Below are 60,948 nucleotides of genomic sequence, written 5' to 3'. Positions count from 1 at the left end.
GTACGATGATTTTGAAATTTTGACCAGAGATTCTGGACGTCATAAGGAATCGAATGGTGTACTCAGATTCTTTGGTGCATTTATTTATAATGGCGGTCTGTGGGAGCACCGTGATTTGAATTAGCGAATTCGGTAGATTTTCCCTTTCTCAGAAAACAGCAAATGAGAACCTATTCGGTATTCGAGACCAGAACGATTCACTGCACTGGCCGCTGTCGAAAAATGAACACCAAGAGAAATATGCTGATTTGCAAGGCTTTCCTTGCTATCAGCAACGTTTTGTAAAAGAGAAAATTCAACGAGACACTTCAATTACAACAATTTGAGGCACCAAAAGGTGCCAGTTACCGATAATTCTTGTTCTCTGATTATGACGGCCAGAATTCCAGTTGTTTCAATACTTTTACAGTAGCCACCAGCATTACGAGTGAAACCTGGCACCGGTACTGTTTTGTCTTTCCTCCTTTCAATGGCTAGTACCTAGCGTCCGAACGTTAATGGTACGGTTTTAAAATGAAAATGATGGGGTGAAATGATCTAATGTACCTTTTCTATCAAGGTTTCGTCAGTTAGCTGGAAAGAGGGAGGAGTTAAGAAGAGAAGAGAATGGCAAGGGAAGTAAAAAGCATCGTAAACAGAAAGTGACAATAACAACAACAACAATTCGTTTACAAACTCAGATCGGTTGTATCCGTTAGTGTCGGCTGTACTTGGGAAGAGAGGTAGTGATTGGCTCCTCGGTATGATTTAGGCAATCGATGTTATTTACCAATTTTTCAATAGTGTATCTCAAACAATAGGTTGTTTTTGTCACATAAATTTAAGCGTAAAAAATTTCTGATTGATTGATGCCAGAACCTCGATAACCTGATTATAAATGACTGGAATATAAGCGCTCAAAACCTGACCACTTTTCCCTGGTTAAATTACTAGATTTTCAAATTCAGGTACCTAACTTACAGATAGACGAAGTCCTACGTCAAAAAATTATACACACCACTATTGACTACTATTCATTTCACAAACAAATTTATTTGCTTTATTTTATCAAGTGCGGCTCTAGGAGTACAATTTTTTTTACGATTCAGAACCGAGCTTGGATATTTTTATATTTCACGTTCACGTTTTGTCTTATTTGCATCTGCATTTCCAATGAATAGCTAATTTTTTAATTCTGGTTTTCAGTCGGTAGAGTTATGAAGAAAATTTGGAAATATTAATTTCCTGATACACTGTATATTTCGAAAAGATCATAAGTGAGCATCTTTAAAAAGTCAAAATGGAAGAAAGCAAAAAAAGTCTTAGTGACAATTCATCACAATTAAATTTTTTATTTATGTTTCTATTAATTTAAGTTATTTGGGAATGAACGTTACCATGAAACAATTTTTTTTTCTTCTGGGAATAGGTTGTAGTTAGGTCTTCTAAGCTTTCTTAGGAATTTAGCTAATTCAGAGTGCATACTATCAATATTCCATCTAAAATTTTGAGGGTCGGTAACACGAAATAGCTTTTTGCTTTATAAACATACATCTTTAACTTACTCTTATGGCATTCTTTGTTGATCCCCAAACCAAGTAATTTTCTTAAACTCTAAGAACTATTGAGATGAAATGAATAATTATTTGTGTACTTTTCAAGCCCAACTCTGAACGGATTCGGGTATATAAATGACCAAATAACTAACAGAAGCGGTCGTAATGTTGAGCCTTGAGGTACTCCATATTAAAAGTTAAATTCCAGATTACAGTTGAACTACCTGCGTCCAATACTGCAGAAGAGATTCAATGTGATCATGAGCATTGCCTGTATTCGTGTACATAAATAGATTCAATACTCTTCGAAAGAGGGGCGCAGGGGATTGTCAAAAAACAAGAAAAACCATGTGGGGAGTTTGGGTGGGAGAATGAACGAAAAGATCACGTGTTTATTTTTGACATTTAATTTATCATTGCCACCAAGTTAGAAATAAGGATTGTTGTTACAAAAAAAAAACTATTCATGGTCAATTTATTCTTGGAGAAGTGTATTATATTTCATTGAGAAGCGCTTGAAGCTTTTTTATTTGCTACAATAAAATATATTTGACATAGCCTAGTAATTTATAATTTTCACAGCAAGTTTGCGATTTGTCAGCGACCAGCTGATGTAAACAAATTTCTGAAGCAACACTGAGTACTTCAAACCAATAAAATTTATAAGGGCTAAGGTATATTAATATTTTGTAAGGTTTCGCTCAATGTGGTATTAACTTTTGAGAAACAATAATCGTATTTTGAAGTGTGTCGAAATTTGTGACATTATTTCTTCAATTCACTGGTTTTGCTTACATCTATTAAACAATAGTTGGAATCTAAACCTTAAAAGTGGGATAATGCAAACATTATCAGGATTTTTGTGAAAGAATATGATGTTGTTGTCAATAAATAAATTTTGATAAAATTGGTTCTTGAATTTAACAGCACTACAAAACTTACTATGCTCACGTATTTCAATCGCTTGATTATTGCTACCAAAACCTGCTGTCTAATTGTTAGGAACATTTATTGGGTTTTGAGTTTAATAGAAAACATGATTTGTTATTGGAATTTCCTGTAATAAACGTGATGACAATTACGTATGATTATTGCAATTAAATTATAACCAAAATAATTAATCACGCCACGCAACGTTTCGTTCATCGATAATTAAGTTCTTCAGCTACTCACATTCACAGAACACACAAACACAACCATGTGCTCACAGCAAACGATCCACAACCAATTTCCATTAGCGTTTCCAGCGTGAAACATTCGGAAAAATTTCCCTGCGTCAGCGCTCCATACCGGGGATCGAATGAACAATGACAGTTACGACCGTGAAGCATGAATTTTTCAGCTCATTGTTTATATATACCGCGCATAACTGTTTGATTTCGCTCGAACCCACTGCTGCCATATGCATAGGAGGCAACTTTTTCCATCTCCAATAATCAGAGAGTATCAACTGGCCGCAAGTCATCCTAACCCAGCAGAACCCGCACACATAACACACACACACACATATTGCAAACGTCACGATTTTTATTTACGATCCTTCCGTGTTCACCTCTCGTGAACACGGACGGGGACAATGATTTTCTCTGCGTTGCGTGCGTCTCTATCCGCCATCAGCACACGAGTCAACCGTATCGATTTCGAAACCGCGAAATGATACGCGGTTTTAACATTTTCAACACGCCACTTGACTTTTGTCCTTGGAACTAGTTTTTGTTCCTCCCCTTCCATATGTGGCGAACATGGCAGGCAGGCACTTGCCGAGTTAGAAAATTTCATACGTGATGACAACCAACGCAACGGCCGTCCCGCTTGGTGACGTCGTCTGGTTTCGGCTTTCAACCGCGATATGTTACGAGTTACAACTGCCGCCACCCCGCCCTGAGCTACCGGCCACTACCAGGGTCAGTGAGTCACCCCTTCCACGCGCTGCCAGGGGAGGGCGTGTTGATGGTCATCATCCATCAGCCGGACACGCAAATTCGCTGGGCAGCGTTGTCGGTAAAGCAAGCACAGGAGCTTCAACAGTAATACAACGGTTTTGTTTAGTCCTAGTGGAAATGAACCGGCTGGAATTAATTTTGTGAAATGTCATCGTCACACGTATGAGATTGTGGGTGTGTGTGTGTGTGGATAATAACGGGAGGTTCGAATGACCTCTGACCGGGGCACGTCGATTATTGAAAGTAAAAGTGGCCAGATGTGTTGTCGGATGCAGCTGGGAATTATAAAACATTTTCATTTCCACAAAAAAGTGTTCGACGTAGAGTAAATCGATAAAATATTTCTACAGCAAAAATAAAGTATGTTTTGGAAGGGGCATTAGGATTAGCATATTTTATTTTTTTTATTCCTCGTTAATTAAATTTTAAACTCATTTTAAATAATTTATTGTTGTTTGAAGAACCTATTTTATTTATACAAAAAGCACTAAATTAAAGCCTGTTTATTGCAACTCCATAAATGTGTCGATATCGGATAACCGAACACGAACACCGAAATTCACCGAACTCATCAAATCCCATAAAAGGGATCAACCGTCCGTTGGCGCCCCAAATGATTTACGCAACCTTTTAATTAGTCTACTTTCGGAAGTAGGCAATCAACGTCCGGTAATGAATGAGTTGTTGGCATTCGTAATTTATGACCCAAAGCCATTTTTGCCCGGCGAGCAGAAGAAAAATCTCTATATGGTAATGCACCGTCTAACTTCATAGCTGAAGCTTCTTAGCGAAAATCCATCCATGCCGGCACGGTTCTGGTTTCGGTTTTTGCTCCGGAAGAGTACATCTGACTGGCTTTTTGGCAACAACGTGCAGAAAAGCCATAAATTTCCCCATCGGAGCGGACTGAGACAAGAGAAAATCGGAAAGAAGCCCCATCCGCTTGATGCCACAGTTGCTTCCAGCCAACACCGCAGTGACTTAAGATTTTCCTCAGCCGAACGCCTTCTCCTGTCGCTGTCGTTCTTCGCCAGAGCCGTTCACCTAGTGCCTCATGGCAACTAACCAGAAAAGATAAACACGCAATTAATTCTTATATTTGTTGTGACAAGTAGACAAATTGATTTGAATCCTTCGGGGAAGCTGCAGCAATTCCGCTCCAGATGCAATAAATCCAAAGCGTTTCGAAGCTGCTCTGCAGACCGTGTGAATGTCCTGTCCAGCGGGCATGGCAGGAGACGTTGTATTACATTAGTGCAGAATTGCTTCTCGGTTGGCTCCCCAGGGACACCAGCATCAGCATCCAGCTGGTATTGATTTGTTCTCCTGGCTGGCTGCTGGTCGGAGTCTAGTTCGGAACTATAGCTAATTTATCAGCTCCTGCACGGTTTGACATTCGCATTCTTCACGACGAACGGACTCTCCATCCCTGCGGGGTCGGCGTGTTCTGCGATATCTCTCGTTCGGTCAAATCGAAGCGCATCTACGATTAAGCAACGCCGGGTACACATAGTTTCGTACGTGGAATGAATAAAATATTCTTCGGTTCAGTAAAGGACATTCAGGAAATTCAATCATTGGTTTCGTTTGTCAGGGCGAAAGTCCTCAAACGACTTCTCAAGTGACAGTTTGTGGCTGCTGATTGATGGAAATCGTGATGCTATCCAGTGACTGCAAATTGATTTGGTTTAATAATTCAGCTGGACTATCGGTTGATCTATTGTTTAGTTTTATTACTGGGTAAAAGTTCGACATTTCAATTTAGAAAATTGACATGAACACGCTTAACTGCCCATCATTAATGTGCGTCGTTCACGACGCTGAGTACAGTCAATTTACTCCAATACCCACATCAAACAAAACATATGCTCTAATTTTGCTCCGAAACAAAACAGATTAGTCATTTGCGAGCCGCCATCCGAGGGGTTGACCCTCCTTCGCCCTCATCGGTCAATAGAAGGAAAACAAAAAAGGCGACCCGGAGTTCATCAATCAATCCATTAGTAATAAATCTTCAACGTGAATAAGCTTATTTGCCACGGTGGTTTTCCCAGCCGGAATGCCTCTCGTACGTGCGGCAGGTTAACTCTTCCCCCGAGATAGGGCACGGAGAAAATGTCCGAAAACTGTGGACATTGAGAAAAGTGAGTGAAGAGAAGGAGGGAATGACAATTTTTCTTGTTCATAATTTCCCAAGCAGCTAGCAGCTGACCTAACCCATATTTCACCCATTCACTTGTCATCCATCAAACTCGAGGGGGTTAGAGAATGGGCTTTGGGATTCATTTATTTGTCGAACAAAATAGCATGATTGTGTTTTTTACAATATTATTATTATTGAATTTTTATGTGTTTTTTTTTTGAGCTAGGAAATTGAACGCATATGAAAAAAATTTATCATATCTAAATTTGTTAGTTATTCACGTGTCTCTCTGCGAAATAAATATTTTCTAAAATATTACTAATCACAATAATAATGTGTCATTTTTGACTTTCTTGATATGTTTGACATTTTCGACATATGTGACAAATTTTACGGTTTTGGCATTTTTGACTATTATAAAAATTTAGACTATATTGACATTTTTAATTGTTATGATGCTTATGATAGTGTAGTAATTTTTAACATATCTGACATTTTGACATATACGGCATTTATGCCAAGACGGAGAGATCAGTCAGAAACTGAGCTTACATTGAACTGTTACGTCTGCCGGTAACAATGATGTTTCCGTAGGTGTAGGTGTGAATAAATAAAGCATCGATTTGATTAGGGGCGTAGTATCTCTGGCTTCGACCAGACACATACTTGTATCTCACGTAGGATGAATCCTAGTGCAGAAAGTGCATCATTCTGTTCTCTATGCGTAGTTTCATTCTATCTTTGAACTTTCTACCGTTATGTTCAGATTTCTAGGCAGCTGGTAGAAAGTGCTGTTGTTAGCAGTGCAGATTCATTTGCTACGTTGTACAGATATAGAAAATATAGAAAACAGGTGGAGGTTTTGGTACACCAATTTTAGACTCCTGTTTTGCATAACTCGCAAAGGCCACAATCGTGTCTTTGTGATACATGGTTTCAGAGGGCTTTAACGGCAATTCAGTGATGTGCTGATTCTAAGATAAGGTGACATTTAAATTTAAGAGTATTTCACCTACTTTGGTTGAGGATACTATGACATCTGAGTGAGGTGGAACGCTCTGACGTGGAGAGTGCAAGCTATCGTACTTAGTTTGATCCATACCATCTGTGAGTGGACGAATGATTTTTTTGTCGCGATTCTCGTTTTTATGTGAGCGAATAACCTCGGTTTTCTACGCATGTTAATATTAGCTAGAACGTTGATGTGAAAAAGGAACAGTCCCAGATTACTACCTTGAGGAACATTCATTGTTAAAGGGTTTCGTAAACTAGAATTACCATTCACTCAAGTAAATTGAGTTCTTTAGCTTAGATAGCTTCGAATCGAATAATTTGCGATTCTCTCTATTGCACAAACGACTTCTGTTGTAGTATTTCATGATCAATAGTACTCATGGGCGTAACCAGAGTTTCTATTAGGGGGGGGGTCAAGTTCTTCAAAATTTTACAAGTAAAAAATGACAGGAGGGTTGTGTGCAAAGCCACGACCGCAAGGTGGAAGTAGAATACTTTTACAAGAAAGATCCGGCTGCTTGCGCGACAGTCATTTTTTCTAATAAATAAACGTTGACTAATCAGATCAATCGAATCGAATCAACAAGGATTGACCATTTCAAATAATATAGTAAGTTGCTTATTATGGTCGAGATGAATTTTTTTCGGATGTCGTGCTCATGACTGAAGGAAAAGATAATTCAGTACGTTTTGAGACACGGAGATGAAGTAAAATTTATAACTTTTACATATTTAAAAATGTGAATTACCTCATTAGAAAATATTTACTCTTCAATCAAGTTTTTATTTCATCCTGAAAAGGACAATTTGTTGTTCATTTTAGTATCGGATAAGATGCCGATCACATCTTTGCGTTATCACTGACAGGGCGAATAAAGTATTCCTTGTGATAAAGTAAACAATGAAATTCTAATACAACACTCAAAACTAGACGGCTAACGTGTTGTCAAAATGAGTCAACTGAATGTATTTACTTGTGCCCACTATCGCACAGAGACTGAATTTCACTAAAGTACCTCACTGCAACAGCCGCTATTGATGCTGAGAGCCGCTGCAACTAGTTCGCTATCCATAGCCATGCCACAGTTGTGGCCGATATAAGCTGCCATTGGTATCCAGCTGGCCCAGCTGGTATCGTTGCTGGAATCCGCTGCAACGCTGTGGCCACTTTCTGCCATCGCTGGTATCCACTGCACTGCTAGTGCTGCTGCTAAGGGAGGACGGCTGCTGTAGTCACTGTCTAGAACTATTATTAGCAGCTTCGGCTGAAACAGGCTTTTTATAGGCCAAATAGCATGTTTTAAATTGCAAGGTATATGATTCTGTCGACCGTGCTTGGGAAACAATCATATAACGACCAATCAGAGGTCGAATTTTTCGTTTTGACAAGGCTTGACTATTTTCAATAGCACAATAGTGTGAATAAGAAAATTACAATTATCTTCTTATCTGGCTGATACTTCACACAGATGTTTCAATGGGCTAAAAATGTCGTTTTGTGCTAACGTATGCTTTAAAAAATGGACTTTTTTCGGATGGTGGTAAAAAAATAACTAAGGGGCTGTTCAATAATTACGTAAGCATATTTTTCCATTTTTTCAACGGACACGCTGGTGGTAGAAATCTTTTAGGGAGAATATTTAATATATTACTCCGTATCGGTTTACAACAAGATTGATCAATACACTTCACTATCTGAAGAGCATATTGAGATTCTCGAACATGCACACTGTACCATTGGGGAGCAGGCTGTGATGGCAAAGCTTGTTATTCAGTTCAGCATTTGACGCTGAATGTTTTTGACTTCTCACTGCAATATATGTGGGTCCCGAGTAGGAGACAGCATCTGGTGAACCAAGACCCTGCTCTTTAATCATCATGGTACTATAAACCCATGGAGTAAGCATATGCTTGGGCGCAATAACCCAGTCGTGGTCTGGCAGTTTAACGCGATATTCTAAGTGCATCATGAGAGGTGCCAGTTTACTCGCTGCAGTGAGACCTATCGGAACTTTTGCCTTGTCGTCTTGACTCAAGAATATAACCTGGTCTGGACCCAAAACAGATGCTAACGATTTTACACTGCGGATTGTTGACGTACAAAAAATATTATCAACGTGAATCTTGTGCTCATCTGTTTGAGATTTACACAGTTTAACCTGAAGAAAAAACAAAGATGGATATCATGACACTGTCGTTTACAAACGGAAATATGCATATGTTTGGGAGGATTGGGATCTCAGGAATTATTTTTCTTACCGGAACAGTTCTCACATGCCTTCTTCCTTCGGTTGTGAAAAAGTTCCTAGGTAAAAGCCTCAAGTATAAGCCACTACGGGATATTTCGAATCCTTCATCTAAAACGGCACCATGCAGATCATTAAGTGTCCGATGACTATGTATCATTTCTGTTCTTCTTCTTCCGTCAGCTGCACTTTTTAGTAGCACTAAGTCCACAATAGTTTCCAGAAGCATACTCTCATTTTCTATTCCAGGACGACCAGGATCACCCTGAACATTGATCGAAGATGCTTCCTGAGAAACTGCAGCAAGTTTCTTCATCGTTTCCTGTCGCTTGGCTCTAAACTTCTTCTGGTACTCCGCGTTATCCCGCATTCGTTTTAAAGTTTGCTGTTTCAGTTCGATGTCCTTATTCAGTTTTTTTTTTAATTCATAAATTCGATCCATCATCGAGGCCAGCATCACGAGCAGTAATCAATGCATTTTGTTGAGCCATAAGCACTGCCACCTCGGATGCAATCTTATCCTGTGATGGTGTGGGAAATTTCTGTGATACGCTACATGCATCTGACTGTTGTCATTTGAATTTCCAGTCAGCGAATCTAGACCAAAAGAAGATTGAGCATCTGAAGACGTTGAAACAGCCTGATTGAAAGTAAACATTCAATATTCCGTTTCACCTGCCCTTATGTTGTAACCTATAAAAGTATGCTAACTCTACTGAAAAAGTGCATACTTGCTGCGTTTTTTCAACTCCATTGTTTAAAATTTTTGAATTTGAATGTTGACTGCATTTTGCAAGTCGTCAAATGATTTGTTAGTTCCTCTGATTTTGAACCAAACATCATTTGCTTGTTTTTGCGCAACAGCTGCTGTAAGTTCCGGATGAGCTTCTTCAAAGGCCCGGTGCAGCTTGATATGTAGATCGCCTTGCTTAGACTTATCGGATGCCAAAGGAAAAACGACAAACCTTTGTAAAAAACCACACAAATTAAACAAATCCAGAACTTTTCATTAGTCGAAAACAGCTTGTAACTCTCGACGACAACAACAATACACTCATTATCAATCTGTCAATTGCGCGCAAGATTTTAGAAAACAGAAACCAGGTGAGACAAAAGCCACTCTATGGTGGTATGTTTACACTGTGAAAAATCGACACGTTACACAGTGCGTTGAATGTAGGATAAGACGGGACAAAAATCAAAACTACACGATCTTGTCGATAAAACATGTTGATGTAACAAGGAATGTCATTCGTTACCTTCAGAGCTACTAAATGCATAAAGGTCTTATGTGATACACTAAATCACAAAACTGTCCCAAACGCCAACGCACTCATCCTATACCAGAAATCGTTAATCTCTTTGTAAAAATTGTACATTGTAACGAAAACTGCGGTTTCTATGTTTTACTTACTTTTACGTAATTGCAAAAGTGAAATATGCGCAATTATAACGAGAAAAAAAAACAGATTTTTTCGGTATTCTTTTACGTATTATTTTTATTATTTTTTATATATTTATTTACCAGAGTAACAAACAATTTAATATTCTTTATGATGCATATTATATTATCAAGTCAACTTTTGGGTCATCTTTAGATGAATTGGAATAGTTGTTTGAAACGGTAGCAGCAAATACTAATTTTTTTGGGGAGTTATTTTCAACGAGCTCTGCAACTCGCCCTTTTTTAATTCTGGTCTAACAGCTTTAAAAAAGTTTCTGAGGACGCCCACGAGAAGAAATGTGGTTGTATTCATAATTATTATTATCGCCGAATCGAGGAAGAGCAAGCGGTGACTCCTACCAAATTTCATGCTTTTTCATAAAATACTTTTTTATTCTATTGCATTTCTCCCATTTCGAGTGTCGTACCCCAATTTCGGACAATATACAGCAGAAAACTTGTGCAAATCTTCATAAACATGCTCAACTGTGTCTTCTGGTAGAGACAATATCGAAATACACATGATGTTTTTTTGCTTGCATTGCAGTTAAACCACTTTTCGAATATCTGCCGCTTCACGAGCGATCGTTATATATTTTGTAGAGGACACTTCAAGCAAACTTTTGATGTATGTTTTATAGAGGAACTCGGTGGAACTTTTTTTAAAACGCTAACGAAAGTTTGAGTTCGCGTTTTTTTAAGGATTAATACTTTCACCAAATCATCATACCGAATAATCATACACGCAATCGAAACCAGGTCTCTCTATCAATGAAATATATTGCACAAACCTTGATTGTTATTTCCCATTTTGTGTTATTGGAATACACGAAGTAATTAAGTTTTACCAACGTTTAGAAAACGCGCGACAATTTAGCACGAAATGTGAAACTAATGATTGCTCTGGACGCTGACGCTTGCTATGCTTGTATTAGTATTTGTGGTTCTTCCCAAAGCTCACCAATACTTGTTCACAACCCAGGAGATATCTGTGAACACTTTTGGGTACTTGGTGCATCCAAATTAAAAAGAAAGAAAAACGATTTTTGTCTATGGCTCAACGCACTGTGCGTTACTGCGAAGTGGATTTCACTTACATCTGCGAAATTTATTTTGTGCGACTTTTTTATGCGGTTTTTTTTCTGTGCGAAAAAGGAACACTTCCAACAATATTTTCAGCCATTTATTATATCCGATTCTTGGAATGAATTCCAACGCATTACATAAGTGTTGCGTCAAAAAACTACTATTTTAGCCAGTTTTACGTAGGGAAAGTCACGAATTGCTAGCCTACGAAGGAAAGCGATAGAAAGGATTAGTATGTTTAAAAAAGTTACGTTTATCAATCCGATGTTTTACAATTGTTCTCATAGGTATTCTAAATCAGAATCAACAACTTTTGAGTTATTTTTAATTGAGAATTTTTTTATGCGGTCCCTATCCACCGCATTAAAAAAGTTTTTTTTTAATAATGTTGTGGAAATATTGTTTTCTAGCTCCACGTGAAATTTCGAATGATATTTTTTATGCGATTTATTTTGTACGGTCCCTATCCCTCGCACAAAAACAGGTTTGACTGTACATATGTTGGTATTGTATATGGAGAAGTATTATAGCGAATTTCTTTATTTTACTGCGCCAGGGAAAATTTTCGAGGAATAAAGAAACGACATCGCTATATCCGACGTAAGTAAAAAAAAGATAATTGTTACGTGCGGTTGTGGGTTAAAACTGACGAATTTTGGCGTGCGCTTGAAGCAGCGCGCCAGGTCAATACTGGGTCAAAATCGAACTAATAAAGAAGGATTTTGACAGTAGTTAGGTAGGCTCCAGGTCAAAATGAGGTGAGATGGTGGAATAAAGAAATACACTATTAGTGACAGTGACATGGTTATTTGAACAACTGAAATAACAATGTTTTTCTTACGTAAGATAATAAATTTACCCCCTCTCCCCCCTTGTAAGATAACGTCAATTCCTCCTGAAATTTCGCGACAAAATTGTTGAAGTAGATCTTACGCTTCAGGCTTGCCAGAAATCCTCGATGAGACGCAACTTGGGAGCGTTGGGCGGGCTCGCCAACTTGGGTACCACATCGACATTTGGCCGTTCCATATCCTCAAACGATCGCCTCGAATAGTGAGCCGACTCCAGATCCGGCTAAAACACCGTGTCTTCGGCCTTTTCTTGTTTTCTTTTGGTGAACAATGTAACTACCGACAGGTACTTCGTACTAGTGCTGGGACTATCCGGATTAAAATATCCGCATCCGGATTTTCGGATAGTAGGATATCCGGATTTTGTATCCGAACATAGTTAAAAAAGAAAATTATGCAAATAATTACTTACGAGGGGATGGGGGAAAAAAGTCATTTTTCGTGTTACGTTCTGATTGACGGGGTTTCAAAACACAGAAAAAAATTACGGATATCCGAATAATAAATATCCGGATACCCGAATATCCGACTATACGATGATCCGTATCCGGATATCCGAGTATCCGGATAGTGTTCGTTTACCCATCCGTGATCCGAGCTTCGGATAACCGGATCTCGAGTATATCCGGTTAAAAGTCCCAGCACTACTTCGTACTATAAATTCCCCCGTTCACGGCCAGTCCGAAGCGGAAGAAGAGCAGCTTTGACATCCCCTTCTCGCTGATTGTCGGCCACAGCCGCACCGTTTTGGGGAACTTGGTGTGTGAAAGAAATTTCACCTTATATCTTACTTCTTTTGTGGTGGAAGTAAAATACAAAGTGCCCTACCAGTCGTTGCCATCTCACAGGTCTCGTCATCGATCACCACCGCCACGTCGTGAATTGCCGGGAAAATCGATTTGACCATCTTATTCAGGCGCAGCCGCTGCTTCATTGCCTGCAGCTCCGAAACTAGTCAACGGGTTTTGGCCGTCCGTGTTCGCCTGACATGTATGTCCATGTTCGCCAAGCACTGTTTGATCGGTTGCATAGACTCGGTCTTCCTCTTCAGTATCCTTTGGACCTTCTTGTCGCTCAGGGTCGGCGGCCGTCCGGAATCGGGCTTTCTTTCAATGCTCTGATTGGTGTCCAATAGTGCCATGATGTTGTAGATGTCGGAACGGGCGTATCCGGTGTCCACGAACTGCCGCACGATGTCCGTTTTCGACGCAGCGGGGTACCGTTATTTAAACGCGCAAATCAAATTTGTTCTGGTGAATAGGAACACATTTCTGTAATAAATTCCACATTTCTGGAATAAACACATTTCTGTAATAAACTCGCTCTTTGGGTTCAAAATATTGATGATGTAATTAAAGTGTAAAATATGAAATTTGACATAATGTTAGTGCTTAAGAAATAGCGAAATAAAAAAAATGAATTTCGAACAATTTAATCACGAGCGATACCGGGAACGTTCAGATAGTACGATTCCACATTTAAATCATGTTGAGGCCATATATATTGATCAAAGCAGGTATAGAGTTGAATAGTCTTTAAATTTCCTTTTCTTTTTAAAACTTTTGAACAGCATATCAAATTGTTATGAAGTTTGTTATTTGTTAGTTTGAGAGATGACTCGTTTGTATGACACTAGTTATGTTCAAGTAAGTCGTGTAATAATTGAGATAATAGACTTTCGTTTTTTTACAAATTGAAACATAACGGTTGCTTACGTTAGATTACAATCAAATGAAAAGGTAACGTATAGGGCAGCCAAACTTTGAAACCACGTGTTCAATCATAATACATCAGTTAACCCTTAACTAGCCCTTTCATCTGATATCAATATTGTTCAAATCGGTTGTGTAGTTTCTAAGATAATGAAGTTTCGTGATTTTCACATTTCGATACCTTACAGACGAAATTACAGTAGAATTCAATAGGGTGTTATGAGGCAGCTAGACCTTTCATTTGATACTAATTCTATGGAAATCGGGTCAACCATCTCTGAGAAAAGTGAGTGAGTCCAAGTAGTCTTCGGAATATGTTTCTTTTCATAGCTGGATTTCACATTTTTAAACGTAACAGACAAAGTAATAATCCGTTTGCAAAAAAAAATCATTAGGGTCTTATGGGGCAACAAGACCTTCCATTTTACCATTGATTTTATGAAAATCCAGCCATCTCTGAGAAACATGAGTGAGATTAAATAGTCTCCAGAACACGTTTCTTTCCATAACTTCTGAACCACAAGTTCAATCTTCATAAAATTCAAAAGTAAAGAGTTTTTTTAGGTAGCCCGTTCATTTGAAACCAATTTTGTTCAAATCGGTTGTTTAGTTTCTGAAATATTGATGTTTCGTGATATTTACATTTTAATACATAACTTTTAGAAATCAGATTACAATAAAATTCAATAGGATCTTATAGGGCAACTAGACCTTTCATTTGCAATTAATTTCATTCAAATCGGTTCAGCCATCTCTGAGAAAATCTAGTGAGATTGGGAGAGCGTTACACACACACATGCAGAAAATGCTCAGCTCGTCGAACTGAGTCGAGTGGTATACGACATTCGGCCCTTTTGAGCACATTTATACCTTTAGTTTTGCAGTGATTGCTCTACCTTTCTAGGAGAAAGGCAAAAAGTGAAATGATAGAAATGACTTATAATTTCAACTTCAATCCCGAGCAAGGCCGCAAACATTGAAATAGTACAATATCAAATTTAAATGATGTTGAGGCCACATATCATGATCGTAGCTATAGTTTTAAACAGTCTGCGGGTTACGTTTCTTTCTATAACTTTCAAATCACATGTTTAAACATTATAAAATTCGTTGTTTAAGGGTTTAAAAGCCCATTAATTTGAATTCAACTATGTTCATAGCTTCTGAGATATAAGAGCGATTTTCACATTCTGACGCAGCGCCAAAACTAAAAGTTTGATTACAATTATATTCAATAGCAACCTAGCGGCAAATAGACCCTTCATTTGACACCAAGATAGAAAGAATCGGTCAGACCATCTCTGAGAAAAGTGAGTGCGAAAAAAGGTGCACATACACACGTACACACCCACACACAAACATATACACCTATACATGCATAAATGCAGAAAATTCTCGATTCGTCGAACTGAGTCGAGTAGTATATGACATTCGGCCATTTGGATCACTTTTCTACCTTTTATTAGCCAGTGATCGTTAGGAGAAAGTCAATATGTTTGCTTTCATTATGTGATTTCACATTTTTATGAACAACGGACAAAGTTAGAATCCGATTGCAATAAAATTCAATAGCAATCTATAGGGAAACTAGACCTTTCATTTGACACTAACTTTGTGAAAATCGGTTCAGCCATCTCTGAGAAAAATGAGTGAGTTTAAACAACCTCAGGATAACTTTTCTTTACATAACTTTTGAACCATATGTTCAATCATTACGAAATTCAAAAGTTAAGGGTTCTGGAGACAGCCCGATCATTTGAAACCAATTTTATTAAAATCGGTTGTGTGGTTTCTGAGATATTGATGTTTCGTGATTTTTACATATTGATACATAACCTCTAAACTCAAAATTCGATAACAATGAAATTCAATAGCAACCTATGGCGCAACTAGACCTTTCATTTGCAATTAATTTTATGAAAATCGGTCCAGCCATCTCTGAGAAAAGTGAGTGAGAAAAGAAAGTTGCACATACACACACACACACACACACACATACACACATACACACAGACATACATACATACAGAAAATGCTCAGTTCGTCGAGAGGGGTCGTGTGGTATATGACATTCGGCCATCGGGACCACTTTTATACCTTTGGTTTTTCCAGTGATTGCTATACCTTTCTAGGAGAAAGGCAAAAATAAAGAAATCAAGAACTGCTCGAAATCTCGAAACACAACTTTTGCACCGAACCGTTCGACCTCTTTGTGACCGAGCTATTGAATTTTACGCTGTCGCCGATCTATTTTTTAAATACCTTTGGAAAGTAAAATTTGAAAGTTTTGTTTTTAATCTCGATGACAGAATAATTATTGGGTGTATCATATTCTTGAAAATGGTATTGGTTTGGTTTTTAGAAAAACGTGTGATTATGTGGGTTTACTTATTTACTTACTTACTTAAATGCCCGTACGTCCTAAGACATGGTCTGCAGCACAATTCCACCAACTTGATCGGTGCATGGCTGCCCAGCTCCAATACCGTGGGCACCTCGTACTTGTCAGATCATGCTCAACCACAACTCTTTCAATATTTCTATTCGAACGAAACCATAAGTAGGTAAAGACGGGCACCCTAAGGTTACAAATTGAAACTTAAGATCATTTGTTGTCATAATTTTTTTTGGTATCAGTAAACTTGCTTCAAGTTTTGTGTGTTTTGGGTCTTTAAAAATATTACTACAAATTGCTGTTTTTTGACATGGTTGGGAAAGACGGACACCTGGGGTAGGTAAGATGGACACTACGATGGTAAAGGTGGACACTCACTAAAAAGATGTAGTACGTTACGTATTCTTTTGTTTTATGATGGCAATACACTATTATACGTTATTAGAGTCCATCTATACATCACGTGAACAGTTTGGGAGGGTTGTTCATGATGAAGGTAAAAATCCACGGCCTGTATGGCCTAATCTAACTGCTAAGAGAATAATATCTGCTGCTTTTTCTCGCGGGTGTACTTTGTAAACATCTGTAGTACACAACCAATATTACACGTGAAAATTCTTGCAAAATTCGTGTGTCCATCTTTCCCTACTAGAATTTTTACTAGAAAACCGAGGAAGGACTAATTAAACACTTTACTATCGGGAATAAATGAAAACACATGTGTTTCACGAGTTTTCCACTATTTTCCGTGGAATGAAAATTACATCGAATAGCGCGTCTCGACAATGCATCTCAGAAGTATTAACACACTACAAAGAAGGTATTCGCATCACTCAACTATCGTAGTACATTCTAGTTTGTGAAATATTAAAAGTGTCCATCTTACCCCCCATCTTACCTACTTCCCTCTACTTGATGCTTTGTCACCTCAGTCCATGCACTGAGGCCACCTTTTATTTATGGCAAGCAGTTGGATCACTGCAGTCTGTTAGATACTATTGCTTGTTTTTCATAACAAGTATTTTCGTGCTTGCGTTCAAATAAAGCAAATTCATGCCCTTTGAAATAATTCGTCCACAGAAAACTTCTGTTACTCTTCAATCTATAACCTATACAATTGTTACAAGCTTATTTTCATGAAAGTCTCTAGTAAATTTTCACAAAAACAAAGCAATTGATGTTCTGAGGAGAGAATTATCACAAACTTTTAAAACAAGCTTAACTGCCAGGATATGTTATTGGTTTAAAATCATGGTTGGGACGGCCGATTTTTTATCAACCAGGAATTAAGGACTAAACAGTGTTCGATTTGGAAACCTTTCGTTTATATTCACTGCAGAGTAATCAAGTAATAATAATAACCAACATACCATAAAATTTTCTTTACGTTATCCATCCTACGACATGAAGACAATTGCAATCCATTAGGGGGTTAAAACTTTATGACATTTCGAAGTCTGATGTTATTACAACCGTGGAGGCTTGATTTTTGCTTTCGCTGGTTTTTTAAACGGAATCAAAGATTTAGAGCTATGCCAAAATTCTCGTCCAATTCGAATAGTATGGAGAATAATCAAGAAGTAAGTTAAAACATTGAGTAACTTGGACAACGTAATGAAGCACATCACTTATCATAACTTAATCATTTCTCTCCATGAAATGAAAAAATAATGACCTAAATTTTGAAAAACAGATAAGCTAGCTCTTCAAATTATTTTCAACTCTGAATACCAGTGTAGCCCGTTACACCAGGGAAATACCAATCGATGATAACCGTATTTCATCGCTTCCATACAGTTGAAACTTTGTCACCAGAATTTTGTCTGTTCGTTCAGTATCCATAAAGTGAAACTGGACTGCCTGGTATGTCCGAGCAGGTCACATGCACTGGACAACAACAGTGAGTGACGGGGGCACTGCTGCTAAGGGAGTGTTCGGAATGCAATTTTTGTACGATTGGCAAATGGAGCGAGGAAAATAACTCTTCCGTCCAGTCCGATGTCGTTTCGCTGACCAGAGCTCTCAGGCAAGGCCGCTTTCCAAACAGGCCTACCACTTTCGACAGAGTGTCAGGCTTCGGTCCAAGTACGGGTATGCATTTCAGGCGCTGGATGGAACCACACTGGCGTCACAGAAGTTCGATTCATTGTCCGGCATTGCGAATCGTCGCACTTGAAGAACGAGTGTACTAGCTCCGACGGAACGGTTGATTTACGGAGCCAAACGTAATAAATAATGCCGGATGACGACCGGCTGCTACTGCCGGTGTCTTTATTAGATTTCAATTTGAAACTGATTCTTTTCCGGAACCATGATTCTGCGGCCTTGAAGATTAAGAACCAGCCGGTTTCCACCGCCGCCGCTGCTAGCGACAGATGCAAATCGAATCGAAATTGGGGCCAGACCAGGCTCATAAATCAGTGCCCGACTTTGTCGAAGGCGAACGTTGGCAATCGTTCAACGACGACTGAAGGAACCGCCATTGGATTGGAGTCTATTTGTTCCATTTGCAGTTGGCGACTTCCTTCTAGCTTGAGTTTTTTTTCCTCATGTGTACAGACTATCGACGATTCAGGTGGAATCTTTCCTGGCATGAAGATAAACGGCAAAAGAATGAACTTTTATCCTCCCATAAATGTCGTAATCGAGAGCAACAAACGAATACTTCCTCGAGGATGATTTATTGATGGGAGGAACATCTTGTCCTTCGTTGTAGCAGAATAATCGAAGTCGTAAAAGTAGTATGAAACATTGTACCGTTTCTTGCTTCCAGACTGTTCTAACCATAAGGAGCGAAAACAAAAATAGCAAAGTAATAATCTGTTTTTATTACGCCACTAAGAGTGTCCTCTAGAAAACTATCAAAACTGCAGAACAATAGATTGAGTGGAATTCATTAATCAAACGAAACAATAAACTGCTAGCTGGAAATCCTAAGCCCTGATCCAATATTCATTAATTTCGTTGCTGGATGTGTAACTCGGCTCCTAATCACACCTCGACCACGCACGTACAGCCGAAGAAACAACCGGAAATTTGATGTGTCCCGAATTGACAGTAATGGGTCGAATCGCAATCCCATCAGACCCCGTTCCCAGAGATACGGAAGCAAAGACACAGAGAGACATAACCGCCGGAACAGAAATCATTTATTATCGGCAAACCAACAACTTCGAACTGTCACTGTTTGTTTACATTTGAGTGGCACCGGCGCTCTCTGGTCACATGCGAGGCGCACCAGAATTGCACGGCCAGCGAACCCGGAGGAGGCTGCTTCTGCTGTTGCTACTACTACTGATCCATATATCATTTTGAGAAAGGACAAATGTAATTTTGATATCAAATAAGATTAATGATTGGTGTGGCATTGTCGCATTTTCTTTTCCAACTGATGGCCATCAAGCTATTTAATGTCGAAGTGGTTGCCGTCCATCCCCGGCGGCTAGCGAATGCGGTCGATGCCTATTAGGGACACATATGTGCCAGGGCGATTGGGTTCTCGCAGTAGGTGCGGACAACGACCGGTAGGTGAGGAAGTTTTTTCGCTCTCTTTTTCCCTAATACGCTTGGAATGGGGGAGCGGCAAACGGTGACTGTCACATATATGTTTTCGCATGTAAATATGCTGTACGATATCGTTTATTAATTACTGTTTGATGATATTTCATTCCATGTTGGATCGACTGGAAAGAAACTGAATCATTTGTCAGCGTTGTATTTGTTTCTAGAACTTCTTGTCTATTCGCAAAAGGTTACCTCATAACCATAAATTTTTCTTTCCGTGGACCGATTTAGTATGTTTGAATATTTACTGCGTGTAATTATTGAATAATGAATCCATAAAAGCATTTTAATACGATTTTGCACCATTATGAATATTTTTCTCATTGTTTGTTTTTCCGAAAGGTTAAATATTTCTTCTTAATCGTCGTATCTAATAAAAGGTATACCATTTCAGCCCAATCGAAAATCGGTTTAGTCTGTTTGCTATTGCGTTTGAAAATGATTATATTTCGCAGTTTGCCCTTCAAGTCTTCCTGGAAAATAACAATTGTTCTGTGCCATGTAAAAACCTTAAAATGCCTCTGTTCGTTAGATGGAATCAGAGAATTCTTGATTATTTTTACAATATATTTGGCTAAATATTAGATACGCAACTAAGTTCTCGCTGTTTGTTTTTATGAAAATGCAGCCTTATTTTGAAAAACCTAAATTAATCCACCTAGTGTTCAGACCCAACCTTTCTCATTCAAACTTATTATTTGTAAAAATAGATTTACATGGACGCTTCAATCCAATAAAAGTATATTCACTCTTTGGGTTCTAAAATATTGATGTTGTAATTGAAGTATAAAATATGAAATTTGACGTTAGTGCTTAAGAAATAGCGAAATGAAAGAAATGACCCTTAGTTTCGAACGTTCAAATAATACGAAACCACATTTGAATTATGTTGAGCCCACGTATATTGATCAAAGCAGGTTTAGTTTTAAATAGTCTTTGAATTTCTTTTCGTTCCATAACTTTTGAACCACATATCAAGTTGTTATGAAGTTAGTTATTTGTAAGTTTAAGAGATAACTCGGTCGTATGACGCTAGTTATGTTGAAAAAGTCGTGTTATCTTTGAGATAATAGACTTTCGTTGTTTTAACAATTTAATACATAACGGTTGCTTAACCCTCTAGTGCCCAAGTTTATTTCTAGACGGGCTTCGGTAAAATCACAATGAATCATTATAAACAATTTTTAGGTATCTATTGAAGGTTTTTAGAGGTTTGACTGAAGCCCGCCAAATGGCGGCATTGGGCACTAGAGGGTTAAATTCGATTATAATCGAATGAAATGGGAACGTATAGAGCAGCCGAATTATGAAACCACTTGTTCAATCATAATTCATCAGTTACCCTTAACTAGCCCGTTCATCTAATATCAATATTGTTCAAATCGGTTGTGTAGTTTCTAAGATAATGATGTTTCGTGATTTTCACATTTCGATACATTACAGACGAAGTTACAGTCCGATTACAGTTCAATTCAATAGGGTGTTATGAGTTAGATGGACCTCTCATTTGACACTACTTTAGTGAAAATCGGTTCAGCCATCTCTGAGAAAAGTGAGTGAGTTTAAGTAGTCTTGTGAATCTTCTATTTTTCATAGCTGGATTTCACATTTTTAAACATGACAGGCAAAGTAATAGTCTGATTGCAAAAAAAATCAATCGGGTCTTATGGGGCAACTAGACTTTCCATTTGACTCGAGAACACGTTTCTTTCTATAACTTTTGAACCACATGTCCAGTCCTAATGAAATTCAAAAGTTAAGGGTTTTTTAGATAGCCCGTTCATTTGAAATCAATTTCGTTCAAATCGGTTGCGTAGTTTCAGAGATATTGATGTTTCGTGATATTTACATTTTGATACATAACCTCTATGTAACGACCAAGCCCCTCGTTACGGTGGCGCCGTCGATGAACGTCGACGCACAGTGGCGGGTCTCCGAACAAAAGTCGGACAAAACTCAAATTGTTCATTGAAAAAGCAGAAAAATCCATATTAGGTTGTTTTTTTATGAAAAATTCAATTCTGCTATCAAAAATTCAAAAAGTTGGGAAAATATCTCCCTAAAGGGCAATTAAAATTTTCTTATGGCTAAAATTACGTCGTAGTGTTTTTATGTATATCATTATTCATTTATATTTCCATCTTTTGTTATGTTTGAGGATCCAGTAGTCATCAGCGAAACTGAGGATAGTATATATAATATTAAATTTTAAATAATAATGGATTATTTTAAAATTATAATTTAAAATTTTAATTATAAATATGATTGAAATAAGTACGGTGTCAGTATAGTTAGTTTCTGGTGAAGCGAATATAGGAAACCAGTATAAACTGTCAAAATGTGAACTAGCCGATTGTGTGCCAAATTTCGCAGTATCATGTAGTATTGTAGATCATGTAGTATTGAAATAGATATCATTTTTTGGCTCAATTAATACATCGCATTAATTTATGAAACAAAATGTTAAATACGTTAAACTAAAATACGTGAGTAGAAAACAAAAAAATATTCATTCATATTAAATCAATGTTGTGTGTAATTAGCTTTAAAAAAAATCCACTGCCATTAATTGACTGTTCTGTCTTTTTTTCACGCTATACTATTTTAAGAGAAATGTGTATTCGAAACGAACTATACAGGATATTATATGTTGAAATATGCAAAATGGTCCCAATTTAATAGATTTAGAAAACTTGAGTCTAAGTAAAAATTTATCGTTTAACATTGCTGGTCAAAAGGTGGTATGCCAGTTTTATGTGTTTTTATACTAGTAAAAATACAGTGTCTATATACGCTAGTACCGTAAACTGGGGTGACTTTGATCACTTTTTTGATTGTATCTCAAATATTTTCAGAATATACTGAAAACAATATTATTCGATATTTTTAAAATAAGTACTGGCATGCATTGAAAAAGATTCAGTCACTACTTCAAAAGTTTAACAACATTTTTGCTGTTTTTGAATATGCTCTTAAAATTTTACACCAATCATCATTCCGGGGTGACTTTGATCACTTCATTATTTTGATGAATTTGGTGTAACACTTTGCTACTTTCACTAAATTGAACAGCCTTAAACGGCTTTTTTCTCTGTATGCCTGAAGGGCACTGGGTACTGAAATGCCACTGCGACATTCTTGCTGATTGTCTTTTGTGGCGGGCCCCGATTGCTGTGCACAGGTTACGGATTGTTCGTACTCATTGATGGAGTAGAACTGTTTTGTTGTAAACCTGTACCCCAATTAGGTACAACATAGTTGATGAAACTAATGACCTGCTTGGGATTGGAGCTCCATGCTTGGTATGGAGTTAAAAGGTAACTTCCTAAGAAGTTGTACCTAGAGGAAGCAAGAGCTTCGCAAGAGCAAAGCAAATGCTCTGAACTCTCTGGTTCAGATTTGCAGAATCGGCAGGTGTCGTTCAACACTACGCCGATTTTCTTTAAATGATAAAAAGCGGGACAGTGTCCGGTGAGGAGTCCCGTGATTATCCGTAGGTCACTACGATTTAGACTAAGTAGCTTTCTGGCGGTTCCAGGGTTCGGATAGATAAACTGTTTGCCTTGTCTACAACCCTGTGCCTGTTGCCATTGGGATACTATTTCTAGCCTTTCCCAAGTTAATAGTTCGCTTTTGATAGCGGAAATGGGCGTACCCAGAAACGGCTCGGGACCAATAAACCGCTGAGCTGATCCCTGTCTTGCTAGGTAGTCAGCGTGTTCATTACCCTCGACTCCGCAGTGTCCGGGCACCCAAAACAGAAAAACTGAATTCTGTCGGGAAAGTTCCCGTAGAGTTTCAATGCATTCCCAAACAAGTTTGGAAGCGCATTTGACGGACTTAAGTGCTAGTAGTGCTGCTTGACTGTCCGAGAATATACCGATTTTCGCATGTCTGTAGTTGCGTTGCAGACATATTTTTGCGCAGATGTATATGGCATATACCTCTGCTTGAAAAACGGTGGGCCATTTTCCCAGGGAAAACGTTTCCCTGATACCGGGTCCGTATATACCAGATCCCGTTAGGGATCCCATTTTCGAGCCGTCCGTATAAAAATTGACGATGCCAGGTGGAAGATTAGGCCCTCCATTGTTTCACATAGAGCGGTTTGTTTCAATCACTCTGTATGGAATATCCATGTTGGACCTAACGTCCATCCAGTCGGAGACTGTGGTTAATAGCGGAGTTAGTTTGAACTCCCTAAGTATGCGAAGGTGGCCGATTTGGTCCCCTTCAAGTATGGTTTTCCTCCTTTGCAACCTTAGAGCGCCAAGCTCTGCTTCCTTTTTCACATGAAGATGTAGAGGTAGTAGGCAAAGCATAGCTTCCATGGCTGCAGTTGGAGTTGTTCGCATAGCGCTGCTAGCCGAAAGACATGCAAGTCTTTGAACTTTTGACGTTGACAAACGTCTGTATCGAAGTTAGGCCCCTGAATTTAAAAATCTAGTAATTCAACCAGGGAAAACCAGAGAAAAGTGGTCAGGTTTTGAGCGCTTATTTTGCAGTCATCTATTATCAGGTTTTCGAGGTTTTGGCATCAATCGATCAGAAATTCTTTTACGGTTAAATTTATGTAACAAAAACAAACTATTGTTTGAGATACACTATTGAAAAATTGGTAATTAATATCGATTGTCTAAATCATACCGCGCAGCCAATCACTACCTCTCTTCCCAAGCACAGTCGACACTAACGGATACAATCGATCTGACTTTGTTGTTATTGTTGTTGTCACTTTCTGTTTCCGATGTTTATGCTGCTGCTAGCGGAAAAAACCTTGCAAATATGCATCTTTTTGTTGGTGTTAATTTTACGACAGCGGCCGGCGCCCCATCATTCTGATTCCAAAACCGCACCAGTGACATGCGGACGCTAGGTGATAGCAGCTGAAAGGAGGAAATACAAAATAGTACCGGTCATCTCGTGCCGGTTTCACCCGTAATGCTGGTGGCTTTAGTAGTAAATGGCTACTGCAAAACACTTAAATGGCTGGAATTCTGGACGGACTAACCAGGAAACTATAATCGGCAACTGGCACCTTTTGGTGCCTCGAAATTTTGGTACAGAAGCGGCTAATTGAATTTTCTGTTTTACCAAATGATGCTGCTAGCGGAAAAAACCTTGCAAAAATGCATGTTTGTGTTGGTGTTAATATTATGACAGCGGCCGGCGCAGCTTTCAAGAAACATTTGTCTCTTCCATTCCATAACTTATGTAGCCCATCCCTCTTTTAATTTATCTGACGAAGCCCTGGTATAAAACGTACCGTTCGAACATTTCACCCCATCAGTTTCATTACTAAACCGTACCGGCTACATACGGACGCTATCTTGAAAGAATTCTGGACGGACTGACCAAAAACATGGATATATTCGGCACCTGGCCCCTTTTGGTGCCTCGAAATTTTGTTACAGAAGCGGCTAATTGAATTTTCTGTTTTATTACAAAATGCTGCTGCTAGCGGAAAAAACCTTGCAAATATGCATCTTTTTGTTGGTGTTAATTTTACGACAGCGGCCGGCGCCCCATCATTCTGATTCCAAAACCGCACCAGTGACATGCGGACGCTAGGTGATAGCAGCTGAAAGGAGGAAATACAAAATAGTACCGGTCATCTCATGCCGGTTTCACCCGTAATGCTGGTGGCTTTAGTAGTAAATGGCTACTGCAAAACACTTAAATGGCTGGAATTCTGGACGGACTAACCAGGAAACTATAATCGGCAACTGGCACCTTTTGGTGCCTCGAAATTTTGGTACAGAAGCGGCTAATTGAATTTTCTGTTTTATTTATTAATTATTGTTCAAAGCGCTCTAATGTCAGCAAATAAGAAAGCACTGTTAGATGAAAAATATAGAGTCCTACGTCATGCGGTATGTATGAAATGACAGCGATTAAATAAGAGAGATCCATTCTTCTAGTATTCAGCATTCAGAAATGCACTGTTAGATAAAATTGCAACAAATACTGGAGTTGCAATTCCCTCTACTATTTGTTTTGATGGAATATAAGAAAATACGGTAGTCAACGTCATGCGGTCGTGTCTTGAATACCACCCTCCTACTTTTTTGAGTTTGGCTTGCGCAGTCACTTCGTTCACCTTAGGCCACCACACTAGGGCAGCATAGGTGATTCTTGGTCGGGCAATGGTCTTGTAAGACCAGAGTGCCAAGTCTGGTTTCAGTCCCCAGGTCTTACCGAAGAGAGTTCTGCAGGCCCAGATCGCTGAGATCGCTTTCTTAGCGGCATGATCCAGTTGTGCAGACCAGTTCAGTTTCTTGTCCAGAATAATTCCGAGATATTTGACTTCATTGCTGAAGCCCAGTCTAACTCCACTCAGTATTGGAGGAGTGATGGAGATCGTCCTTCGTCTGCCGAATGGAATTAGGACTGTTTTTAAGGGGTTTATGTTTAGACCCTCCTGTAAACACCATGACATGGTGGTATTCAGAGCCGTTTGCATTCGGCTCGACAGAGTTGCGTCATCTTTACCTCTGACGATGAGGACGATGTCATCGGCGTATCCAATGACCTCGTAACCAAGCTGTGAAAGCTTGTTGAGAAGTGCGTCGACAACTAGTGACCATTACAAGGGCGAGAGAACTCCTCCTTGCGGACACCCCTTGATCACTGACATTGTTACAGACGAATCTCCCAAGGTTGCTGTGATCACTCTGCTAGAGAGCATTGCGTGTATCCAGTTCCTTGAAGTTTGGTCGATTCCCTTATGAGAAAGAGCCGTATCGATTGATGCAAAGGACGTGTTATCGAAGGCCCCTTCAATATCAAGAAAGGAACATAGCGCCGTCTACTGATAACTTAGGGACTTTTCAATCAACGTCACTAAGCTGTGAAGAGCAGTTTCTGTTGACTCGCCGCTTTGATAGGCATGTTGGTTCCTGTTCAGCGGGGAGTCTTTAAGAAACTCATCACGGATATATTTATCCATTATTTTCTCCATCAACTTGAGAAGCGATAAAGTCAGACTTATGGGTCTGAAAGTTTTAGGTAGGGTTTTGTCCTTTCTTCCAACTTTGGGGATAAACACTACCTTCAACTTCAGCCAGTTATCCGGAATATGGCCCAGGATAAAGCTGGCTCTGAAGAGGTTGATGAGTTCGGACATGATAACTGCGGCCGATTTTTGTAGAAAGATGGGTAGTATGCCGTCTGGACCAGGAGACTTCATAGGGTCGAATGAGCTTAGAGCCCAACCTATTGAAGCTTCCGTGAACAGTCGACGGGCCAGCAGGATGGACTCCCGAGACGCCATATGTCTCGAATTGTCCTGCCGCGACCCATCACTATTCAGTTCTTCGGTCTCTGTCGATCCAGGAAAGTGGGTGTTTATAAGAACCTCCAGCGTTTCCTTGGTAGTGACAGTGAGGCATCCATCCTCTTTCCTCACCTGTCCTAAACCGTTAGTATGGTCTTTGGACATCGCCTTTTGGAGCCGCGTAGCTTCCGGCAGAGTTTGGATTCTTTCACAGAAACTAACTCTGGATTTCCGTTTAGCCTTGCGTAGCTCGGCGTTGTATTTAGTGAGGGACGCCCTGTAGTCGTCCCAGTTAGACGTGACTTTTGCCCTGTTGAACAACCGCCTAGTTTCCCGACGAAGGTCACTAAGTTGATCATTCCACCAGGGTACGTCACGGCATACTGACCGCTGTGTTAGTGGACAGTTAGCGTCGAAAGCATCCATGATTCTGTTTTGTAGATCATTTGCTGCCGAATTCAGGTCAACAGAATTTCGAATGTTGCTGTAACTGAAAGTTCGTGAATCGATCAGGCGTTCCTTAAAGGATTCCCAATCTGTATTCTTAGGATTTCTGAACAGCTCTCTTTTCAGAGGGTTAGCCTCTATATTAAAAACGATGTGTCTGTGGTCCGACAAACTAGTTTCATCGGAGACATGCCAATTTTTAATCCTTTCAGAAATAGAGGCGCTACACAGAGTGAGATCAAGGACCTCCTGTCTAATAGCGTTGATAAACGTGGGGTTATTCCCTACATAACATACATTGACATCGTTAGAAGTAAGGTATTCAAGTAGGTATTCACCCCTGATGTTGGTGTCCGAGCTGCCCCAGATCGTGTGGTGAGCGTTGGCATCGCAGCCGATCAGAAACGGCTTGTTGATGGCCTTGCAGTACCGCACGAGCGCAGCAACTTCGGGTGGCGGTATATCACCTTGGTCGCCCGGGAAGTAGGCCGACGCGACAACCATTTCCTGCTTTCCTCTGGTTGTCGGTACTTCAACCGTGACGGCAACGACGTCGCGTTGGATAAATTCTGTAATCGGTAAAAATTTTAGTTCTCTATTTAGCAGAATTGCAGTCCTTGGTTTGGACTGCGTGTCACAGTAGATTAACCTACCGTTAGGAGCGTTAAGTCCGAGAACTTTGGATTCGTTGATCCACGGCTCCTGGATGAAAGCAGCCGCTAGCTGCTCTTTGGCGAATCTCCTGCAAAGAACACCCGAGGCGCCTTTTGCGTGATGGAGATTCGCTTACACGCAGCGAAGGCTGCTCACTTTGCAGTGAAGTTGCCGTCTTTGTCCGGATCGGAAGATGATCCTGGTATTGGCTGACGGCTGCCAACAGCGGTTTGGCTGGTTGATGGAAGTTGCTCTTCCTCACTGTTCGGCTTCGGTTGCAGCAGTCGATTGGCAACAGAAGGTCGTCGCGCACACTGTGGCGGTTTTTGACTCCGGGGGGTGCGACTTTTCGGTGGTTGATGCTTCACACTCTTGCGAGTCTTCGGCGGAACCGTCCGAGCAGCCGCGGGGTTGCGTTTTTTGGGTGGTGACAGGGCACTCACGGGGGAGCATCCTGCGCGTACCTTCCCAATCGCAGGGTTGCGTTTGGGTGGTTGTGGGGCACTCCCGGAGGAGTTTCCCACGCGAACCTTTAGCCCATTCGCAGGATCGTTTTGCCTGGGTGGTGGCAGAGTACTCCCGGAGGAGTTACCCGCACGTACCTTCCCTGACATTGCGACGGAGTCTTTCCCGCCTGTGACGTTCGGCCTTCCGCTTACCTTTCGGATGCGTGCTTTGCCGAAACCGTAGTGCAGTTCATAATTTCTACTCTCAACGAGTTTGGCCGATTCTTCGTCAATATCCAGAACTAGTTCGACCAAGGTCTTTACCAATTTGCGGTTACAGACTCGCCACATTTTGGTAGAGAGATGGTCGTTCTGATTCTGGAGTGAACGAAGAATCTTCTCTTCCGGAGAGTTCGCACTGTCCGCGAAGTAACCGACATACCGTCTGGCCTTCGGCAGATCCTTCATGTGGTATACACGAAGTTGTGCTCCCTCCCATGGTACGAGAGAAGGTACCTCCCTTTCCAACCACTGCACTGTGTCGTTGTCGGCACAGGCAAGTTGCAGGAAGCCATTTTTTAGATGGCAACCGTTAAACTTGGGCTTGGTGGTTGGATTTTCCTGGTTCGCAATGTGATCGAGGATGGAGGTCCGGACAGCCTGAAGCTGGTCCGTTGTGAGTAGGGAGCTGGGGTGGGTAGCAGAAGTAACCGCAAGGCTTATAGCTCCCACCATGTCCCTATATGTGGCCTTCGGGAGCGGCTTCGAACCCGATGACCCCAAACCAGTGCCGTTCCGCTGTTTTTTAGGCTGTGGACACTTAGTACTGGTGTTTGGTGACACCAAGTCGTCCGACCGCTGTCGCTTGACGGCAGCTTGGTTCGATTGAGCAGGCTGCTCTGTTGGAAGGAGGGCCAGCTTCCTGGCTTCTTCGTACGAGAGACCGGAGCGAAGATTTTTGCTCAGTCGCCGCCTTTGCGCATTTGAAAGTCGCTTGACGAGGGGTGCCGATGATTCGGGTTTCCCTTCGTCATCGGGCCTTGTCTGTGGACCGGGAACTAAGTCCATTTGACTTTCGTCATTCCCTTGTGGAGAAAGTAGGATTAAGGATGAAGCCGAGGGTCCTCCGTCCAGCGATTCGCTGTCGAGGTTGAAATCATCCTCATGCTCCATCTCCTCCGTTCTGCCCGGTGCGTTTGTTTTTATTGGACTACGCTCCGATGAGTCCATGGGTTCCGGCAAAGAAAGGCTGCCGGTGGCCGAATTTTGTGAAGTTTTGTCGTTCATAAAATTCCCACGAGTCGCTGGGTAAAGAAGAGTCCGCTGCATCAGTGACCCGCATGATGCAGTAAGGGCTTATTACTGTGAAGGGTGCCCTGGTACTCCACAGGCTCCGTTAGAGGCTGGGTATTCCTTAAACCCCCCCCCCCCCCCACCACGTCATCCATCGGCACGGGTCGCATAACACCTTAGCTTAGGGGTTTTAACCATTGGATTTTACGCAACAGCCATGGTTAAGAGCTGTTGCAACCATCCTCCTTTACAGGGGCTTCGGACCCTCTGCTACAGTTCTCAATAATTCAAGTCTATTCGTAAAGGCTAAACTGTACCAAGAGAATCGTAACAGGCGGAGTTAAACGGCTTAAACGGCTTAAACGAGTTTATAAATATGGAAAGCGATTTGGGGGCCATTCACATTCTACGTGAACAGTTTATAATGGCGAATCATCAAAAACTAGTCCACGAGGAATTTGACTTATGAAATTGGCCAAATTTGCATGTTACTTCACGTCTTGGGTTTTTGTTGAAAAGAAATATGTAATACGCTGTGGAGAATATTGGGACTCAACATTGCCTTTGAGGAAAAACTTGCAAAAATAACAATAAAATGTATTGTTATAATATTTGTTCATCTTAAGAACTAATCTGGGAACAAAATAAAAAAAAACTTTACGTATTGCAACTTGTTGTTTTGAATCTGCTTGAACCGATTGTTTGTATGCAACAAAAATCGCCAAAAATACACTTTATTTTCAATTAATATTTTAGCATGAAAAACATTCTTGAAATAGCAGGAAATGCATGAGTAGTAGCAATACAAACATATATTCACGCATTCAGTGAAGATTACGACAAGTCCCAAGCACTACGAGCGCTTTTTTACCACATTTTCAAAAAAGAGGTACAGTGATCAAAGTCACCCCGGTGATCAAAGTCACCCCAGTTTACGGTACATAATTTGTGACGTATAATTGTAATCAGGTATACCAGATATGCAAATTTATCTGAAAATGAAGATTTTTAGAGTCCGTGTGCAGACTTTTATTGGTTTGTCGATATTTGCAGTTTTTTTTCTGAGAGCAGATTTCATATTGAATTTAAATTTAATATTGAACATTGAACTTAAATTTCATAATAAATTTTCGGAGTAGAAAAAAATGGAAATATTACCTATTCTCAATATTTGAAAACAGGGAACATCGATCAGCTCAACAGCATCAAACAGCGAATTCAAAAAGAATTTTTTGTCAAACTTGGTCTACATGTCGACAAACCGCACCCTGGCTTCGGCAATAGCAATAACGGTGTTACAGCAATACGTTTTTTCCAATGCAGAATTTTCTTTGGAGATAACAGGAGTCGATTTAAATTTAATCCAGCGATTTCAGACGCCGCTAGCAACGATTTCGAGTGGCGAAAGAATTGATGCATCAAAATTTTAGTCCAACGCTACCGCTCATTATTATGTAAAATTGTATGGATGTTCAACAACAGTACACATATTACTAATTCAAGGATGTGAAATAATCGTTTAATCTTCGAATCCCGTTGGTAAACTTTCGGAAGTAGCCCAAGAATGCATGAAGCAAGAAGCAATCCGGAATACAAGAGAAAATAAATGCCTGGATGTTTCGTGAGCTGCTAATTGCGTCAGATCCGGTAGTTCCGAGTTTTAGACACAACAACAAATCGAAAAGCACTTTCACATAAAAGGTGGAAGATTCATTAATTTTCAGTCATGATGGTACTGACGATGACGAGTAAAATGTTAAAACCTAATGCATTGGTTTGAAAAATGAATATTCATGTAAATTTAATATAATTATATGTGTTCTTTTACCTTATTTTTACATCTGAACGTAAGACGATGATGTTCTTCTAGAACAATTGAATGAAACTACTAACTACTTCTGTAAAACAACGTAACTTTCACAAACCACCATGCGCCTTCATTAAAACTATTTTATTTTCAATTAAAATTTTTGTTCAGCGGGGCAGAAAGGGGCAAAACGGGACCTTAGTATTCGAAAAGTAGAGAAAATTTCCTATGAAATGCATACTATGCGACCTGTGGCAACCGATGGGTGAGATCGTACAGCATACATTTGCGCAAAAAAAAAGTTTTTTTCAGACCACTCAATAGGTATTTCAAACATTTTACAAAAGTTATGATGAATTACATAAAAACATTCAACACGAAATACAATTCTGATTATTTATCATCAAAATGCAACCTATCGCATTGAATTCGAATAAGAATTAGGTGAGTATTTACTGGTTAAAGTAAACCCCAATATGTGCTTTCTGAGCGAAAAAAATCATTGAAATAACATGACTTAACAACGTTCAAAGTGCTCCCAAAAATTCAAATTTAATCCAATTGTCTTGATATTTGGAAAACACGTTTTTTAATACAGTAGAACTTTAAAAAAAATATAAAATATCAATAATTAGAACTTGAGTTTTGTCCGGCTTCCGGCCACTGTGCGACGTGGCGCTGATCAAGTCGCCTCGATCAGTCGACGGACGGAACGAAGTGTCAAAAACCCGAAGACCTGAAAGTCGCCATTCGCTTCGTCGACGATTGAGAGAGGAGCACGATTATAACTCTGTACTTAAGTTGGTTGATACATTTTATACGATTAAATACTAAACTGCTACTAATTAAATGCTAAACTTTAACCTTTAAATCGCTGAAATTGGAACCACTATTCAGAATATTAAGTGTGTTGCGATTCTTGCAAATTATGGGAGCATTTCGGGTGTGCAGGCGTGGACGACTCTGTCAAAAGTCTGGCCTACTTCTGTAACGAGTGTCGAAATTAAAATCCCTCGCTATCCACCCACTATTTGAAGCCGCCATCATCCGCCAGGACACTCCGGTCGTCCTCGGTTAAGTCGGGCTCTAAGAAGCTAGAGAAAACTATATCGGTAGTGCCCAGCTCCACGCCCAGTGCCCGGGCAGCTCATCTGCAAGTAGAAATAAAGCTGCTTGAGAATGAAAAGACAATGCGAGAGCAAGCGTTGCACTCACAAGAAGCGCTGGAGAGGAAAACGACGGAAGAAACCCTTCGTCGACTTGAGGAAAAGAAGGCACTTATGGAAGAAGAGGCCAACATCCGGCAGAGACAGCTGCAGGAAGAGAAAATCTTTCAGATGAAGCAACAGCAAATTCGACAGGAGTCGCTGGAGAAAATGCAGTCCATTATTCGACAAATGAGTGAGTGTGGCAGCAAGACTGGATCGGTTCACGATTCCAATCAAAAGGTGTCCGGCTGGCTGAACGAGATTCATTCCGATGTAGTCGATACCGAATCGGAAAGCGGAAGAGCCGACCCTCTACCGGAACTGAAACCACCGGTTCTAGTCATGCATCACCTGAATCCTGACTGTGCAAACCCTTCAGATCAATCGCCGACTCCGTCAACTCCGCCCGGACTACCGAACCCAATCGATCAAGCTTCTAATTGTACGGCACAGGCCAGACTACCGTTAACTACGCCTAGCGTTTCGATACCGTTGGGATCATCACCGTTACCAAAAAGCCAGCTGCCAATATCGGAGGCTCTGCCGGGAATTTCAAAGTCACCGAGACAACAACCGGTCTCTACTAAACCTCCGATTCCGCGACAATCGCCGGACAATCCGAGCCTGAGCGATCAACCAGCCACTATGACGGATAAACCATGCCTACCGATGCAGTCTCAACGACAACGGAACCCCCCTAATGTTCCGAATGCAACGGAACCGCAGAGACTTCCTCAGCCACCTGACTACCCAGTTCCGGGTGCTCCGAATCCATAGTATCCGCCATTTTCAATGGGTCATCTACCGGTGTCATGGTTGGCCGATATTCATATGCAGCTTCGAACAAACAACAGCTGCATGTGGGTATTCAGATGCAGAAAACCTCATCCGCCTACAACGCTGCTTGAAGGGACACGCTTTCGAGTCTGTCCGAAGTAGACTGCTACTTCCATCAAGCGTACCACAGGTCATCAACACCCTACGTACGCTATACGGTAGACCGGAACTCCTGATACGATCACTCATCGAGAAGGTTCATCGATCCCCAGCGCCAAAGCACGATAGACTCGAGACAGTGGTGGAATTTGGACTGATCGTTCAAAATCTCGTGGATCATCTGAAGGCGGCGAATCAATTTCTACACCTAGCCAACCCGGTAATAATGCAGGAGCTGGTAGAGAAAAAATTGAGTGGGCGGTCTACAAAAGTAAGCAACCGGATGCGAAATTAGTGACGTTCGGTGACTTCATGGGAGGACTAGTGACCGCGACCAGCCAGGTGACGTTCGATCTTCCGAGTTCCAGCCGCAACTTCAAGGGTGATCAAAAACGTTTTAGGGAGAAAGGTATTATACAAACTCATTCGCAACTCCCGACGTCTGCTCCCCCTTTGAAAACCAGACAGCTTATAAGATGCCAGGTAAGCCTTGTGCCATATGTGATCGAGAGGGACATAGGGTAGCGGAATGCGACAATTTTAGATCCTACAACGTCGACGAAAGGTGGAAATCAGTCAATCAAAAAGCGTTATGCCGAACTTGTCTGGACATCCACGGCAAGTGGCCTTGCAAGTCTTGGAGGGGTTGTGAGATTGAGGGTTGTCCGCAGAAACATAACACTCTCCTTCATTCCCCTTCTTCACCTCGACCACCCCCCAAAATATCTGCCAACCATCTCACTCAGGAGAACGGTCTCTTCCCTATGTTCCGCGTCCTTCCCGTGGTGCTGTATGCAGGGAAGAAATCCGAGGTCGTCTTCGCATTCATCGACGAGGGGTCCTCAATCACTCTTTTGGACAAAACGATCGCAATACGTCTGGGTGTAACCGGGCCATCAGAACCGCTCACTCTGCAATGGACGGGTAAGGTGACCCGAGAGGAACCAAGGTCGCAACGCGTACAGCTGCACGTATCGGGAAGACGTAATGGCAACCATCACCAGCTGTCGCATGTTCGAACAGTCAGCAGCTTGGTACTCCCTTCCAGAGCCTTAAAATACCGGGAACTTTGTCAGCGATATCCACACCTGCGAGGCCTTCCCTTAGAAGACTACGATTTGGTTCAACCAAAACTTTTGATCGGGTTGGATCACCTTCGTCTCGGAGTTCCGCTTAAGCTCCGTGAAGGCGGAGCAACAGACCCAATCGCAGCAAAATGTCACCTCGGGTGGAGCATCAATGGATGTTTAGCTGGGTCATCTTCAAAGAAAGCAGTTGTCAACTTCCATCTTGCTGGATCCACCAATCCAGATCAACAGCTCAACGATCAATTAAGAGACTTCATCGCGCTGGATGACGCTGGGGTCACCGGACACTACGAGCCGCTGGAATCTAAAGAAGATATACGAGCAAGAAAAATCCTAGAAGAAACTACAAGGCGGACCGATTGTGGCTTCGAAACCGGACTTCTCTTCCGTCATGATGATCCGGATTTCCCCGACAGCTACCAGATGGCGGTCCAACGTCTTCTGTCTCTAAAGCGAATGCTCGCGAAGAACCCCTCACTACAATCGCGAGTACATGAACAAATTGTCGCATATTTACAAAAGGGCTACGCACACAAAGCAACAAAAGCAGAATTGGCGATGGCCGAGAAAAAGCGTATGTGGTTCCTTCCGCTAGGAATCACCATCAATCCTAAAAAACCAGATAAGGTACGGTTGATTTGGGACGCGGCGGCAGTGGCAAACGGAGTCTCCCTTAACTCGAAACTCCTCAAGGGTCCGGACTTGCTGTCACCGTTGCCATGTGGCAGTCTGCGGAGATATCAGGGAGATGTTCCACCAGCTACTAATCCGTGTCCAAGATCGGCTGGCACAATGCTTCCTGTGGCGAGATAGTCCTTCCGATCCGATTCAGGTCTACGTGATGGACGTCGCCACCTTCGGCGCCACCTGTTCGCCAGTTTCTGCGCAGTATGTCAAAAACATTAACGCGCAGGAGTTCGCCGAACAGTATCCACGGGCAACAGCAGCCCTAGTGAAGAACCATTACGTGGACGACTATTTGGACAGCTTTATGTCTGCCGAAGAAGCCGTGGAAGTCGTCAAGGAGGTGATACTGGTCCACGCAAAGGGAGGTTTCGAGATCTACAAGTTTTGATCCAATTTTGCACAACTTCTGCGAGATATCGGTGAAATTTCGGCGGAAGAGCCGAAGAACCTGGCTCTGGAACGGAAAGGCACAATTGAATCCGTGCTTGGAATGAAGTGGCTTCCTGAGAAGGACTGCTTCACCTAAACGGTAAATCTACGGTAAGATCTTAGAGCCATTGTCGATGCATCGCACGTACCAACAAAGCGTGAGGTGTTGAAGGTCGTCATGAGCCTCTTTGACCCCTTGGGGCTCATCTCACATTTTCTAGTCCACGGAAAAGTGCTAATCCAAGGAACCTAGGCATCAGCTACGGAATGGGATGAACCGATCAACGAGGATCTTCATCAGAAATGGCGTCAATGGATTGAACTTTTCCCGGAACTGGACCGACTGATGATTCCACGCTGCTACTTCTCCCCGTTTCCGGACACTATGGACGGTCTGCAAGTTCATACATTCGTGAACGCTAGCAAAAGTGCTTACTCGTGTACCGTATATTTTCGTTTAGTACGAAATGGCAGTGCTCAACTGGTCCTGGTTGGAGCTAAGAGCTAGGTGGCCCCCTGAAGACTATCTCCATCCCAAGGCTCGAGCTCAGAGCTGCTGTACTAGGAGATCGGTACGTGACTACGGTCCTAGAGTGCCACACATATCCGGTGGCGCAACGCTTTTTCTGGAGTGATTCCACGACGGTGCTGGTGTGGATTCGTTCCGACCATCGTCAGTTCCACAAATTCGTGTCTGTCCGGATTGGAGAAATCCTAACACTCAGACGATGCCACGAAGTGGAAGAGCGGCCCAAACTTAGAATCTGCCAGTCCCTGGTTGCGCGGACCCAAGTTTTTACATCACGGTGAGCATTCTTGGCCGAAGCAGACGACGGTAGAGACGACTCACGAGGAAATCCGAAGAGTGCAGGTGCACTGGAATGCGGCGGCACTCATAGATTACTCGAGATTCAGCCGGTGGACGAAATTGCAGCGAACAACAGGTTATATAACACGTTTCGTCGAAAGCTCTAGGTGAAGAAACGTTGGTCAACAACTTCGAGCGAAGTTGTTAACTCAGACAGAGCTAGGGAAGGCGGAAAGGCTGCTCTGGAGGATGGCGCAAGAAGAGACTTTCCCGGACGAGCGAAATGTGCTGAAGTCGACTCAAGGGACCCCGGAAAGCCGTCACCAATCCGTATCGAAATCTAGTCCCATCTATAAAACCTGGCCGTACATGGATGAACAAGAGATTCTTCGGATGCAAAGTACCCTGTTATCCTCCCGAAACGTCACATTGTAACAACACTTATAATGGTCTTCTACCACCACCTTTATCGACACGCCAACCGCTGGACAGTGGTGAACGAAATGCGGCAGCCTTTCGAAGTGGCGAATCTCCGAGCTCTTGTCAGAAAAGTGGCAAACAACTGCGCGTTCTGCAAGGTCTCCAAGATCATCCCCTCATCACCACCTATTGCACCCCACTCTGAAAAGAGATTAGAACCATTCGTCCGCCTGTTCACGTACGTAGGGGTGGATTATTTTGGACCAGTGCTAATCAGAGCAGGGCGTAGTCAGGCGAAACGCTGGATCGCACTATTTACCTGTCTGACGATTCGGGCAGTACATATGGAGGTGGTGCACAGCTTGTCTACGGACTCATGCGTTATGGCAGTGCGCAGACTCATATGCCGTCGGGGTTCGCCTGCAGTCTTCTACTCCGACAACGGCACTTGTTTTCAAGGGGTCAACAGACAACTTCAGGAGGAGATTGCAGCACTAAACGATGACATGGCGATTACCTTTATGAACGCTACAACCGGGTGGAAATTTAACCCTCCCGCAGATCCACACATGGGTGGAGTGTGGGAGCGCCTCGTCAAGTCAGTGAAAGTAGCAGTCGGTTCAGCTTTGGACACTCAGCGAAAACCAGACGACGAGACTCTGAAAACCATCATTTACGAAGCCGAAGCTTTGGTCAACTCCAGGCCGCTAACCTACATACCTCTGGAATCGGCGGACCAAGAGTCTTTGATCCCCAACCACTTCCTACTGGGAAGTTCCACGGGTAACAAACTCCAACCGGCAGCGGGTGTCAATGGCTATGGAGCTCTACGCAGTAGCTGGAAATTAGCTCAGTTCATCACCGGGGAGTTCTGGAGGAGATGGATCCGCGAGTACCTACCGGTAATAACTCGGAGGTGTAAGTGGTTCGAGAACGTCAAGGAACTGGAAGAGGGAGATCTAGTTCTTGTAGTCAATGGGACTGCGCGGAATCAGTGGATCCGTGGACGTGCGGAGAAGGTCTTCCCCGGCCGGGACGGCAGAGTTCGTCAGGCTCTAGTAGGGACATCGACTGGGGTTCTACGGCGACCAGCCGTCAAGTTAGCGGTATTGGACGTTGGAGATCAATGTAAACCAGCAGAGCCCTCGGGAGATTTAGGGCACCAAGGTTTACGGGGTATGAAACGACCAAGCCACTCGTTACGGCGGCGCCGTCGATGAACGTCGACGTGGCGCTGATCAAGTCGCCTCGATCAGTCGACGGACGGAACGAAGTGTCAAAAACCCGAAGACCTAAAAGTCGCCATTCGCTTCGTTGACGATTGAGAGAGGAGCACGATTATAACTCTGTACTTAAGTTGGTTGATACATTTTATACGATTAAATACTAAACTAATACTAATTATATGCTAAACTTTAACCTATGAATCGCTGAAATTGGAACCACTATTCAGAATATTAAGTAAGTTATTATTTAAAAATTACTCTTTGCGGCATTAATTGCGAACTGAGAACTGATTAAAATTATAGGTTATAGCCATACAAAAAACGCGTGGCAATCGATACGATTTCTTCTATTCGCAAAGGTTCTTGCACTAAAATTGTGAGTAAAACTAACACTAGCTACAAACGACAATTACAATATATTTCCTAAATTCAGCTTGAAGCTAATGCTATAAAAAAGTGTTTGCTCTCGGAATCGTGATTATAACCTCCCACCCCCACACTCTAAACTAGAAATCCGATTACAATAAAATTCAATAGGGTTTTATGGGGCAAATAGACCTTTCATTTGTAATTAATTCATTGAAATCGGTCCAGCCATCTCTGAGAAAATCGAGTGAGATTGGGAGAGCGTTACACACACATACAGAAAATGCTCAGCTCGTCGAGCTGAGTCGAGTGATATACGACATTCGGCCCTTTGGAGAGCACTTTTATACCTTTAGTTTTTTCAGTGATTGCTATACCTTTCTAGGAGAAAGGCAAAAATAGTTACCTAAAATTAATTTAAAATGTTGTCAACAAGTTTGTCCCATCTTTCTGGAAGTGCTCGAATACCGTTACGATAAAGTGCTCGTCTTTTGAGGTTATCCACAAATCAAGATATTTTTCGATGTCGTCATATGAGCAGAGCTGCTGATCAGCCAGACCATGTGCCAACGAACAAAACAAGTAACAATGTACAATGTACAAACATATTCAATACAACTAAAGTAACAAACAACCTTAGGTAGTTCTACGTCAACGTTGCGGTCGTGGCTTTCTACACAAACCTTGTGGCTTTTTAGTTTAACCAATCTTTTCCAAACTTGACATATGTGTTTTTTCGTCATAAAAGACTGGTTAAAAAGGAATTAGTTATAAAGGGGTGGCCTATGGAAATTAAGGAAAGACCTACGTTACTAAAAATGCTTTGTTTGTCTTGCAATTTTCTGAATGCGTATTGAAATTGCAATTGATTGGAGGAAGAGGCGGAGCGAGGATAGGATAGGTGACTGTTTGCTGTTTGGTTAAGTGTGCAGTGTGTGTCAATGTCCTATTGCTAAGCCACCATAAGAACAAGAGCTGACGCTCAATCCTGAGCTATTATCCAATATTCCCAAACTCGTTAGTTATATTCGTAGTGACCTTGAAAAGGACCATTTTTATTCTTCGTGTGGACGGAAATGGTAATGGTGAGGACTGGTGCGTTTGTACTGTTAGGCACAATATCCACAATCCCCTTATATAGAACATGATGAAACTTTTTTATTTTTAAACAAATTAGAATTATGATTTTAAAACTTTGACAGAAACTGTTTTAAATTTTATAATGTTCAATTTTTCCTAGTTTTCCAATCATTGTATTGTATTTATGTTAGGCAAAATTTAAAAATTATACACACAGGTTCATACTGATCCTTAAATCCCTTTTAGAAGTACACCATCGCATTCCAATGAAATTCCTACGTCAGGCCTTGCCGTTCCCGATAAACTCGGCTCCACTTCATGATCGCCAAAACGCAAGCACGCATACCAAATTTATGACCTATCCGCAATTGAAAACTGTCAAACGCAATCGCTTTTCAAAATAATTTGTTACAATTCCTGCCCCAAACACTGGCAAATGGTTCTCCCCAAATCGCGCGGGCGAATACCGGACCTAACCGAAACGAAACGAAACAAACGCACCAGCCGCCAGCATCTGGCAGAAATCAAGCGGTGAAAAACCGACATCGGACTGCAGGCTGCAGTCACGTGGAAGTACGTGGATATGCCGGGAGTTGAGGGCAGAGTAGCATCACCCAAAACCAAACAAACGGCGCCAATCGAAACAACACCGAACCGAATCGAAGGCCAGGCGGGTCATCAGCCTGCGAGAGTCTGAGCGGAACGATCATTCCACGCACGATTGCGAAATTATTCGCCCCACAACGTTGCAGTTATTTCTGGTCGAAACGGTTCTCCATTGGTGCATTGGTGCCTATGAATATGTTCGATTCGATTTCTGCCACTGACTGCCTGGCCAGCATGGATGCCGGCATACCGGAACAGGACCTGTTACATACAATGGGAGGGAGATGAATTGGATGGTTGTGATGAAATTGCGAGATGCATAAATATTTATCGCCAAATTGTTTCGAACACCGCTACTGAGGCTGGACGTGTTGGAACCGATACCGTGCGACATGTGCCCGGAATGAGGTTCCGCCTCGGTGTCAATTTAAATTGTGTAAATATTGCAGCAGCCGGTGGTTAGGCGGTGGAATAATTGAGATTGGTTAGAGCTGGTGTTTGTCTAACCTCACTTTAATAACATTTAAATCAGTTGATTTATTAATCTTTTGAAAACAAGTAGCTAATTTAAATTCCTGGCTCGATTCCGTGGGCCCTTTTTTTCTATGGTCAAGTACCTCCACTCGTCTCATGCATGACCTAAGCCCAACTTCAGACTCAGAAGGCTTTTTTTTATTCATTCTTTTGTAATAAGAAATGTTCCTAAATCAACAAACAGTCGTTAATTAAGTCACCCTTTCTTTCCGAAGCCATCTTTCGATAGAATATTTTTTCTCACTCCGAAGCACACAAATGGAAAATCGAAAAAAGAAAATCAAATAACGGTCCTAAGGAACGCGTAATAAATTCAAAGAAAATTAGACAGATTGCTAACGCACCCGTCCGCGACCAGCTTCGCAAGCCTGCCTTCGATAGCTGGTTGATCTCAAGTAACCAGAAGCAGAAAATAAAAAAAATCGCAATGCAACTGAATAAATATCCTTTAATTGAAACGCGAACCCCCGCCCGATACGGGTGCCTATCCGTGAAAGTCAACTCTGGAAAAATGTCACCTCGGGGTTGACAAAGACAAAGAGAAAGTTTTTTTTTCTTCTCATTTCTATCGTCCCTCAGTGCTTCACTCGACATCGAAAGGCTTCTTGTTGTTGGTGGCTGCCGGTGTGTAGAGAAGTGAAAGAAAATACTTGGCTGATTATTGTGGGTGGAAATTGAGGGAGGGGGGAGGTGAGCTGTAAATTTCATTATGCACCCGGTTCGGCTTGGCCAGCAACTCATTGCGTCAGTCAACTCAGGGTAACCCTTCCGGAAAACTTGTCCCCCACCCGTCGTCGTTGGATGGTCGCTTTCTATTCATGAAGGTGGTTGGACTTTTCTGTGGGTTTTTTTTTGCTTCTGTTCTGGTGCTCTGGTATTTCACTGCGTGAACAATCCACGGACCATTATTTGCCGCCTGTTTGAATTTCGATTCGGTAAACAAGTTTCCAGTGAATTGGCAGTAATTACTTCCTACGGGTTCACTGCTGTAACTGTGAGGTTTTTTTTCTGTTAAGTGGGAGCGTGAATTGTCACTGCTTTCTGCTACGGTGGAGTAGCAATATTCAAAGGCTTGTTTTTGGGATTCAATCTAAAAATATCAGGGTTTTCGAAAAAAAAAGTTCTGGTTCAAAGATTGTTACAGTAAGAAAATGTCAGAATTCATCCGGATGGAATGCACGGTTAAAAAAGAAATAAATATAATTAAAGGCGAGAATAGCAGAGCAATGCAAAAAAAAATCAATGCACTGAGAATACAATAAAATAAGTGTTTAAACGAATTGAGAGAAAGGTAATCTTCGATCGTTATAAACTGAACACAACAAGGCGACAAATTCACTACACAGCAATAAAATATATCACTCAAATAACCTATCCCCTAGCAGTCACGCTTGATCGCAATCAAATTCAATCAATCGGCCAATTCCGATTGTTTACAAAGTGGTCATTACAGAAAATCACCCACTTGATTAAATTTGGTCGTACAACAATAGCATCCCAAATGACAAAGCACACCACACACGCATAGCTTTATGGGGCACTTTGATTCTCCTGGCTCTCGGCTGATGGCCAGTGCCTGGCAGAACCCTTTTTCTCCGGTCGGCCAGAGCCCAGAGTTTCAAACCCGCATGCCAGCAAATATAATCCCTTCTCCGAATAGCCATTTCAAATCTTTTGTTCGCTGTCATTTAGTGCCATGTTGAACAACTTTGTCGGCTTTCGAACGATGTTCAATTGAAATATATATACAAAAGGGGTTCCGACGCAAATCGATAGCTATCACTTGTCTGCTTCTCAGCTCACTACTACTGTCCGCATGTCCGGCTGGAAAACCACCCCCACCCTCAACTCCACCCACCTATAAACATCTATCCTCTCGAACGAAAGTGAAATGAAATCAACCGATTATGATTATGATCTACCCTTCTGCTTCTTAGCCAGTGCCGGATCAGTGTCTGGAACTGGACCGCATTTATGTGGAACAAGCTGCGAAAATCGGGGAAAATTGCATGTTACCTTCCCTCCTGCCTTCTACCTCGACTTCACCACCGTCAGTCAAAGCGCAATCAACTCACGACTGATACAACTGCAGCAGCGAAGTGGTGGCAGAAGCTGTTGGTCATTTGTCGGCACCAGATTCGACTGCATCCTTTCCCGGCTATCAACAAACACACAAACACCGTCGTCGTCCGTCCCGTTCTATTTAGAGGGGCGCACAATGCGGCAACAACCCCTTTTTGACACGCGGATGCACCGGAGGCTCTCTCGGGCTGGCTGTGAAAGCCATTCAACACCCTCGTATTAGGACTTAATTGGATGAATAAGCACGGACTGAATGCAATTTGAGTGCATTCTAATAACGGCCCTGGCCTGCAATGCACTGCACTGCACTTCGTTATCCGGTCCTGGTCCGGGCGGTTGGCCGCATTCGAAACAGGATTGACCATGAGGGTGTTGTTAAGTCAATTTCCCGACTGGATGATGATCTATCGTTTGCGAAAAACCCCACCAGCAATTGCGGAGGTCAAACATGTGTTTCCGTTCAATCTGTCAATTTAGATGCACGGGATGATGAATTGCGGGCGAGGGATAGGTATGGGTTAGGGAATGAAAATACACGGGTTAAAGCGTCGATTAAGTACTTTTACCTTCTCTCATTGAATTTGAAATAAATTGAAAGTTTAAGTGTAAACAAGTTAAAAATTAAAGATTAAAATGATAAAAATTCAAAAAGCCCAAAAGCGAGTAGGTCCAAAAAATCACAAGTCCAGAATGCCAAAAAATTGAAAAAGCACAAAGCAAAGATATTAAAATGTGAATAAAAACAGAAATACCAAAGTCAAAAAGATGAGAGGCCAAAAAAATAACAGGCAAAAAGACAATATGTTAAGAAAGTAAGAAGGTGAAAAATTCAAAAGTCATAGGTCCGAAATGTTGTGAGTGTACAAAGTCAAATGGTAAGCACTTCAAAAACTCAAATACCAAGAAGTGAAAAAATCAAGAACCCAGAATGACAACAAATTAAAGAGTTTGTGGATTGATCAGATAAAAAGTTCAAATGTCAAGAAAGTAAACAATTTCAATGTCATGAGCCCGAGATGTCAAAAGTTAAAGATTAGTAAAAACCGATGAAAAAAAATCTAAATTTGAATAAAAAAATCTAATAATAAATCTAGTAATTGATATATCAAAAAGCTGTAATAAAGTCAAAAAGGTAAAAAACCAGAAAACAGAAGTCCAAAAAATCATTATTCTAGACAGTCAAAAAGTAAAAAGTCATATAGTCACAACATGCACTTGAGAAGTTATAAAAGTCGAACAGTCAAAAGTTGGTAAAGCCAAAGCAACAAAACTTATCTGAACATATTAAAAAGCAGCTCTGTCTGTTCCTTTGATCTTTACAAATTTGGAAATTACTGAACCAATCGGTGTGATATTTTATCGGGGTTTTTGGGGCCGGGAAAGGTGATTAGGATAGTTCGAAATTCCTCTCGATTGAAACTCAAATTTCTTCACAACTTGAGAACTAATCAAGTAAATGGGACCAAAATTGAAGTTTTGTGGAGGTTTTTGGGAGCAAACAATAATATCATAATAGTTTCACAATCCTTCCTCTTTTGGAAGGGAGAAATCGCATAAAAATGAAACACAATTTTTCCCGCAACTTAAGGACTAATAGCATACGGTACAAGAAATCAATAAGTATTTTATTTCTATCTTTTGCGCGGATCAATCTCCCTTGCTACCAACGAACGACTAAAATAGATTGGGTTTTCGAATCGTTACTGTCGACGAAGTCATAAATGCAATTTTTTTCAATCAAGTAAAATGCGTGTGGACTCGACAATATCCCAATCGCGTTCACTAAAATAATGTTGCTTAGGATCTTGCCAGTTATTAATCACTTGTTCAACACTATCCTGTACACTTCAATGTATCCCAGGGATTGAAAGTTAGTGAAAGTAGTTCCTTAAAAGAAAAAAAAAATGTATCCGACATTGCGAACCTCATACCCATTACTCTTCTTAGCGCGATTTCTAAAGCATTTGAAAAATTGATCAAAGCACAAATTACGGATCACATTCAAGAAACGGGTTTGCTCAGTCTTTTTCAGTCAGGGTTTTAGAAACATCATAGTATTGAAAGTGCATTACTTAAGGTCCATAATGACATTGCACAGGCGTTAGATAGAAAGGTGATCGCTATCTTACGTTTGATAGATTTTGCAAAAGCATTTGATCGTGTTTCCCATAATAAACTCTTAAATAAGCTATCGTCTTCATTTGATTTCTCTACAACGGCAATCAAGTTAATTAGGTCATACCTTACGGAAAGATACCAAGCTGTTTCCTTTAATCATGTTCTGTTTTCCTTTCAACCAATTCTATCTGGCGTCTCTCAAGGATCCGTTCTTGGTCCACTTTTATTTTCGCTTTTCATTAATGACTTGTCTACTAGCCTAGATAATTGCTCGATTCACTTATTCGCGGTTGACGTTCAGGTTTACTTTTGTACTAACCATAACTATGACATTAAATAAACCACGACTTGAACAAAATATCGTTATGGTCGAACACTTTCCTGCTTTCCAAAGCTTTACTCACTCCTCCACAATTATATTTTCAGAGTGACCAAATTCATTTCGTCGATAAGGTGAACAACTTAGAAGTCATTTTCACTTGTCAGCTTAAATGGGATGCCCACATGAATGCCCAGTGTGGAAAGATTTATGGCGCGTTGAAACGTCTGAACTTGGTTACGAAACACTTACATATTACAACAAAGCTGCGGTTACTCAAATCATTAATACTCCCTCATTTCATTTACGGTGATTCCTTTTTTGCTAATTTTGCTGTAGGTGTTTTAAGTAAGCTTCGTATGGCTTTAAGTGCATGTGTAAGATATAATCTTCCCAGGTATTCGCATGTTTATCATCACCATGCAGCTCTTCTAGGTTGTAGTTTCTCAAACTTGTATAAATACAGATCTTGTCTCTTGATTTTTCAAATCAATATGACTAAGAAACCTGCGTATCTTTTTTCGAATTTGATGCCTGTATGAAATCTCCGAACAAAAAACTTTTCTGTACCGCGTCATAGTACCTGTGACTATGGCTCAGCACTTTTTGTTAGAGGCATTGTTCATTAGAACTCGTAACCGTCTTCAGTCAAATCTCTTACAAACTTAGCAGTCTTCAAGCGCAATTTGCTGGCATGGCTGAACAGTACAAATAAAAAATTAAAGAATAAGAGGAAACACAAAATAAACTAATACAAATAAATAGTTTTGAAGTAGAATACTTCTCTCAGGAAGTTCGGCTACATAGGGATGTGAAATGAAAATCTAAAACCGAAAAAAGTGAAAAATATGTCCAATTTCAAATGCTAATAAATCGGTTAGTATTCGATGGATTTCCTTCGTTCTTGCAGCAATAGATTGGAAAATCTTCTAAGATTCTTCCCAAAATAAGATAATTGTAATTCTATTATTCACAGTATTGTACTATCGAAAATAGTCAAGCCTTGTCAAAACGAAAAATTCGACCTCTGATTTGTCGTTATATGCTTGCTTCCCAAGCACGGTCGACAGGATCATATACCTTGCAATTGAAAACATGCTATTTGGCCTATATAAGAGCCTGTTTCAGCCGGAGCCGCTCATAATAGTTCTAGACAGCGACAACAGCAGTCGTCGTTCCTTAGCAGCAGCACTAGCTCTGTGGTTGGTCACAACGTCTCAGGAGCAGCGCGGTTTTTCTCAGCGTGTGTCGCCAGTAAGCCATTCTTCCCCCCGTGTTGGGGCAGCATGAAGATTGCCATCAGGAAATCCAATTTCAGAAATCAAAATGCCTTTTTTAAGGCAAATAAACAAGTCATTGAAAGTTAATAATTTTTGTCAACGCAAGCAAGCATTCTGTGTTGCATCCTAGCAATTCAAATTTGTCGCACCCGTCTAATTTACTGAATGTGAAATAGCTTCCACAGTGCATGTTGTCCGTGTATCTTAATTCCCCCAATGTTAGGGCAGCTCGAAGGTTGTAATTAGCAACCGATTTTGAACCGCAATATGCTTTTTTCAAGGCAAATAAAAAAATAATTGAAGGTTAATAATTTTCTGGCATCAACACAAGCAGACATTCTGTGCGGGATGCAATCGAATTCTGTTGTAGTTGTCTAATTTTCACTTTATTTAGTAAACCCCCCACTGTAGGGGCAGCGTAAAGGCTGCGATCAGCATAACCGACATTGAATAATAAACTGCCCTGTTAGTACGCATTCACAAAAGCAGTTAGTTCGACTATGCAGAGCTAATATGAAGTCGATTCAATCAATCAGCATAAACAGAATTTCGTCGTCTCCCAGCTGCCAAGTTGCAACATGATGCAACACGCAACAGCGAGCAAACGAAATCGCTTGATGTTACAAACCGCAATAAGATACGGGTTAAAACCGTTGCGTGTGTGAGAGCACCATCGGTGTTTATTCGCTGGATACACTATCTACTGTTTACTGAACGCAGTAATCTGCTTACATGCGACATGGGGACGGGAACATTTTCTTCAACGAAGCTGCGCAACACGACACAAAACATGTTAATTTGTTGCTTCAATGAGAGTGCTATCGGTCCGGCTTGACAGAATGTTCACAAGAAATCATTTTTGTGCATCCGTGCTACGAAACTGAGGAAAAACTTTAGAAACTGAAAAAAGAGGTGGAGCTTATCAAATGATCGCTCTGAACCAGAATGAAGTCACACATATTTTTCCAGTTATATCATTCCACCACGTACGTAAAATAATTCATTCCTATTTTCATCCCTATATAAGAGCCTGTTTTAGTCGAAGCCGCTCATAGTAGTTCTGAACAGCGACGACAGCAGTCCTCCCTTAGCAGCAGCGGGAGCGAGCAGTGGGTACCATCGATAGCGGATAGCGGCCACAACTGTGGCATGGCTGCGAATAAGCGCAGCAGTTTCAGCGGATCTCACCATCGATAGCAGCAGGGCCAGCAGATGCAGGTACAGCGGATATCAATGGCGGCCACAACTGTGGCATGGCTACGGATAGCGTTGCAGTTGCTCAGCAGTTGGGCCAGCGTATAGCGGCCACAACTGTGGCATGGCTATGCAAAGCGTAGCTGTTGCAGCGGGTATATCAGCATCGACAGTAGCAGGGTCAGCTGATGCAACGACACTCCCTTCACTAAAATGCTGTTTCAGTGTGGTAGCGGGAAGCATCAGCAGCAGGCTTGCATGAAGTGAATACATCAGCCAGCAACTTCCTCTAAGGCCTCTGCCATAGTAGACGCGAAAAGCGGCGCGAACCGATTCGCTCGGCCGTAGGTTGATGTACAGCTCTACTGATGGCTGTACATTAACCTACAGCTGAGCGAATTGGTTCACGTCGCTTTTCGCGTCTATTATGGCAGAGGCCTAATGGAAAAGTTGTATCAGTTTGTTCAGAAGAATATTATTGTCGGTAATATTACAGAGATGCGATTGCGTAAATCCGATTTTGAATTGAACAATTGTTCTTTTGAGAACAAATAACACACTTATTTGAAGAGTTAATAGCTTTTGGTACCAATAGCAGTATAGTGACAGCCTCAGCGGTAGATGCAGATGCAGCCGGTACTTCCCTGAGGCCGATGTAAAGGTAAATGGGAGCAGCACGGCGAAACAGTTCGGGTTATGCTTAGACGCGCGTCATTTTTCGTTGTTGATATTCCCCACATGAAACGACGCGCTTTCGTATGATAGCGGTGGTATTAGCGGTAGATGCATTTGCCAACACTTCCTCCAGTAAAGCCGTGTCTAGTTTTCAAGTGAAAACACCTTTCTCATTGTGTTGACCGTGCGCCTTAGTCCTCACTATCAAGGTAACACAGAGATGTAAGATAAACACTACATTCTATGATAAATTGAACAATTGTTCTTATAAGGACAACAAATGAATTAATGAAGATTTAATTTTAAATTAGAATACTTCTCTCAGGAAGTTCGGCTACAAAGGGATGTAAAATGTAAATCTAAAACTGAAAAAAGTGAGAAAAATTTCAAATGCCAATAAATCGGTTAGTTTTCGATGGATTTCCTTCGTTTTTGCAGCAATCGATTAGAAAATCTTCTAAGATACCTACCAAATGCATGAGATTGCAATTTTATCATTCGAACTATTGTACTATTGAAAACTCTTAAGCCTTGTCAGAACACAAAATTCGACCTCTGATTGGTCGTTATACCGCGCTTTCCCAAGCACGGTCGGCAGAGTTATGGACCTAGTAAATTGGGAATGCAACATTTGGCCTATATAAGAGCTTCATCAGATAATAAACAAACATTTCAACGGATATTAAATTGAACAACTGAAATTTGAAGAACACAAATGATTATTTGAAGAGTTAATATTTTCTCGTTTTGCGCTATAATCCAAAGTTAATTATCTTCATCTACATGCATACTCTGACTATTATTACGTGTTTGCGTCGCTTAGTGTTTGGCTACGGTCATGCAGAACGCAAATAACGGCGCGATGCGATTCGACAAGACGAAATCTGTTGAAATGTATAGCTCTACTTCGCCTTAAAAAGAGCTGTACATTTCACCACGGTAAGGCGAATCGCATCGCGCCGGCATTCGCGTTCTGCATAACCGTAGCCTTTGTTCCGTTCCCGTTTAATGATGTCGTATTAAATGTGCATATTACAATTCGGCAGCACTTCAACTTCTCATTTCAAAATATCAGACAAAAAGAAATTACAATACTGCCAATGAACGGTCAACGTTTATTTACTAGAAAAAATGACTGACACGCAAGTAGCCAGGTTATCTTTCTTGTAAAAGTATTCTACTTCAACCTTGCGGTCGTGGCTTTGCATACAACCTTCTTGTGATTTTTTAAGTAAGAAACTACATGGAAGATAGACAGCCAATCAACGAGAAATCTTTTTGTAACATGTTGGAAGGCATTGCCTTACTTACGTTACATATGTTCATAAATTAATAACTAATCAAGCAAGCGGAATAAGATTCGGCAAGTGATGGATTTTTAGAGAAAAAAATTTTTCATTGCGGTTGGATACCCCTCCCTTTTCTGGAGAGAAGGGCTCCCATACAAATGAAGTTTGCCAGGTCAGCTAGTGACATAAAATAATGAAGAGTCGAAATTTCGAAAAGGTGGAAAGTCAAATATTCGCTAATCAAAAAGCTTAGAAGTCAAAAATGCATCTGCTGAAGTGCCAGAAAAATAAACATTAAAAATAATCAGAATGAAATATCAAAAAATCATAAAATCATACACAAAATCATAAAATATTTGTATTACAAATTTCATCTTTTAACTTAGTAATTGTTTAACAATGGTTTGCTAGTTGAGCATTTGTGATGTTAACGTTTGCATTAAAATATAGACAAAAATTGCCGATTTTTTATGGGTTTACCTTCACACGCACTGACGAAACTACCCATACGGTCGGGATTGGGAAATTTGTTACCCGTACCCGACCCGAACCCGAAAAATATTTGTTCCGTAAATTACCGGTACCCGACACGTCCTGGATTTATTATTTATTTATTTATTTTTTCCAAAATACCCGTACCCACTAGAAATGGTCGGATTTGGCTTTTTCCAAACCCGTACCCGACCCGTACCCGAATTTTGTTTTTTCGGTTGAAACTCGAACCCGAATTTTTTTCGATCAAACACGAACCCGACCCGAACCCAAAAATTCAATTTTTGTGAAACCGGAACCTGAAACTGTGAAACCCGAGCCCGACCCGAGCCCGACCCGAACCCGAGATTTTTTTTGAAGGTCGATTTTTTAAACCAATTTGAGGGTGCCCTGAAGCTTTGAGCTTCGCATGGTATTAAAATGTTAGTGATTTTTACAGCTGCATGAAAATAATCATCATTATCTTATAAATAAGCTCATTAGATATAGTCGGGCTTCGGGGTTTGAAACCCCAACCCGACATTTTCAAACTCGAACCCAACGCTTTCAATTTTTTCAAACCCGAACCCGACCCGAAACCCAACCATCATTAGTACCCACCTCGCACATTTTATGCATTGATTTTCATATATCGTCACTTGATTGGTTTTTCGAGATGATGGCCGAAGTTAGACTAGAACCGAGTGTTCCTGTGAACGAATGTTAATGAGTCCAGATTTCCAGACGATGTATCGGTTCTCTTAAAATCAAGCGTAGCACCTGTCACTAAGAACGTCCGCTTGTTTTAAAAAGAAAAATTTGACCACCTGTATCGCGCTGCAAAATATCTATTCATAACTGTGCACGGAGCATTTGGGTTCCATTTTTCGTGTTACAGGTCGGACTCAATTATCCGGAGGCACGATTATTTGGAGGTTCGATTATTCGGGGCTCGATTATACGGAAAAAATAGATCGATTATCCGGAGTTCTCTAAGTTCGGATTTTGTTTACATTTCTAAAGATTGTCTTCAGGTCGGTTCTATCTAGAAAATCCAAATTCGACTGCGTCGTTCATCTAATGTGACGCGATTGATTCATCTTATCATGATTAAATTTTCTTTATTTGACAAACATCGACATGCAATCTCTAGATAATTTTTATATTTCATGTCGGCATGTTCACCAAGTACTATATTCTTTTTATTTACAAACTGATTGTTTTCGATGAGAAAAAATAAAAAAAATGTATATAAAAAATCGGCTCCATTATCCGGAGAATTCGGTTATCCAGAGCAAAATATTTTTCAAAACTCCGGATAATCGAGTCCGACCTCTAGTTACCTCATATTGAGTTGATCAGGGATTTCAATTAATTATTTTGTATGCATACGTATGTTTCAAAAAAATTGCTGGAAATTTTTATTTTGTTTTTGAGAGAATATTAAAAATTCAATTGATTTTTTTGAAAGATTTATTAATTAATTTTTTATTAACTTTATAATGAACCAGATCAAAACAACAAGAAGAATAGGGTCAATTAACCTATAGTCGTATACTCCTTTATTTTATTAAACTATGGTAGACTGTCCGAGTTTTTATATGAAATGAATTAATCTGGCAGGAGGTCCACTATAGAAAAGAGGTCCACTGAATGTTAATTAACTCTACTAGAACAACACGGAGAATGATGAAAAGTGCATGTCTGGTAGAGTTTAAATAAAATGACGATTTTTATGTCTCTAACCCATACAACATCAATTATAGTAACCCATGAGTCAGCAGGAAACATTTGATAGCTCTATTAATCAAGCTCTTACCGTGATGGTGAAAACAGTGAAGCTACTCCGTTCAGAAGTGTGCGCGTTCAAAGAAAGGTACCCTGACGCGTCGAAAACGGACATCATGTGGCACTTTGTGGACTCCACATGCGCCTGTTTCGGCATCTACAACATCTTGGAACTATTGGACAACAATCAGAGCAGCAATAAAAGCCCGCTCTGGACGGCCGACGAGTCTTAGCGACAAAAAGCTTCATAATATCTTTTTTGTATAGGCCCCACTGCGACTAGATATTTTGTGGAATCGTCCGGACGTTTTGCTGTTTGCACTTTTATTTTGTTTCTTCACCTTTTTGCAGTGTTACTTATTGAAAAGTGCTTTTGTCTTCTCCTTCAGACTTAGTAACCTACTTCCTCCCTTATCGATCTTATCATATCCTCCTGCAAGCTACCACTCTAACAGCGTATAACGTGCTATATTCTATGATATTATCAAAGCTTTAGATCAGTGGTTATTAAGTCTGGAGGAAAACTGTTGTGAGGAAAAACCTGAGAATAACCCATATTTAAAGGTTCTTTTGCAAAAGAATGGCTTTTTTCTACCAAGATTCGAACCTATCACCACCCGCTTGTCAAAGCGGACACTGCAACCATGCGGCTACGAAGGTATGCTGAAGAGAAAAACCGAGGGAAAAATGGTTACATTGCTGCGTGCGCTTGCAACCGGCCTAACAGTGAGAGAGTACCTGGCGAGCATCAACATATATGTCAGGAAGCGGCAGTCCCATCTACTGGTGTTGAAGCTGCAAGATATGACGCGCCGACAGCGGCTGAAGTTAAGTCGGCGAATCGTGACGTGGCGGTGGTGATGGACGACGAATGGTAACGACTGGCTGGGCGCTTCGTATATTACTTCCCCCACGAAGGAAGTGAGCTCCGAGGTAAAGTTCATTTCACACATCAAGTTTCGCAAGAAGGTGCTGCTGGGGCTGATAATCTGCGAGAAGCAGATGTCAAAGCCGCTCTTCTTTCGCACCGGGCAGGCCGTGAACGGGGTAATTTTTGGTACGAAGTGCTACCGGAAGTTATGTCGTTCATCAAGAAAGATACTACGGCTGCGGATGAATATCGATGTTGTACTCAAGTCGACGAGCCCATCCAACGTTCCCTAGCTGCATCCCATCGAGTATTTCTGGGCAAACCTAAAGACCCAGTTATACACACGGCGTAATGACGCCTTCTCCATACAAACTAGAAGGCGTGATGCCGATCACGCCTTCTATTTTGTATGAAGAAGGGGTCGTTACGCCGTGTGTGTATCTGGGCCTTCAAGCGTAAGATCTATTCCAACTATTTTGTCGCGAAAACTGAGAAGGATTTGATACATAAAAGAAAGAAAGGATTAAAAAACATGCCTATACGCATGTTTTCGTCCGGCATGGCGAATTTTAGGCGAAATTACCTTGAATTTGATCCAAAAAGATAAAAAAACGATGAACTGGTTCAAAAGTTATGAGCTTTTGAAAATAAAATACATCGAATAAAGCCGTTTCTATGGTCGCCCTATTTCGGTGCTGGTCACCCTGACGACCCAACGAGAAAATACGAGTTTGATTATTTTCGACAAAAATCCATCTCTGCAATTTGAATTCGCGTGAACAGTTCCAAAATAGGGTGACCATTAAAAACGGCTTTATTCAATTTTTTTGTCATTTTCAGAAATTTATAACTCTTGAACCAGTTGATCGATTTATGATACCTTTGGATCAACTCATAGGTAAAAAAAATAAATTTGTGTGTTTTATATGCAAAATATATAAAATAATATCATTTTTGTCATGTTTATTAATTAAATTCACTCAAACTTAAAAAATAACATATGTCAAAAAAATTCTCCATTTATAGAGATGAATGCGCCCTTTAAATTGAGACCAAGAGATATTTGTTTTATGTTTGCCCCAAAAAGAATGACGAACAAATGAAAAACGCATATTTTCTTATGAAAAACTTTTTTAACTTTGAGTAGCATAAAAGGTAGAGTTAGAGCGAAAAATGTGTTTTGTTTTTCAATATAAGTCGGTTATTCTCAAATAGAGAAAAAAACTTTTTTTTACAGAGTTAATTAAAATTAACGGAGCTAAAACATTGTAGAACAACTCTTCCTTCTATCTACAAAAATAAGAAAGGTAAATATTTGATTTTATCAACGATTTGAGTCATTCTGATTTTTGATAATTTTTTAATAAGCGCTTTATTATATGTAACAACTTTGTAGAAAAAAGATTTTTTAGACCCAAATTTCTCCCTTAATTTGGGTTCTGAACCTTTTTTTTTTGTATGCCTGAAGGGCATTGGGTAGAAAGCGCCACTGCGACAGGAATGTTTGTCTTTTGTGGCTGGTCTCGATTACTTTACGCAGATTACAAGATGCTCGAATTCATTGATGGAGTTGAGCTAGTTGGTTGTAAGCCTGTGCCCCAATCCGGAACTACATGGTTGATGAAACCTGTGACCGTTTTGGGATTGGTGCTCCATACCTGGTATGGAGTTGAGAGGTAACTTCCAAAGAAGTTAAACCTCGATGAAGCAAGAGCCCCGCAAAAGCAAAGCAAATGCGCTGAGCTCTCAGGTTCAGCGTTGCAAAAGCGACAATAGTCGGTTAGGACTTTGCCGATTTTCTTTAAATGATAAAGAGCAGGACAGTGTCCAGTGAGAAGTCCCGTGATGATGCGTAGTTCACTACGAGTTAAACTAAGTAGCCGTTTGGTAACCGTAGGGTTAGGGTAGATAAACTGTTTAGCTTGCCTGCAACCCTGCGCATGTCGCCATTGAGATGCTATCTTTAGCTTTTCCCATGTACTTAGTTCGCCTTTAATGGCGGATGTGGAAGTACCCAAAAACGGTTCCGGTCCAATGAATTGCTGAGCAGATCCTTGTCTTGCGAGGCTGTCGGCATGTTCATTTCCCTCGATTCCGCAGTGACCGGATACCCAAAGTAGCATAACTTTGTTGAGGCGGGAGAGTTCCCTGAGTGTTGCGATGCACTCCCAGACTAGTCTGGAGACACATGTAGCAGACTTTAATGCCTTTAGTGCCGCCTGACTGTCCGAAAAGATTCCGATTTTCGCATGTCTATATTTGCGATGTAGACATGTTTTAGCACAGATATATATTGCGTATACCTCCGCCTGAAAGACGGTTGGCCACTTACCCATTGAGATAGTGGCCTTTATACCTGGTCCGTAGATCCCTGAACCAGTCTGGGGTCCAATTTTTGAGCCATCCGTGTAGAAGCGGATTGTGCCCGATGGAAGACTCGGCCTTCCATTGTTCCACATGGAGCGATCTGTGTCGATCACTATATATGGAACGTCCATGTTTGGCTTCGCTTCCATCCAGTCCGAGACTGTTGTTACTAAAGGTGTCAGCTTAAACTCCTTTAGGATGCTTAGGTGACCCGTTAGGTCACCTTCGAGCATCGTTGTATTTCTTTGCAGCCTTAGTGCGCCAAGCTCTGCTTCCTTCTTCACATGGAGATGTAGAGGAAGTAAGCAAAGCAAGGCCTCCAAGGCTGCTGTCGGTGTTGTGCGCAGGGCACTGGTAACTGAGAGACAGGCCAATCGTTGGACTTTGGTAAGTTTCGCCTGAGCTGTCTTTTCATTTACTTTAGGCCACCATGCGAGGGCTGCGTAGGTTATACGTGGCCGAGCAATGGTGATGTAAGACCAGAGCGCTAATTGTGGTTTTAGCCACCAGGTCTTGCCAAACAGTGTACTGCAAGCCCAGATAGCTGAAGTTGCCTTTTTGATAGCGTAGTCTAGGTGAGCAGTCGAGTTCAGCTTCTTATCCAGAATGATTCCAAGATATTTGGTCTCATTGCTGAAACATAGTCTTACCCCATTCAGTAGCGGAGGAATGATTGTGTGCATTCTTCGCTTGGTAAATGGTATAATGACCGTTTTAGCGGGGTTAATGTTCAGCCCTTCTTCTGAGCACCACTGAGAGGTGGTGTTAAGTGCCGTTTGCATACGACTAGATAGAGTTGCATCACATTTTCCCCGAACAATAAGGACTATATCATCAGCATATCCAATGACTTCGAAGCCCAGCTGTGATAGCTTGGTTAGGAGAACGTCTACCACCAGTGACCATAGCAGTGGAGAGAGAACTCCTCCTTGAGGACACCCTTTCACTGCCCCTACTGTGACAGACGTATCCTCCAATGCAGCTGTGATCTTCCTGCTCGAAAGCATTGCTTGGATCCAGCTCATTGTAGTATCGTCGACTCTTTTATTTTGTAGAGCCGTGTAAATTGATGCAAAGGACGTGTTATCGAAAGCTCCCTCAAAATCAAGAAAAGCGCAGACCGCTGTCTCTTTATATTTCAAGGACTTCTCGATCTTCGTCACTAGGCAATGCAAAGCGGTTTCAGTAGATTTACCCTGTTGATAAGCATATTGATGCTTGTGTAAGGGTAACTCCTTCAGAAACTCACTGCGGATGTAGTTGTCCGTGATTTTCTCCATCAACTTGAGAAGAGTTGACGTCAGACTTATAGGTCTGAAAGCTTTGGGCAATGTTTTGTCTTTTTTGCCCGGCTTTGGTATAAACACCACCTTAACGTTCCGCCAGTTGACCGGGATATGTCCCATAGTAAAGCTGGCTCGAAAGAGGCTGATGAGTTCGGACATAACGACTCCGTCCGATTTTTGTAGAAAAATTGGTAGAATGCCATCCGGTCCTGGTGACTTCATAGGCTCAAAAGAGCTTAGTGCCCAGTTGATAGAAGTCTCCGTGAAAATTCTACGAGCGAGCGCTACGGAGTCACGTGACGTTATGCGTCTGGATTCGAGGCTCTGTAACTCTTCGACGTTCGAACCGGAGATAGCTGTCGATCCAGGAAAGTGAATGTTCATAAGAACATCCAGCGTTTCCTTGGTGGTGACAGTCAGACTACCATCTTCCTTTCTCAACTGCCCAAGATCATTCGTGTGATCTTTGGACATCGCTTTTTGCAGTCGCGTTGCCTCAGGTAGAGTCTGAATGTCTTCACAGAATCGAATTCTAGACCTCCTTTTGGCTTTGCGTAGCTCAGCGTTGTATTTTGTAAGGGATGCTCTATAGGCTTCCCAGTTGGACGTGATTTTAGCCCTGTTGAACAAGCGTCTAGCTTCCCGACGAAGGTTGCTGAGAGTTTCATGCCACCAGGGCACATCACGGCAGACTGTTCGATTTGTTAACGGACAGTTTGACATAAAAGCTTCCGTGATCCTGTGCTGTAGGTCACTTGCTGCGATGTCCAGTTCACCTGGTGGCAGGATGTTCTCGAATTGACCAAATGTTCCTTAAAAGAGTTCCAGTTGGTTTTCTTAGGATTCCTGAAATGTTCTCTTCTCAGAGGAGTAGCCTCGACGTCAAATCTGATGTGTCTATGGTCTGATAAACTGGGTTCATCAGAGACATGCCAGTTCTTGACTTTCTCCGTTATCGAGGCGCTACATAGAGTGAGATCTAGGACCTCTTGTCTAATAGCATTACTGAAAGTTGGCTCGTTCCCCACATTGCATACATTAACATTGTTAGAAGTAAGGTATTCAAGTAGGTACTCACCTCGAGTGTTGACATCCGAGCTGCCCCAGACTGTGTGATGCGCGTTGGCATCGCAGCCGACGATGAGTGGCTTGTTGATGCTTCGGCAGTATCGCACAAGTGCTGCGACTTCGGATGGCGGTATATCGTCCTCGTCCCCCGGGAAGTAAGCGGAGGCAACAACCACTTCTTGAGTGCCGTTGGTTGTCGGGACTTCCACCGCAATGGCAACCAAATCCCGTTGGATGAACTCTGTAATGGGAACAAATTTAATGTTTCTGTTCAGCAGAATTGCAGTCCTGGGATTTGACTGTTGATTACAATAGACCAACTTACTGTTTGTGTTGGCTAAGCCAAGGATCCTGGTGTCGTGGACCCATGGTTCCTGGATCAGCGCCACAGATAGCTGATCCTTGGTGAACCTCCGGCAAAAAACACCAGAGGCGCCCTTTGCGTGATGGAGGATCACCTGAACGCAGCGTATGCTGCTCATTTTGTTGGCAGCGCGTCCTTCGTCGGATCTGGTTGAGATCCGATTGGCGGACGGTTGCCATCAGCGGTGACGCTGGGATGGGTAGTCTGCATACCCTCAGCAACAGGCTCCCGTTGCAGCTGACAGTAGGCGACAGAAGTGCTACTCTCACGTTTAGGCGGCGGAATTTGGCCCTGAGGGTCGTTCAGATGCTCACGCTTACTCCTCTTTCGATTTTTCAGCGGAACCTTCTTCGCTATCGCGGGAGTGCGTCGAGCAGGTGGTAGCGGTACACTCCCTGAGGGAGTCTCCGAACGTACCTTTCCTGTCTTCGCACCAGAACCTTTCGCGCCTGTGTTTGAGGACTTTCTGCCAACCTGACGCATGCGTGCTTTGCCGTACTTGTAGTTCAGCAGGAAGCTCTGTGCCGCTATGAGGTTAGCAGACTGTTGGTCCAGCTCCACCATCAATTCGACAGTCTTTCCAGTAACGTTGCGATGACATACTCGCCATGCACGTGTGGAGAAACCGTCGTTCTGATTTTGGAGAAGACGGAGAATTCTCTCATTTGTGGTGTCCACACTGTCCTGGAAGTACCCTACAAATTTAAGGGCCTTCGGCAGGTCCTTCGTGCGAGAGACACTAAGGTGTGCTCCCTCCCACGGTATGAGAGAAGACGCCGTGGTCTCCAGCCATCTAACTGTGTCGTTGTCGGCACAGTCAAGTTGTAGGGTACCGTTTTTTAGGCGGCAGCTTCTAAACTTGGGCCTGATGGCCGGTGACTCCTGGTCCGCAATGCAGTCCAGAATGGCATCTCGAACAGTTTTTAAACGTTCAGGGGTAAGTAGGGAGGCTGGATAGTCTATCGTTGTGATAGTCAGGCTCGTGGCCTCCAGCATCTCCCTATATGTTACCCCTGACGTTTGTTGCGGTGCAGGGGGCTCCGCGCAAGCCAAGTCCCGGGGCTTTTTGCTGCTCGGGCCCTTAGCGCTTGTGTTTGGCGACGCTGTCTCAGTCGACCGCTGTCGCTTGGTTGCGACCTGACCTGAGCGGTCAGCTTGGTCGACTGGTTGTTGAACTATGCCTATGGCCTCCTCGCGTGAGTGACCCAGGCTTAGCAGTCTTTTAAGACGCCGCCGTTGCGATTGGGAGAGCCGTTTGACATCAGCACGAGGTGACTTAGGTTTCCCCTTGTCAATCGGCTGTGTCTCCGGATCGGGAAGACTGTCCGTCGGGCTCTCTTCTTTCCTGCTTGGCGAACCGAGGATTAGTGATGAAACTGAAGGTCCTCCGTCCAGCGATTCGCTGTCGAGGTTGAAATCCATCTCCAGTTCCATCTCCTCGGTTCTGCCTGTAGCGTGCAGCCTTGTGGGGCTGCACGCCATGGAGTGTGTTGGCTCCATTTGTTCCGACAGGTTGAGGTTGCCGGGGCCCTTTTTTGAAAATTTGTTAAACTCCAGTTTTCAGTCCCACGAGTTTGCCACGAAAGAAGGGGTCATCTGCGTGTCACGATAGCCTAACGCAGAAGGCTAGGTTACTGTGGAAGGGCGCCAGGTATTCCATAGGCTCCGTTAGCGGCTGGGAATTTATTAACCCCTCCCCCCACCATTCATCTCTCGGCACGGGTCGCGTCACACCTTAGCTTAGGGGTTTAACCATTATTTTACGTAACAGCCATGGTTAAGAGCTGTTACAACCATCCTCCTTTCCAGGGGCTTTGGACCCTCTGCGCCAGTTCTCAATAATTTAAGTCTATTCGTACAGGCTACACTAAACTAAAGAGAACCGTCACAGGCGGAGTTTAAAAGTCTGAACCATTATGCATTGGCAAAAAACATAAGAGAAAACAAACTCCCTTAACACGTCGCAATATCAGAATCTCACTTAATTAAAAAGAAAAAAAATCATAAAGTCCTCAGGAAAATATTCGAACATTTAAGTGAAAAACTCATTAAGTCATCAAAAATACAAAAACTCATTAAGTACGAAAAACAAAAAGCAAAAGAGCAAAAATAGAAAAAATAGCAAACAATTAAAAAATACAAAATTCAAATAGCAAAATTTTCACGAGGTGGGGCCTAGCGTGGTTGGTAACGTCTCTACCAACAACGCTCGATGCCTGGGTTCGTATCCCAACACCGACATAGCTGTCGATGGTTGTGGGGTGCCGTGATCCACTCACAACCAACCCAACTGGTCTAGATTCCATCCTAGCCGCCACCGGGAGAATTTTTGATGCGAAAAAGTAAAGCCGTTGACGCCGGTCCGTTAATCGGCGGGTCGTAAGTTAGGGTCCTGGGTGGAGTCGTCTCCCGGGCGTCGGTGATTGGCACAACAACAGTAGCGGAACTAGACCGACGGAAAATAAGCGAGAATAAAAAAGTCATAAAATCGAAAGTACTTTAGGAGAAGTCAACTAGGTAAAAGCAATAGGC

General features: G+C 41.6%; 2 protein-coding genes across 2 annotated transcripts; both read left to right on the top strand.

Annotated features, from left to right (window-relative positions):
• Positions 1-17,901: 17,901 nt before the first annotated feature.
• Positions 17,902-33,841, top strand: LOC129729252 (uncharacterized protein DDB_G0284459-like). Its single transcript, XM_055687763.1, has 2 exons — positions 17,902-17,949; positions 32,894-33,841. Exons 1-2 carry the CDS (start codon positions 17,902-17,904, stop codon positions 33,839-33,841), a joined length of 996 nt encoding a protein of 331 aa, XP_055543738.1.
• Positions 33,842-37,458: 3,617 nt separating this feature from the next.
• On the top strand, positions 37,459-38,652 carry LOC129729251 (uncharacterized). Its single transcript, XM_055687762.1, has one exon. It carries the CDS (start codon positions 37,459-37,461, stop codon positions 38,650-38,652), a length of 1,194 nt encoding a protein of 397 aa, XP_055543737.1.
• The last annotated feature ends 22,296 nt before the right edge of the window (positions 38,653-60,948 follow it).

Source organism: Wyeomyia smithii, chromosome 3 (genome assembly GCF_029784165.1).
Source record: "Wyeomyia smithii strain HCP4-BCI-WySm-NY-G18 chromosome 3, ASM2978416v1, whole genome shotgun sequence".
Classification (NCBI taxonomy): Eukaryota; Metazoa; Arthropoda; class Insecta; order Diptera; family Culicidae; genus Wyeomyia; species Wyeomyia smithii.
The sequence above is the reverse complement of the archived record's forward strand: the minus strand, read 5'-3'. Positions and strand labels throughout refer to the sequence as shown.

What these genes read in the sequence shown, in the direction of transcription:
- LOC129729252 (XM_055687763.1), top strand. Translation starts at nt 17,902, where the DNA reads ATGCCAAAATTCTCGTCCAATTCGAATAGTATGGAGAATAATCAAGAA. An exon ending in GTATGGAGAATAATCAAGAA is followed by an intron (nt 17,950 to 32,893) that starts GTAAGTTAAAAC and finishes CACTATTTGAAG; the next exon opens with CCGCCATCATCCGCCAGGAC.
- LOC129729251 (XM_055687762.1), top strand. Translation starts at nt 37,459, where the DNA reads ATGGTCTTCTACCACCACCTTTATCGACACGCCAACCGCTGGACAGTG.